The 53335-nt window shown below is 41.5% G+C and overlaps 2 protein-coding genes across 2 annotated transcripts; both read left to right on the top strand.

The window, feature by feature from the left end:
• Window positions 1-24625: 24625 nt before the first annotated feature.
• LOC310747418 (olfactory receptor 14I1-like) lies at window positions 24626-48462 on the top strand (the record flags this gene model as incomplete). The annotated part of the gene is made up of 3 exons (XM_083581781.1): window positions 24626-24707; window positions 41201-41523; window positions 47803-48462. The coding sequence occupies 3 exons, from the start codon at window positions 24626-24628 to the stop codon at window positions 48460-48462; spliced, it is 1065 nt and encodes a 354-aa protein (XP_083437907.1).
• LOC310748571 (olfactory receptor 14A16-like) lies at window positions 41575-42174 on the top strand (the record flags this gene model as incomplete). The annotated part of the gene is made up of 1 exon (XM_083584423.1): window positions 41575-42174. One exon carries the CDS (start codon window positions 41575-41577, stop codon window positions 42172-42174), a length of 600 nt encoding a protein of 199 aa, XP_083440549.1.
• Window positions 48463-53335: the final 4873 nt, after the last annotated feature.

The raw sequence follows: 53335 nt of genomic DNA, 5'->3' as shown, positions 1-53335 counted from the left end.
TTCACTTGGTGCCATTCGATATAATGAAGGAAAATGAGCTTTACTGTTCAGTGTTGTGTCATAGGCTCCATAAGTGAGCTAATGCAGGAAACATGGCTTATTAGAACTTGGAGAAATAACAATACAATGCCCATCAAATATTTAGTAATACTATTTTTCCTCCAGCATATTCTTTAGAAATAACGTTTTCAATACTCTCAGTATTACTTCCACACAGACAAAAGTACACATAGTATGGGATTTCCAACCTAATATTTTTGGCTATTGCTCTAGCAGACTAAGCTCTAGCAGACTAAGCTATTGCTCTAGCAGACTAAGCTCAACATAATGCAGTACATATTACTTCTGAGTAAATGTATACAAAGATTTGTGCTGTTAATTACTAATTGCATAAGCTTACTTGTATGTGTGGACTGACTAACCTTCAGTTTTCACAGTACAGTGGTACCACTAGTTACGAACTTAATTCGTTCCGGAGGTCTGTTCTTAACCTGAAACTGTTCTTAACTAGAGGCGTGCTTTTGCTAATGGGGCCTCTTGCTGCTGCTGCTGCACAGCCGGCACACGATTTCCGTTCTCATCCTGGGGCAAAGTTCTCGAGGTAACTCTTCCAGGTTAGTGGAGTTTGTAACCTGAAGCATTTGTAACGTGAGGTGTGTGTAACTCAAGGTACCACTGTACTTAGGCGTAGTCACAGATTCCATCCATGAAAAGGTGTAGATAAGGAGACTGGAGACAATGCCCCAGGCTTTGCCCCAGTTGGCATATTCCCATTGTCCCTTCATGCAATATAAAAAAAATGAGACAGCTGCACATGTGTGGAATCTACCCATAGTTAGTGGGTTTGAGGGTAACTGGCACAGCCATACATCCCCATCCACATTATTTAATCATTATTTTAACATGAAACTTTTTCATTTTGTTAAAATAGTACCCTTGAAGATGAGCTATAATTTTCCTATCCTAACTGGCATGATTCAGCAAGATTACAGTAATTCACAGTCTCTGTGGTATTTGTATGAGGTTGGGAGCTGTAGTGTATTGCTTACCCTTATTTATATTTATACATTCCTGCATGCACAAGCTGAGATGCACACACATAAACACACCTGTGGTATCTTGTACTGATCCAAGATGGTGGCCATCTGGTAGGCATCTTCGACACTGAAACCTCCAATGACAGACAAAACATCCTTATTCATATCATAATTATTAATTGCATTCATTTGCTTTGAGAACAATAGGTCCAGGATGGTCTCATATGTACTTTTTGCATCAAAAAGGTTGTCATAGATGTGGAAACCCAAAGTGACATTGGGCAACAGCCTGGGATTCTTATTGATCTCATGAACGGCAAAAATCAATGAGAGGACCTGCTGATAATTATGAAGCACTGCACTACAATGAAATAGACAAGCAGTCATAGACTATTATATAGATTATTTTCACTCTCAGTTTCATGTAGAAAGTTTGCTGTCCACCTGATCCACATGAGAATATGAAATGGCTGTTATGGAACAAAAGGAACTGGGAGGTATTTAAGCAGAGGTTGGATGACCATCTGTCATGGATGCTTCAGCTGAAATTCCTACATTGAAAGGGGTTGGACCTGAAGGCCCTTGCAGTCCCTTCCAACTCTACTATTCTATCATTCTCTGAATCTGGCTGTAGGTGTGGAAACATGAGTGATAGGGAGAATATTTGATGAGGTGTGAGCTTGTCAAAATTGAATCCCTTTGAGGAAACCACTTTGAGGTTTTTCTTTAGTATCAAGTGGTATATCTAAAGTGGTATCTAAAATAAATATAAGCATGCATTGACTATTCCCCATGAGATTAGTGACTGAACTGTGCTCTTATTGTTGTTGTTTTTCATGGTTTGATATTATATGAGGAAATAATATTAATCAAAGCCCAACATGAAAGTCATTACTAGTGTTCAGACATCCATAAATTGGAATATATCATCTACAAGATAAAGCAATTTTCTTTGGCTCATAGTCTATTATTATAACAGATGCTTTTCTTACAAATCCCAAACACCAAATCATATCTGGCATTCCCTTCACTGAACTTTGTTTTCCCCTTGTTTTATTAATGAATGTCAAGTAAAAGATGACAGCACACTGACTGGCAAAAAAATAACAGGTGAAATTGTGCTACAGATTAAATCATCTGCTTCAAATACATGTTACTGAACAACATTTTTATTAGTGTTGCCATATACTGAAGAGCAAAAAAGAGGACAACCCAAGCCATTTCCAGCCGAAGATGGGGAAAGAGGCACATGGGTGCATGTAGGGCTGCTGCTGCTGTGCCTGTGAGCCTCTTTTCCCTGCTTGGGCTGGCAACAGCTGCGGTGTACAGAGCAGTCTGAGTGAGCTCAAGCCCAGCAAGCCTGAGTCCAGCGAGCCTGAGCCTGAGCAAGCTTGAGCTCAAATGAACCCGAGTCTGAACAGCACGAGCAAGCATGATTTTTAAAAACCAGACATTTCCTTTAAAATGTAAAAATCCACCTGGATGGGCATGTTGGCCCCCCAAAAGAGGACATGTCCAGGTTTCCCCAGACATATACACATCCTATTTTTATTCATATATATATATATATATATATATATACACACACACACACACACACACACACACATATATATACACACACACACATACACAAAGGAATATATAATGTGTTCTTAGGAAATCAGGGGTTCATAGAATTGTAGACTTCTAAGGAAGCACGAGGATCATCTAGTCCAAATTCCTGCAATGGGAATCTTTCAACCAACACAGAGCTCAAACCCACAACCCTGAGTTTAAGAGTCTCATGCTCTACCAACTGAGCTAAGGGTGGCTTGTTAGGAGAGCTTTTGCATGACACATTGATGAATTCCATTCTAATGTGCTCCTGACCACAGGTGTTTGACCCCAAAATGATGAAGAAAAGCTTGACAAACTACGAGAACCCTCTGAAACCTTCCCACGGCAAACAAGGAAGGAAAAAAACCGCTATCTTATTTGTCCAGTCTCTCCCCTTTCCTCCCCTTCTCTCCCATCCACCACGGCTTCTGGCAAAATGGCTGCTGCAGACCAACACACACACACACACACACACACACACACACACACACACACACACACAAAGTAAGGCTTGTTTAAGACTGCTTATTTTTGTACAGTACTGAATCTGCAGTTTGTATAGCAAGGTTTGGGTACTAATTCGTCATGTTTGAATAAGTGAACTTATGTATAACAAGCATTTAAACTGCAGGATATCTGTGCATATAGATGGCAATTTTTCTCTTGGAAACCATTTCAACTTGCAGCATTTAGATGTATATGACTCATCTATTTACAGAAACATTTCTCAGCAAAAGCTTACCATTTTGCCTCCCAACTTTTAAACTTAATTGCAAGTTATTTTTTTTTTGTGTGTGTGTGGCAGCTAATGCACCTTTCAATCTTGTTTTAAAAGCTTAGCAACTGTATCTACTTGAACTATGTTTGCTATTCATTTGTCAATATGTATAGCATTTATTTGCTGCAGTGTTATTTCCCAGCAATGCATACAACATGCTAACCTTAAAGCTCATGTAATATACACGCCCACCCACCCACATCCACTCCGCTCCCCCCCCCAAAAAAGAGTCATTTTTATGCAATTCCACTTCTATTCATAATTTCCATGAATGAGTTGGGCATTGATATAATATGCTCTGATAGTCACTGCACTTCTAGGTTTCCTTAAAAAACAAAAAGGAATTCAGAAAAAAAGTATCCAGGGCACTTCTGAGTTTCTTAAATGCAAGTGTGATGCAAATGTGTACTGCATGAACTGCGGTCATGCCCAGATCACTCTGTGAATGGCCACCCATAATCATAACTGGGCAAATTGAATTCAAATCAAATAAAATACTTTTATTGGCATCACAGTATAAAACGTTTCAAGGGTGAAGCTGTCAAGATCACACTGTGATCATGTGCACTTAGATATTCTGCTACACCCTGTTTCCTGAAAAAATGGTTTGTTGGGAACCCTTTCGGGTAAGATTGCGGCTAAAAAGGAAGCTACTAGAGCAGTGATATCTTTGTCCCAGTCTGCTAGGAGAAACCTCGTTTGAGGTCCAATATTTTGCTCAGCATCAGTTGGCGAAGTCTACTATGTAAAGAACAATCTAAGAGAATGTGGTCCATTGAATCGGGTACTTCTTGGTTGCAGACACACAAACGGGTTTGATATGGGGGGGTGAGAATCGACATTTGGTCACTGGAGAAGGGAAAGCATTTAGTCTTGCAAGCATGAAGTCTCTTCAATGGGAAGAGAGTAGTAGATCCTTTAGATATTTGACACAGGTTCCATGCTGAATTTGTACTTCTAATCAGTGAAGACAAACTTACCTATATGCTTTGTGATGATTAACTGGAAGATTTTTAAAACTGAGCCAATCAAATTGAGGAAATATGAGAGAGAAGATCCCACCAATTACAGCATCTCCTGGATGATAGAAATTGTCTTGGATGCTTCTGTTATAACTGCATCCATCCTTTATGTCTTTAGATACAAGAGAAGGGAGAAGCAGTAGCAACAGCAGCAGCAGCAATACCCACTGAAGGGCAAGGATGTGCCTCATCAGCCCACAGTAGCATGCTAACATTCTGAACTACACCCCAAGCTATAATGGTTCTCTAGATTAGACACACAGCTAAAGTTTCTCATGAGAGACACACAAGCAGAACTGTGGAGAAAGGGACCAAAGAGCAGGAGTCATATTTAGCCCAGCCTTGAAGGAGATGAACTGATGATAAACAAAGACTTCAGCACAATTCAGTGTTGCATCACCCATCATTTTAAGTTGAGCTCTTTCTTTGTTCTTCTTACAAGAATTGGAATTAATCATAGTAATTTTGAAAATTGCAGCCTAGCTAAGCAGCTCCCTGATCTCATTGAATCTTTCTTTGCTTCTAGGGAAAAAATCATGTTTACAAGATCATTTCAGAAAAGTTTTAAGTCCACCCTAAGGAAATACGGGGAAAGTTTCCTTCTATTGCATTGCTCTGAACACCTTTGTTTCTGGTACTTGACATTTGGCCTAATGTCTAGAAAAGGAGTTGTAAGCTAAAACTTTTGCTGTAAAAATAGTAGCCTGCATCTGAGAAAGGAGGCTTTTTTACACCTGCAAATGTAAAGGAATTTCAGAGCTCTGTGCCATCAGCATATTGATGTCAGTATACACCAAAACTCTGGATAACCCCAAAATTCTGATTAACTGCAATAACCAGAAAAGCTCTGCTGGACTCCACAATGAGGATGCATTGGGAGCAGCAAAGTATAGACCAGTGTTTGATTGCATTTGACTGAAGTTTTTCTATTGCAAGGAGCCAAACAGGCTCAATGAAGTGGGAGAGGGTGCTCACAGGCGATTGTGTCAATGGCCCAAGCCATTCATATGTCCCAGAGGTCAGCCAGAGCTTCAACAGGAGCACCTCTCATATCAGCCAGAAAATCCTCCTGAGTCATCTGCAAACCCTTTAGATTGAAGTCCCCCAAACCAGAAGTTCTTAACACCATCTCCAAGACCACCTCTGGCAAACAGACTGATGGGCAGCAAAGTTGGTGGTAAACCACCAGAATCCCTAATATGTCCCAATTGCCCAATGCCAGGAACACACATTCCCTGCTCCAAAATGAACAGAAAGCCTGGGGAGAGAGGAGGAATATCTGTGGATTACGGTAACTCCCCTTCCTCAACCTTCAAATCTGCTCTGATGCTGCACCAAATACTCGGGTGGGCACATTTGGGGGAGGGCAACTCCACCCTGCTCACCCACCCAGGCCTCAGAGATAAGGAACAGATTGGCCTCCTCATCAATAATCAGATGGATGAGGGAGGTCTTACACAGAGCCGAACTGGCTTTCAGCAACAGCAGCTATGGACCCGAGGACAGACTGATAGGATGACCGCAATTCCATATGCCAGGGATGTCCAACAGGTCATCCTTTTCTTTTGCGGTCGCCTAAGAGCATCTGGCCCTGCCCACTTACCCCATCCTCCATTCACGCATGATCGCTAGAACAGAAGATGGGGATTTCGCTCTGAGGCTGATTGTTTCCCATCCCCCTTTAACAAAGTTCAATTTTTTAGTATCCCCTCCCTAAAAAATAAAGCTCAACAACTGAAACGACTTCCGGTATGATGGCGACCAGCACTCTACTAATGTGAGCCCGTTGATTTTATCTTTTTATTTTCTTTTACTCCTTTTAAAGACTATTTTAATGAACACTGAGCTCAGATAAATCTAAGCACCTTACCGCATTCTATCCCACGCTTTGTATTCCTGACTCTTCTTGGAAGTTTAAAGCTGAATTGACTATCTTATCACATTGCGAAGAGTTTACAGGAAGACTCATGGGCTGTTCCCACCACAAGTTTGGAGGCACAGACGGAGCATAATTTAGTGTTATGCCAATAACCTTTGGCACACTACTCCTCCTTGAATAGGATACTTTCAAGGAAAATACTCCCTCGCCTCTTTGAAAAACCTAGGGAAGATACAAGAGCGAGGTAAAAGGAGAGATGACTCAGCAATTAGACAGCCCTGCTGATGCGAGGAGGGGGGTTGGAAAACGCTGCAGAGAATCTGAGGACTTAGAGGAAATGGCATGTTTGCCCCTCACCAAGCAAACCAAAATCAGCGAATTCTTTAATGGAAAAACAAAGGATACTTTTAATATTCCGACCTTGAATAGCTTCTCTCCATTAGCAGAGATAATAGATAAGGAAACTACATCGAAGGAACTATCTGCTAAACAACCCACTAACCCCTTAAACAACACCATCACGAGACCAAAAGGTCCCAAAAAAGTTCTGACTATGCCCATTCAGGCGGAAGACTGCATCAGAGAACAAGAAAACCATCTCTCTGAATTACTACTGGAACACTCTACCACGTTAGACCTAGTGGCTAAAACCGTGGACTATATCTTTAAATACATAAGAGACATCAAAGGCTCCTTAGAGAAGATTATATCCTTTGTATCCCCAAAAGTTAATGTCAGCCCCGTTGATGCTTCACCGGAGGACAGGGCCGAACCAACACCTAGAGTACCTGTCCTACTGCGCTCAACCTCGCAGACTGGCTGCAAATTTGAAAATGAACAAACTATGGAAGATTTACACACCATATCTTCCTACAATCTCTCACTACGAGCCACTAGACTTTGTTTAATTATCCTCCCCTTCAAAGGTCAGGTTGTTAACTGGTCGTCTATACATGTCGCAAGAAGGCATCTAGCTGAGCTTTTGGGCGTAAATCCCCTTTCCATCGATCTGAAATCCACTGTCCACATTTACAGCAAGCCACACATGCAGAGGATACTGCTCACCTTCGAATCTAAAAAGTTTCCAACTTATATGATGTCCCTACGAAGCTACCTGACTAATTATGGAATTTTTATTACAAGAGTTTTTATCAACACTAAGATTCGCCCTCTTATACCCTACTCTCCAGCTAAAAGGAAAGCAATTAAAAATGAGGGCACTCCACCTACTACGAGCTCTACCTCTCCACCCTCAGACTTAATTAGTTGGACAGAGACCCCTATGCCCCTCCTATCAAAGGCTACTCATCTAGAGAATTCGATGGAGCAGGAGTTACTTGTTTCCTTCTCCCATCTGCCAAAAGCGGAACAAACAGAGATAACGGACAGACTAGATGAGTTATTACTCTATCTCCACAACTCTGAAGACCTAGCGCCCACAAAAGAGGCAAATACTCCACCTAACTTGGAGCGAAAAATGGGATATGAATCTCCTCAGGTCACGTCAGAACACACACCCCTACTCTGCCCAACTGAAATCCACGCCGAAATCTCTGTGGCGCCCCTAATCACATTACTGGAGACTTTACCATCCAATGGATGCATCTTCCACGACCCCGGGAAAGCCCTAGATGCTATTGAAGAGAAAAAATGACTCTCACCTCTACTACTATCCTGGAACGCTGCTGGATGGCAATCGAAAACAATGGACAAAGACGTTCTAACCTACGTATCACAGTTCAAGATCATCCTGCTCCAAGAAACCTGGATGCAAAATCCTTTTGAACTACACAATTATTTTGCTTTCCATTCCTGTGCCTCAATCGGCCCAAAAGGCGGAAGACCGGCGGGAGGTCTGAGCACCTTCGTATCGACAGATCTAGGAACCTCCCCTATCCAATTGAAAATCGATAAAAAATGGATTTTGGCTGTTAAAATATTCTCTACCCACTTTAAGATCATATGCATCAATGTTTATATTCACCCACTTATGAAACAAACTGATCTTAAAAACATCTGGAACGAACTGGAAGACTGCATTCTCCTTGTCTCAAATAAGTTTCCCTCTGCCTCCCTAATTATTGGTGGGGACTTTAATGCAAGGCTAGGCCACTCAGACGAACAGCTAATCAACGAAAGTGGAATGGGTCCCCTAAATGCTAATGATGAACATTGGCCCCTATTCAGGCGTCATTCACTTGACCCAGTTACCAATTTTGATGATACATGTCTTTTTCTAATGGCACTTAGATTAAACCTTGTTATTTTAAATGGCCTCTCCTCAGGAGACTGCCCTGGCCAATTTACTTATTGGTCAGGCTTAAGGCATTCTGTTATTGACTACATCCTTGTCTCCCAAGAACTCTTTGATGAATACATTGAATTTACTGTAGATATAAGAACCGAAAGTGACCATCTACCCCTAAATCTTAAAAGGACTGAATTTTGGGAACCCTCTAGATGTGGGCTCGCCCCACAGACACCTGATCCTAATGTTCTACAACAAATAGGCAGATCCAGAATTAAATGGTCCCCTTATGTTAATAACAATTTTAGCATTTGGACACAATCAATGGAAGGTCAACTCCTTTGGGCTGATCTGACCTCCAACGACACTGAAGAGACTTCCCCAATTGACCATCATAACATTTTAATCCGAAAACTCCAACCGTTATTGTCAAGACTCAGGAGACCTAACCACAACGAGTCCCCTACCAACAAAAAATGGTTTGACCGCGAATGCATCCAGGCAAAACTTATACTCAGGGAATGCTTTAAGGTCTTCCAGCAAAATCCTAACCCTATCACCAAATTAGAGTTACAACTTAAAAAAAAGAACTACAAAGAGTTACTAAAAATCAAAAAAAGAACCGCAGACTCTCTCATCTGGCAGGCCCTCATAAAAGCGTCAATAGAAAAAGACAATACCAACTTCTGGAAAATTATCTCCAGTCAAACCAAAACTCCTAATGAGGGCACAATAATCCCTGCAAACTCATGGGAAGAGCACTATAAAGTGCTGTTTAGGGAACATCGTCCTTCTGCGCTGCTTAACATCCCTTTAGATAATGATACACCATGGCCCCCAACATATGAAACTGAGATCACTTCGTTAATTCTACAAATGAAATCTGGCAAAGCCCCAGGAAGTGATTTCATTGTCGCTGAACTTCTGAAAGCGCAAATAAACTGGTAGGCCCCGGTTCTTGCAAATCTATTTTCATATATAGATAAGACAACTGAAATCCCTAAAGATTGGGGACTGGCTATAATTGTTCCTATATTTAAAAAGGGCAACCCCTCTGACCCATCTAATTATAGACCAATTAGTCTTCTGAATGTGATCTGCAAACTTTATACAAAACATCTATGCCTAAAATTATGTGAATGGTTAGATCATAATATCTTGCTAGAAATTGAACAAGCAGGGTTTACATCTGGACGTTCTACCATAGATCACTGCTTAGTGTTAGATTATTTTGTTTATAAGTATGTGAAACATTGGAAAAAGTCATTGTATGCGGCCTTTGTGGACCTAAAGGCAGCATTTGATTCTGTATCCAGGGGTAGGCTCTGGGCCAAATTGGCCAATATGGGTATTAACAGAAGGTTATTACTTCTGATGATTAAGCTTCATGAGAACAATACCTTCCAGATAAGACTCGCACAGGACGGCAGACTCTCTAGAGAAATCCCAGTCCAAAGGGGAGTTAGACAAGGATGCCTATTAGCCCCATTTTTATTTAACATCTATGTTAACTCCCTGGTCACATGTTGCCGTGAAATCGAAACCCACCCCCCCCCCGTGTTCTCTAACGGCAGAAAAGTACCAGTTTTAATGTATGCGGATGACGCTGCTCTTCTCTCTCAAACCAAAGTGGGTTTGAAACGTGCCTTAGGAAAGTTTAGTGACCAATGTAACACTGAACTGTTAGCAATTAACTTTGCCAAAACCAAAATTGTACATTTTAGCCGCTCCTTCAGGAAAGATAATTGGAGCGTAAAGGGAAACGCCATTGAACAGACTAAGACCTTCCAATACTTAGGCATTACTTTCTCTTATAATGCCAAATTGTCAACACACCTGACCACATCAGCTATATCAGCAGGAAGAAGTGCAAATGCCATCCTTAGATTATTCAGAAGGAAAGGAGCTGGCTTCCTCCCGATGGCCCTAAAAGTTTTTCAGGCAAAATCTTTAGCCCAACTCCTGTATGGCTCTCAAATTAGCCCCTCTGCCAACCTTAAGACCCTTGAAACAGTACAATCAAAATTCTTAAGATCATTATTTGCTACCCCAAAGTGTACACCTAATGCAGTCTTAAGGCAAGAGGCAGGACTGCCCAGAGTGGAATTAAAAGTCTGGGAGCAAGCAATATCCCTCTGGCTGAAAATCCATTACAATCCTAAGGGACTGTTACCTTGCTTCCTGGCCGCAGTTCCCTATCCTCCTTGGCTTATGCAAATAACTAATAAGATCAAACAAATTGGCCTAAACCCTGAAAATCTTTTTATTGAAACTCCGAACAAGGCAAAAGCAATTATCACTCAGAGACTTTACGATGTCGAATTACAACAAGAAGACGCCCTACTCCCGGAGACGTATAGATGCTTAAAAGCTTGGCCTAATTTTGCAGCTGCCCCTTACTTAACTAACATCACTAACGAAGCTTATAGACGGGCTTTCTCTAGAGCCCGCTTTGAGACAATGCCCTCAGCAGTGCTGTACGGCAAATTCACGCGGGTACCAATGCATGCGCGTCTCTGCCCCTGTATGTCTAATAAGGTAGAATCTGTCACACACATCCTTCTATTTTGCGAATTTTACAGTGAAGAACGAGTTCAACTTATTTTGCCGCTTTTATCAAAATTTATACCCCTACAACATTATTTGGAATCCTCCCCCGAAATTCTACGAAAATACCTTCTGGAAGATTCCTCAAGCTCAATATCATATGAGGTGGCCAAATTTTGCACTTTAGTAATCAGGAAGCGTAAATCTCAAATCTGTTGAATGGCACACTGCGAAGTTCCCTTGTGTAATCCTTTTTTTTTTCTTTTCTGATGTTGTTGTTGATTTCTTTTTGCTTGATATTGTGGTGTTTAGTGTCACTGGCTTTTGCCGCAATAAAACTTGAACTTGAACTGAAACACCCCCCCCCAAAAAAAAAGGGGAAGATCACTGCCAGATTTTTTTATTCTGTGAGTAGATTGCAGTCCCTTGGGAGTTGAACGTCCCTACCATATGCTATGTGGAGGAATTGCCCTATAGCTCAAATTTTTTGGAAGGAGGTGTTGTTTTGTTTTGTTTTGTGCTAGGTAAAATTACCAGGCAAATCCTCCAGTTAGACCTGATTTTGACACTCTTCTCAACTGGAAGTGGTAATAATCACAGAATCCGATAAATAGAATTATTAGCAATCTTACTGTCTGCAGTGTGGCTGGAACTAGCAAGTGGAGTTCAATGCCAACAGAGGTGGGGTGGTACTTTCCCCCCAAGATATAGCATTATCCTAACATTTGACCCAACATAGGTGAGTCATTGAGGGTAAAGCAAAATAGGATTATTTGGTGTTGCATTATTTTGATTCAACATACATTAATAAATCCTACCAGCATCCCAAACAGCAATGTGGGGTTACCTCCAGTAATGAGATTGATGACAGTATATATCTTTTCTGTTTATTGACAATTTATTTTATTCAGCATAAATCTTGTTATAGGGTATTCATTTGTTATATGATATTCAGTAGCATCTTCAATGAACTTCTATAAAAATTACTTTAAAAAAGATTTAAAATATATATAAAGGAATTCATATATTCATAAGGGCTGCAAGAGTAATCTTATAATTATTGAAGTTTGTTAACTGTTCATAAGAGCACCATCCCATAATGGCTCTAGCTGAAACCAAATGTCAACTGTGATTAAGCCCACCTATTGCCCAGAACCAACCTCACTAGCCAGCATTAATTTACAAATATAGCTCAGTGATTAAAGTGCCTTAAAATTGGATTGGACAATGGAGAAATGGACCAAAGGTAAACAGTACAAAAATGCATTTAAAGGTTAGAATAAGAATTGATCATCAATTCCCTTTTCCTGTTAGTTGCTTCCTGCTGTTTAGATCAGGTCTTAGAACAATGATATAGCATTTGGGGAAGAAAATGCAAGCCAAGAGGCCAGTACTGGAAGCCAAGATGGCAAACACCTCCACTGCCACAATGTATTTCCCTTTCGTGCTCAGATAACCTGGAATAAAGGAGACCCAGACACTGCAAAACACCAACATACTGAATGTGATGAACTTGGCTTCGTTGAAAGAATCAGGCAGCTTTCTGGCGAGGAAAGCGACAGTGAAGCTGATGATGGCCAAAAAGCCCAGGTAGCCAAGGACACAGTAGAACATGGTGATTGAACCTTCATTGCATTCAACGATGACGTATCCAGACAGAGAGTGCGTGTCATGATCTGGGAATGGAGGAGAGACTGACAGCCAAGCAGTACAAATGCCTACTTGGATGAGGGAGCAGGAGAGAACAACAGCATTTGCCACCTTCTGCCCTAGCCATTTCCTCATTGTGTTGCCTGGCTTTGTGGCCAGAAAGGCCAGGATCACAATGATGGTCTTTGCCAGCACAGAAGAAACTGCAACCGAGAACACGATGCCAAAGGCTGTTTGCCGTAGAAGGCAAGTCACCTTCCCAGGTTTGCCAATGAAGAGCAAGCAAGAAAGGAAGCAAAGCAGGATGGAGATGAGAAGAGTGATGGTAATGTTCTGGTTGTTAGCTTTGACAATGGGAGTATTCCAGTTCTTCATAAAGGTGTATATCACCATACCTGTGACTACAGCAAAGGAAAGAGCTATGAAAATTAAAACAATCCCCAACGGCTCCTCATAGGTTAGGAAGGTGATAGACTTGTAAATACATTCGTTTTTGTTCATATTGGAATATTGATCTTCTTGGCACTGGACACACTTATCTGCATCTAAAAGAACCAAAACAGTTTGATATATTCTATTCATCTATACAGCAATGTTTGCCTTTTGTAGAGATGCAACATTATTCATAGTCAAACTTCATTCACTTTTATGGGGTTGCCACTTTAGAAACATATAATCTGCCTTCTTGGTAAATGCATGCAATTTATCTAATTAGAATGATTTTTATGAAGCAATCAGTATCGGTATCAAACTTTAATTTTGTTCCAGACCAGCATAAGATAAAACATACAGATAAACTGAACACATGGGACCCAAAAGGGGTAAGGGATAAAAACTAGGAATTAAAAGGTCATTATATCATATATACTTTAAAATATAGAAACGGACAAACAGTTAAAAGTGACTATACGAAAGGGAGTGTGAAGGAGCACAGGTCTTGCAGTTTATGAAGCAATCTTATATACTGAATGGGTTATATTAGAACATTGATTAATTTATTAATATATTTGACAATTTAGGTACATGTGCATGGTATGGTTATTATTGCTATTACTCTTATTACTATTAACATGTTATTTCTTTATTATATGAATACAAAATAAAAAAAATAAAAAACTGAGTTAAAATTAAATAGACAGATCTATGAAGACATCTTGGATATTTATATTCAGAATGCTATATTCAGAATATATTCAGACTACTGCAAACTCATATTAATGTAAACACACATACTAATCCTGTTGCATTGAATGCAATGTATCCACTTCATCATAAAGATGCTTTGACTCTGTTGCCCTTTTTACTTCTAAGATAACAAGTCATTTTTGCCAGTGTGGAAAATTCTTAGTCATTACCATACTGTTGTGAGGTTGTTGGGGGATTTGTGTGTATGGTTGCAGTGGGAGGGATAGGCTATATGACCAAGTGCCTTCTAATTCTTAGATCTAGCAAGCATTCTATTGTTGGAATTGCCAGGCCAACCTCTAGGTGAAGTAATGGCCTAAATAGGGATCATGAAGGTAACAGAGGAAGTAGCTCTATGCCAGAAGACAAATGGGTGGGTCCCTTCCCTCATCTGGCTATTGATGAGAAGGACAAAGGCCCTAGTTGTGTATGAGTGAGAGCTAGAATCTGGAAACAAGAAGCAGGCAGAAGCCTGGGAGGGAGAACTGTGCTTGATTTCTTTTTCCACCCAAGTCTGTGGCTATGGGAGAAGCAAGACCTTATTGCTGTGAATGCTGTGAGCCACTCCATTGTAGGCTCAGGTTGTGTGTGTGTGTAATTTCTTTCATTTCTTAGACTTAATAGTTGCTTGTTACCTGAAGGGTTCCAAGTGACTTATTACAATATATATATACAGTATATCATACCTTGGGGGTGGGGAATTGGGAGGAATCATATAATTCATTAATATTTCACATAACATAACATCCATTAAGAAAAAAATCATAATCAAATACTAAACAAGGCAATATTCAGAACCATCAGTTAAGAAGTAAACAAAACCTCAGGCTCCACCTAGTCCAAAAAATCATTCACATTAAACCAACATAAAGCATAAATTCTAAAGACACTACAGTCTCCACTGTCCCTCATTCTGATGAAACAAAATCCTGTGTAAACCTCTCGAACCCCTAGAATCTACACCACTTGGAGATCAGGGATGGCATGCTGCAATACCATTCTTTGATAGAAAGTGTAATTACTTACATCCACTTTTTTTGAATATATTAACCCAGATGTGAGTATTATTTTACATGACCACAAATCAAATGTTCAGTGTATTATCATGTAACATTAAGTTCACCACTTGATAATATCCACTCTAATGGGTTCAAGTGATATGAGATTACAGATCAATTTAAAGATTGATTTTATAATGTTAAAAATAAGCACTCACTGTTAAATATTCCCAAGCTAAAGAAATGTGCACTGTCACATACCTGTCTCATTGGCTATCATGTCTTCTGGACACAGAGCACAGTCATAACAGCAAGGTGGCTCCCCCTTCCGAACTATCTTGCTGTGTCCCTGATGGCAGCCCTCGACACACTTCGACTGTGGTGGTACCTTATCATTTAATGAATGAAATAAAATTCAGAGATAGGTAGCACTAAACATTTTATATTAACTAGTATTGCTATATTTTTACTTGACAGCTGGGAAATTCTGAGGGATCCCAGATCCTGCTGGGATGCAATACTTTTAAAATTAGAGCCAAATTATATTTCATTTGAATAGACTTCAAAGTGTCACAAAAAGGAGTTCCAAGTGCTTTTTAACTAACATTTGAAGAAATGTGGTCAGCAAGGTATTCCCCCCCCCAATACATAAAACATAAAGAAAAAATACTTCCTGACAGGAATGGAGCAACAACAACAACAACAATTTATTATTTATATCCTGCCCATCTGGCTGGGTTTTCCTAGCCACTCTGGGTGGCTCCCAACAGAATATTAAAAACCGAATAAAACATCAAACATTAAAAACTTCCCTAAACAGGACTGCCTACAGCTGCCTACAACGTCAGATAGTTGTTTATTTCTTTGACATCTGATGGGAGGGCGTTCCACAGGGCGGGCACCACCACTGAGAAGGCCTTCTGCCTGTTTCCTTGTAATCTCACTTCTCGCAGTGAGGGAACTGACAGAAGGCCCTCGTGCTGGACCTCAGTGTCTGGGCTGAATGATGGGGGTGGATATGCTCCTTCAGGTATACTGGGCCAAGGCCATTTAAGGCTTTAAAGGTCAGCACCAACACTTTGAATTGTGCTAGGAAACGTCCTGGGAGCCAATGTAGGTCTTTCAAGACCGGTGCTATCTTGTCTCGGCGAACACTCCCAGTTACCAATCTAGCTGCCGCATTCCGAATTAGTTGTGGTTTCCGGGTCACCTTCAAAGGTAGCCCCACGTATAGCACATTGCAGTAGTCCAAGCAGGAGATAACTAGAGCATGCACCACTCTGGCGAGACAGCCTGTGAGCAGGTAGGGTCTCAGCTTGTGTACCAGATGGAGCTGGTAAACAGTTGCCCTGGACACAGAATTGACCTGCCCTTCCGTGGACAGCTGCTAGTCCAAAATGACTCCCAGGCTGCGCATCTGGTCCTTCAGGGGCACAGTTACCCCATTCAGGACCAGGGAGTCCTCCATACCTGCCTCCTTCTGTCCCCCTAAAGCAGTACTTCTGTCTTGTCCGGATTCAACCTCAATCTGTTAGCCACCACCCATCCTCCAACCACCTCCAGGCACCCACACAGGACCTTCACCGCCTTCACTGGTTCTGATTTAAAAGAGATGTGGAGCTGGGTATCATCCGCATGCTGATGAATACCCAGCCCAAACCCCCTGATGATCTCTCTCAGCCATTCTGTTGGCTGGGTTCCACTCCCAGGCAGCCCTGAGTGGGCTCAGTGGCCTTCAGGATCCATGAAATGTTGATGGTATCAGCTGGGGAGAGAAACAGAAGGCAGGGGAAATTCTTGATCCACAAATAAATTGTTAATTGGGTTGTGGGAGGGGGCATGAAAGCCTAAGGTTAAATAATTCCCTACCCTGGACTATATGGGAAGATTTCAGTATTGAAATAGTTACCCAGTTCACACATCATAAACCTCAAGTATTTTATATAGCAGTAATGACATTAGCAGCTTGATTCAAACGCAAGTTCCACTGGGATGATAAAGCTTGAATTCAGTGGATCTTTCCCAGCTTAGCTAGGGCTGTGCTGACCTCAGCCATTAACCCAGCTCTGTTGGGCCTCAGACAACTCATTTGCATACAGATGTGTATACCTGCTGGTATCTGTATTCCTACCTGTTGGAATCGTTTGTTCCACAAAATGGCATCCTCCATAATTTTGAGTTTTTGACTTGCTGATTTTCCCCCCACCTGAACTCTCAGAGCAGAGTGATTGGGGAAAACAAACCAGTTGAAGATATCATAGTAACCAGATGAAACCTCTCCATTTTCAATCAAGATTTCATGTCCAGCACCATTATTGAAGCAGATGCTTTTCAGGGCAGCATGGAGCTAAATTGGCAGAGGATACAATTAATCTGTTATCCTAAACTGGTTTAATCTACTACTCTGTTGTATAACATTTTGCAATTAGACATGAATATTATAAATCTGGGATGCAAGGAGTTCTTCACAGCTTCTTTTCAGCTGACTTCCTTTCAAAAGTATGAATTCTTAGTCAGCTTAAGATCATAGAATCATAGGGTTGTAAAATTTGACCAGACCATGAGGGTCATCTAGTTCAAACCCTTGCAATGCCAGAACCATTTGCCCAATGTGAGGCTATGGAATACAAGAAGGAGTTGGATCTGGACAGCAGGAGTACATTTATTCAATAGTACTTTCCTGCCTCTCCCTTGCTAAGACAGTTCCATGTGTTCCATTAAAAGACACTCCTGAGGATTGTGTAATCACTCAGAATGGTGCCGAATGTGACTTGCAGACAATAATAGAGAAACAGGGCATAGATGCTCATGTTTCTATGGGTTTACCATCATACACTGTGCACCATTGTGCACTCTTTTTATTTAATCCTCCACCCAAAGCTCTCCAGATGTTTTTTGTCTGTAATAATATATAAAGTTTTAGTGTCATATCCAACTAAATTGTAGTCAAAGTAGTTTCATGGAAATTAATGGTCCTAAGATAGTAATGTCCCTTAATTTCAATGGGTCAACTCCTGATATAACATTAGTCATCAGACTTCTTCTTCTTCCTACTCCTACTATTAATTTATTTATACCCCGCCCATCTGGCTGGGTTTCCCCAGCCACTCTAGGCAGCTCCCAACAGAATATTAAAAACACGATAAAACACCAAACATTAAAAACTTTCCTAAACAGGGTAGCCTTCAGATGTCTTCTAAAAGTCAGATTTCATCTTTGACAAGAAATTCATTAGAATAATAGAGCTTACCTGCCATGGCTGAACATTTGTTGTGCCTCCTTGCAGCCTTGTTCTTTGTCTTGACCCATGAATGGAATGTAAAGCATGTGCTATAGCGTAGACAGCATTGTAGACACTATAGCTCTCCCCAGTCATATCTATCTCAAACATAATCACAGATGCTGTTTCCAGTTCCTCCTTTCCTGTACACCTTTTCCCATATTCACAATGTGCAAAGTTTTCATTGGGAAAAGTACAGGTAAATAGAAATTGCCAGAATATACAAAGGAAGTGCATCAGTGATGGATCAGGCTTTATGTTCTTGAGAAAATCATGGAATTCTGGCACTGGATCTCTGTGGGCTGAGAAATACAAGGTGCCACTGAAAGTAGCTGTAGGAAATCTGAAGAAACGTTGTTGGCTGAAATCCCACCGAGCAGTTATAATCCAAACTTTTGCAAAGTTGTCAGTCTTGAAGAACTCAGCATGCTCTATTTTGGTTATTAAATTCCAAAGAGAGCGGGAATTTCCACTGACAACAAGCACATTGACATCTCTTAAAAGTAGCAACCCTATTTTTGACACATCTTTTTCTGAATCACGTTTTAGGTTTTCTACCCTGTGTGAGAAGGCAACACAAATGCCATTGTGGGCAAGTAGAGGTGTTAAAATCTGCAAAAATGTTTCTCCGTCATCATCATCTGAAACAAAGAGGCCAACCCATGTCCATTTGAAATGTAGGAGCAGCTGGACAATTGCATTGGGCTGAATGGTTTCACTTGGAGTCATCCGGTAGAGGGAAGGGAAATTAGTTTTACCCTTGAGTGTTGTGTCATACGCACCATAAGTGAGCTGATGGGGAAAACATGGCTGCTTAGATCTCGGAAAAATAACAAAATCTAGTATTTCCCCAAAGTATATGATTCCCAACTAAACATTTTAGTCTGTCAACTTATGCACGTGTCACTGAAGTCAGACTCATTGAACACAGAACTATTTCCACTGGTGATCTCTGCACCATCACACACCCATTGCTTACCATGATTCAGGGGTACCATCAGTAAAGTGAGACATATTTTACACAGGAAGGATCTCCCAGAATTTGGAAACTTGGATGTTCCAGTTGCTTCCATCCAGTACATAAATAGCAGTGGGTTGGGCCAAACTACAGCATGGCCCTATTCTTCCCTTCAACATGATTAAAATAATTCATCTAATGGTACAACTTTTACAATACATATTGTTTAAATGAGAGTGTGGCAGATTAGCTGTAATGTTCATAACCAAACCTGATTGATTCAGTAAAACAAAATAAATTCAGAACCTCCATGGTGTATGTATGGGGGGGGTTAATTACAAATCACCGAAAATATATGCTTAAAAATACCTGTGGGATCTTGTACAGATTCAAAATGGTGAAATCTGCTTTACATCTTCTACAATGAGAGTGCTAAGTGACAGATAAGAGATCTATTGATCCTTGCCTCCAGTTTGTATATGATCACATACATACCTGAGGAATCTTGTATTGATCCAAGATGGTGGCCAGTTGGTTGGCATCTTCTACAGTGAGACCTCCAATGACAGACAACACATCCTCATTCATATTATTATTATTAATTCCATTCATTTGTTGTGTGAACAGTAGGTCCAGCAAGCTCTCATATGTGCTGCGTGCATCAAACAGGTTGTCGTAGATGTTGAAACCCAGAGAAACATTAGACAAGAGTTTGGGGTTCTTATTGATCTCACGAATGGCAAAAATCAGCGAGAGGACTGGCTGATAATTTTTAAGCACTGGACTGCAATGAGATTGACAGTGAGTCATAAGGCCTTCTACCAGAGATTATTTGCACTAATCTTACACCCTGAAAGGTTGCTGAACACCTGATCCCCACTCAAATGACAAAAGAATTATATATGAGGTTGTAGGGTTGCCCATTTGAGTAGTAGAAAACTGAGTAGTATGTTTTATCTGAAGGCATCTGTACAGTTAACAGAGAAGCTGGGCAACTGGTTGAGGGGAAATAGAAGATATATCATTCCACCAATAACTGATCTATTAGCTAGTTTGTGTCACTTGTGCTTAAATAACTAACACAAAAAAGCAAGAATGCTAATGTTGATGAATGCTCGACGGGGATCCTTGAACTGTAAAAAATAATAATTCATCAGTCAAGCCCCCTGATGCCTGAAAAATCCTCTACAAATAGAAATTCAACTTCCCCATTTCTGTAGAAGCAGGCTAAGATGGGAGGGGACTACTTTTTGGAATGTTGTCTCATACAAGAGTATGATAGAAGAACATATACTTTGCATGCACAAAGTCTTCAATGCAATCCTCGATATCTCCATGAAGGTCTGGAAAGGACTAATTCCTGAGACACAGGGCAACTACTACCAAGGAGCAGAGATAGAACTGAGCTAGATAGACCAATGCTTTGACTCGGTATTAGTAGCTTCCTATACTCTGCTCTGGTCTTATGCAGCAGATTATGTCCCTAATCATTATATGGTGAATACATTTTCTGCTACTACTTTTTAGTTAAAAAATAACTTACTTATAAGTTGTACGATGCCTTTCTGGTTTTATTTTCAAGCTGAATGATTCAGAAATAGTATATATTAGAGAGAAGATTCCACCTATTATAACTTCTCCTGGATTGTATAATTTATCTTGGATGCTTCTATCATAACTACAGTTGCCTTTCATGTCTTTGGATGCAAGAGAAGGGAGTAGGAGCAGCAATAAAAGCAGCACCAAGAGCCACTTGAGTCTCCCCAGTCCACAGCCACACACTGACATTCTCAGATCTACTCCCTGCTACAATGGTCCCTGCAGTTGGCACACAACCAAACATTCACATAAGAATCACATCAACACAGAAACTGTGGAGAAATATGTTCTACTTGAAAGTGATGAAAGAAGAGGATATAGCCATGCCTCCCAGTGGACCTAATCCCACTCTGATTGGCACACTGGGACGTCAGCAGAGAACCAGGTTCAGAATCTAATTACATGTGCTTCTAATCTGGAAAAAAATTGTATGCTGATTCTTCTAAAATTAAGATTAATAACTGTTATTTTGAAAATTATAGAGTAGTGAATCAAGTTTCAGGGGCCATAGTTTCTACTTCTGGGGGGAGGGGGGAAAACATGTTTACAAGATTTACGTGAATATACTTTCTGGTTCACTTTTAGTAGGTACTGGAAAACTTTACTTCTATTGAACCTGTGTGAACATAGCATATAACATAACATTCATTGAATGTCAATAGCATACCATCCAACATTCCTCAGGAAATAGGGACATTCTGTGTATAACCCAATTATATAGGTCTAGACAAGACTAAAACAAAGCTCTTTTTTAGTGCAATCATAAGGAAAAGGATACCATGTTAATGTTGTGCATGGCAGCATAATTATTAATATGCTAACTTACTCATAATGCTAAAGTAAGAAATAAAATGTCTGTACTGCTGCAAAAAATGACAAGTGTCAGAAATTACACCTTCTGGGCCCAGTGGTGTGGGTAGAGGAAATTAGCTGCTTCTGCAAAGGTGCTCTGATCAAAAAGTGGGAGACAAAATTTCCGTGCCTCCAGGTTTGCCCCAAGGCAACATAAATCTTCAGGCTTATGGTCCAAATGTAACATTTGGGAATGTTAGTACTTATCTGGAGCTCAGATCAACTCCTTTTCTAGTGTGGTAGTGGTTAAGAGCGGTAGTCTCATAATCTGGGGAACCGGGTTCGTGTCTCCGCTCCTCCACATGCAGCTGCTGGGTGACCTTGGGCCAGTCACACTTCTTTGAAGTCTCTCAGCCCCACTCACCTCACAGAGTGTTTGTTGTGGGGGAGGAAGGGAAAGGAGATTGTTAGCCGCTTTGAGACTCCTTAAAGGGAGTGAAAGGCGGGATATCAAATCCAAACTCTTCTTCTTCTTCTTCTTCTTCTTAAATACACTTTGTTCACAACAAGTTAATGAGGAGTTTAGAGGGTATGAAGGTGGTTCTGGTTCTGCTATCTTAAACAAACAGATTTACTGCCAAGGATGAGGGAAGCTTCCATGCAGATAAGATAATGACTCCTGTCCTGTACCCAGTATACTAACGGGAGCTGCAAATTTTCTAATTTTTCTATCACAACTTAAATAATCAATATTGGAGTTTCGTGTGATGAGGGATCAATTGTTAAACCACTCTGGGAATGGTAGTTCTGGAAAGGGAATCCACACCTACTGAAGAAAATGGAAGATTTCTTTCTTAGAAGTTTTGATCAATGCAAATAATTTTGACAAGGCAATTTTCATATCCTTGTTTCGCATGCTGTAGATCACTGGGTTCAGCAGTGGTGGAACCACAGAATATATCACAGCAAAAGACAAATCTTGCTGTGATGTGGTACTATACATAGGACTTAGGTAAGCAAACCACCCAGTTAATAACAACATGGAGATAACAATGAGGTGAGGAAGACAAGTTGAGAAGACTTTTTGCCTTCCCTGAATAGAAGGCATTTTTAACACAGCGCTGAAAATATAGACATAAGTTACAACAATGAAGAAGAGGCAACCTGATTCAATGAAAATACTCAGCACGATAGCTCCAATTTCTTTTAGGTTCAAACCAGAGCAGGAGAGCTTTAGCAACTGTGGGATTTCACAGAAAAACTGTTTGACAACACTGGAGCAGAAGGGGGTTGCAAAGGTGCATCCAGTGTGTAACACAGCACAGAGAAGACCAGTGATCCATACACAGGCAATCATGTGGACACAGGCTTGCTTGTTCATCAGCTTCTCATATTGTAATGGGTTGCAAATAGCAACATACCGATCATATGCCATGACGGTCAGGAGAGAGACATCGGATACTAAAAAGAAGACAAATAAGAGAACTTGAGCAACACACCCAGAGTAAGAAATGTGTCTGGTATTCATGAGGGAATTAGCCATGGAATTGGGAACAATGACTGAAACAGATCCAAGGTCCTGTATGGCCAAGTTCACCAGAAAGAAGTACATGGGGGTGTGCAGTCGGCGGTCGAAAGCTACTGCAGAGATGATGAGAAGGTTCCCTGTTACTGTAGCCAAGTACAAAACCAGGAATAGAAGGAAGTGAAAAATCTGCATTTCCCGAACCTCTGAAAACTCTTTGAGCAGGAACTCTGATACAAAGGACTGGTTCACCATGGTTTTTGCCTCATGAAAGTGTGGGCTGCCTGTCGAAGGAAGCAGTCAACTGTTAAAATAATAGCACAGTGCTGTAAGAAGACAGACTTCACTTGCTTGGATTGGGAAATTTCAATTTGTTATTACTGTGATTGTTTTTATGTCTGCAGAATTCATTCTAATTTATGGCTGTTATTTTGAGGCATTTGTCACGCTCTGAATCTGACAGCCAAGCATTGGCAAGGAGAAGAAAGTAGGGAGAAAGGAGGGGAAAGGAAGGAAGGAAGGAAGGAAGGAAGGAAGGAAGGAAGGAAGGAAGGTGTGGCAGAAGATAATAGAATAGCAGGGTTTGCTCTAGGTTTGCTCTGAATAGAAATACCCATTAGCTCAACCACTACCTTATACACGCTTGCATTTTTAGCAGGAGTATATTTTGCATGAAACAAGGAGGCTGTAATAGCAATAGGTGTGTGGACCATGCCAAGAAATTGAGACCCTGACAGGGAAGCAGCTCTTCCTATCCTTATCAGAGTGGGCACAGTAGCAACATATTCCATGTGTTAAGGGTTTATCAGGTCTGTTTTGCTATAGCTTTTTGATTCCAGCAAATACCATGATGGGGGAGTCATAGGTCCAGGTGTAAATCTACTATGAAACTCATGAAGCTTCAGCGCCCCTAATCCCAGAGAGGCTCCAGAAGAGACTTTATTCACACATGTATATGACAGTTCTCTATTTTTCATCCCCCCGTTAACTTTGTAAACTATAAGGCATAGGAAATATTTATCTACACCAGTGACTTTGACACGTGAGATAATCCAGTAGAGCAGTTTTAATCAAAATATGAGATGTAGTAGCAGGACCCCAAAAATATAGGTCTGCCACTGCATAAGTCTTTAATAAAGCTTTTTGAAGGCTCCAACTTTAGTTGTGTTTGAAAGGCATGGTTCCTAAAGAGAGTGAGTTTCTGTGTTCTCTATGATATTAACCGCTTTGCTACTCATTGCAAAATATTGGCAGTGGAGGGGGAGAATTGCCTCACTTAAGAGGATGGTACTGTACATCAAATTATAGGAATTTGCAACTTTAAGCAAACAGACCTGGACCTTATGGGTAAGAAAAGGGAGAGAAAAAACAAATATGCATTGTTCAAGAAATTTTGGAATAGTTAGTGAAGGATGATAGGCTACAATACTTCTCCCCATCCCCTTCTGCCTTTTATGAGAAAGAGAGAGAGTCAGGTTGTCCTCTAGATGTTGCTGGACAACAACTCCCTCCATCCCTGACTTAAGGAATGGAGCTGACCAAAGTTGGAGTCCAGCAACAGCTGCAGGGCCACCAGTTCCTCACCACCAGTTTAATGAATGTAATGCAAGGTATGGTTGTGGTCTTCCTCAATTAAGGTGGATCTGAATTCTGCATGATTTATAAAACCGCTGTGTCTTTCTTTTTTTAACATTTATTAAATTTGTAAGGATTTGTCTTCTCACTTGGTTATTTATTTATGAATAGTTTAAACAATTCATTATTTACTCATTTACTTAACTTTTCTTTTTCCAGATCTATGTATGCTTCCTTCCTTCTCTTTGCTTGTCTTCTTTTAAGTGTTGAAATATTAATTGGTATTTTGTAATCTTTTTATATTTAAGAAAATGGAATTTAACAAAAAAAAAGGAAAGTAAATTTAAAGCCAGCTTATTCCAAATTGCTGTGGTTACATTACAGATTACCTTGAATGTATGCCAAGATTCACATGTTGGTATAAGAATATTCCCGTGTTCAGGCATACAACTCATATAAGTACTCTGATATATGCCTGTGTGCCATGGACATACAGAGTGATGAGGGGGAAAGATATTGTATTAATTGGGGAAAAACCAAGGTGTTTCTTTCTGGTGGGGAGGAGTATACAGTATACCTTATTTTTATTAGGTGAGCAATTCATAAACTGTTAATGGAATATATTCCTACCTTTTAAAAAAGAAACCTGCCTTATAAAGAGTCAGACCACAAATACATCCACCCGAGTATTGTCTGTACTGGTTGGCATCTGCTCTCTGGGATTTTCACAAAAGTGTCTTCCCCAGCATTTCCAGGAGGTTGCAAGGTTCTGAGTTTGAGGCTCTGCCTGCAAAGCATGTCCTCTATCAATGAATCACAGTCCCTCCTCCTCCTTCAGATATTTCTTTCAACTTCAGATGCACTTCTCCTTCAGCACTGTTAGAGCTATCTAGTCACTACTGAAATTGTACAAATGTTCACCATCACTTTGGTATATGAAGGCAATATAAAATTGACAACATGCTAAGGAGGTTTATTAATATCTATCTTGTGTTCCTAGAGATTTGCTCTCAGGAGTCCAACATAGCTCAGTAGCAGGGACATTAAGTGACTCTCTGGTCTGTATTTTTTACTAATGTAATTAGGAAAAACTGGCTCTGTTTGTTTATCTTAGAATGTCAGGACACTGAAAGGAACAAAATCTATCCCTGCTCATGCATTTAGTCCAATTTATTTGCTAAGAACCATTGGTTATCACAAAAATATAGAACTACAAATAGTATTAGGATAAGGTAAAGGTAAGATAAAGGGACCCCTGACAGTTAAGTCCAGTTGCGAATGACTCTGGGGTTGCGGCGCTCATCTCGCTTTACAGGCCGAGGGAGCTGGCATTTGTCTGCTTCCACAGACAGTTTTTCTGAGTCATGTGGCCAACATGACTAAGCCACTTCTAGCGAAGCCAGAGCAGTGCATGGAAACACTGTTTACCTTCCCGCCAGAGCGGTACCTATTTATCTACTTGCACTGCCTGCTTTCGAACTGCTAGGTTGGCAGGAGCTAGGATCAAACAATGGGAGCTTACCCTGTCACAGGGCCTCAAACCTCCAAACCTCTGATCAGCAAGTCCAAGTGGCACAGTTGTTTAAACCACAGCGCCACCCGCGTCAAATAGTATTAGGATACATTTTAGCATATCTGGTCCACAGGACATGGGAACTTTTGTATAATACATTGGGCTGCTAAGACAGACATAGAAACTTTATATGTACAGTCGTACCTTGGAAGTTGAACTGAATCAGTTCCAGATGTTTGTTCGACTTCTGAAACGTTCGAAAACCAAGGTGTAGCTTCTGACTGCTTTCCGATTGCACAGGTGTGCTGGAACCAATAATGGAAGCCACACCAGATGTTTGGCTTCCAAAATAAGTTCAAAAATCAGAACACTCACTTCTGGTTTTCGATTGTTCAGGAGATGGAATGTTCGGCTTCTGAGACATTCGGGATCCAACGTATGAGTGTAATGTGTTTATCCCCAACCTTGAGCAAATAACAAATTCTCTCCCTACAATTCAAGAAGGAAACTCTTTAAAGAATTCCTCTCAGAAATATATTCCTAAGAGAATTATACAGGGAGCAGTATAGTACATAATGAAGAATGCTGCACATGTTGACATTGGATATCTCTACATCAAGAGTTTGGAACCTCTCTATTCAGCCCTCAGGAGTCTTCTTAGGCTATATCTAATTATAAAGACACACAATGGCCTTGCTCCACTCCTGGACACATTCTTTACTCACTTTGTTCTGAGCCCTCCTTCGGTATTTTTGCCAAGCTGGAAATGTGTCACTGATCTGTGATAATGACTTTTGCCTGTCTGTATAACAAGGGTGTGTGAAGAAGCTATGGCTCTAGAAGTTACAGGGAACCAGGCAGAGGGCCTTCTCGGTAGTGGCACCCGCCCTGTGCAATGCCCTCCCACCAGATGTCAAAGAGAAATTACCAGACTTTTAGAAGACATCTGAAGGTAGCCCTAGATAGATAGATAGATAATACTTTATTCGGCTATAAGCCCACAAGGCAAAACCAATCAATAAATAAAATAGCATTTTACATTCTAAAATATCAACTAAAATATTTCAACGCATAATCTCCTTCACGTTACATACAATCTCTAGATGTACCATATTGTGGCCTTGAATATAAAGATGGTGGATAGAGTTTACTAGATTTTTAATAGTCATGCAGCATTCCATGAAGTCTTTTATATGAAAGAACTGAATTCAGGAATCTGGCAACCTGTAATGTTCTATAAGAGTCAATGTCCTGGAGTAGGGAAGGTAGCCCTGTTTAGGGAAGCTTTTAATGTTTGACAGACTGTTGTATTTTAATATTTTGTTGGAAGCAGCCCATACTAGCTTCTGTGTAACTGGAGTGCAGCCATTAAAACGTCTACATGGGGAAAGTTCTAAAGTTATGGCATTGGTTTGTTCTGTTACAAAGAGAACATCAAAGTTCAAATCATTTTCACTTAACGCAAATCAAGAAGGTTATATGAGGGACCAAGAATGAGGGCTACTGGTGAAAGGTCAGAAATTTAAAGGTCCATAGTTCAATGGCAGGGTATCTACTCTGCAAGTCAGGGTTCAGTCCACATGCTCAGGTACAGCTGGGAAAGACCCTTACCTGAAATCCTGGATAGCTGTTGCCAACAAGAATATTGTGGTTTGAATCAGCATAAGGCAGGTCTACCCACATTCCCAAATTTATCTTTGTTATCACCTGAATCCTGATGCATATCACTGTTGTTTAACAGCTAAATGTTTGACCTTCTTGGCCAAGTTCATATATTTACTCAGAGTGAAAATCCCATTGCGTGGCAAGTTCCCACCTCCCCCCAAGGAAATAAAGACACAGGACACAAGAATTCAGGTTAATGGGTCAAATTAGGCCACAACTTTATTGATTACAGGAATTGAGCGGTATTGGCTTAGGCATTGGTCCTAAACTACTAACCGGCTAGAGGCCGGAAGGGTTAATCACCAGGGGGAGGAGTCCTGCTGAGGCACGTCAACTAGGACCTCCCCTGGGCGTCACCCCGTGGGGGCGTGCCATGGGCCCACACCTCCTTAGGCTTAGGACAAGGCCACGCCCCCCGGAATCCTTTACCGGACTACCCTTGCTTGGGGGGGTGATGCCGCTCCTTCCTCCTTCATTTGCATAACAATAGGACAGTACCCCTACCAAAACCGGGTCAGCTGCTGCAGCAGAGAAAAGAGGAGGAGCCTCGGCTGCAGCTGGTTTAAATAGCCGAGGCCCCGCCCCTGGAGCCAGCCGATTGGCTGGCCCGGGGTATGACACGGGCGGGGAGTCCCTTAGGTATCGCGGGGGCTGGGGAAGGGGCGTGACGCCCGCAACCCCACCTCCTTGTTTATCGCGGAAGTGGCTTTATGATAGTAGAAGCACAGCCCACTGCACCATAATTGTAACATAATCTGTAATGAAGGTGCAGGATATGAATTTCCATACATATGAAATTCCTATTCACATGCTATCGCATTATTTCAAGGGGGAAGCATGACAGTACTCAGACCTCTGCACATCAAGTCATAGAACATGCCCCTACATCTCAAACTAAAAATTGGAAAATGTTGTGTGTATATGCATGCCAAGAAGAACTTGAGTCTCATGAGTTCTCTTTCATTTTAATACCCCTACATGGAGTCAACCTGTGCTAATTATATCAGCAGAACTACAGACCACAAAGTTATTTTTTTCCTAGTGTATGCCTCAGTGCGTTTCCACTGCTGCACTGAACTCTTGAGAATAAGTCTCTGGGAACACAAAACATGTATATAAATTAGTCACTGTCCTATGGTGACATCTACTGTTGCCATAGAAAGAATTGTTCATTGCCATGAATGGTAAGGGACACAGTACTCTAAAATGGTAGAGACAATACTGCTTCTGGAGCTGAAATAAATCCATGAAGAAGAAAACTTGTAAGTTATTTATAGATATAACTTTCTAGAGAGTGGTTTCCTTGTGGCAGGGACACTTTGGGCAGTTAGAGTAATGCATGCAAGCCAGTAACACAGATCAGGTCTACTGTGCAGATAATCTCAGTCAGCACCATGATGAGAAAGCATGTGAATATGAAAAAGCATGTGAATAGGAACTTCATATGTATGGAAATTCATATTCTGCACCTTCATTACAGATTACCTCTAGCATGGAGACTTTCCCTGAATTGATAATGATGTAGTATTCCCATATGTCCAGAAAAACCTGGACATGTCCTCATTTTGGGAAGCAACATGCCATCCAGGTGGATTTTTATATTTTAATGGAAATGTCTGGGTTTTTTTGCTGGGGAGCAGCTTGGGCTTGGACTTGCCCTTGGGCCTGGGCGGCTTCTGCTCCTCAATTTCTCACAGGTTCAGGATCTGCATATTCTTCATATTTGTACATGGCAATTCTATCAAGCATTTTTCTCTTTTTGTGGAAACCCTGTCCTGTCAGCTGCATGTTGCTGCATCTGGGAGAATGCTTTTGGCCAGCTGAGGTGAGCAGGACTTTCTGTTGTGTGTGCACATACATGTCATTTCCCATGTCATGGCCTTGGACATGCCTCTATGCAGCCTCTTTTTCCTTTTTTATTTTTTTATTAAACACACTCATGTGTTTATTTAAAGTCCAATTGTTCAAGTTTCAAGTACTCACGGGTGATTCTTTAGATGCCAAATTGTCCCAGGAAAAAGGCAGCGCTCTCCGGCAACGGCTATGCGGCTTCGCTCCATGGAAAAAGCAGTAGACTCACAGCACCGCACCACTTCCCCCTCTTCGCTTTGGAGCCTGTTAATGGGTTCCTTTGCGGGTTGGGGGGGGTGCTAAAGGTGCCCGCCGAGTCCCATGGTCACAGGCTTCATCCGCCTGTGATTTTTTAAAGGGTCCCCGCTTCGCCGTAGCGGATACGACCCGTTTTGCGTGGAGCTGGTCACTCCAGTTCAGAGGGAGTCCGCCATTGCCGATGGCGCCACCCCGGAAGTCCCATCATTGTAACTTATGTGCAGATTTTCTATGCAGTGTTGAGAATTCCCTCTGCGCAGGGAAGGCAAAAGGCTTACTGAACTTGCATTCCCCACCTCACTGTCATCTTCACGTTATTCTTCACCGGATTCTTTGCCTACCTGCGGTCTACTTCTGTTCTGAATTTGGTATTTACTATGGTATATTCAATGGTTCCACCCATGCTGAATCCAATGATTTACAGTATGAGAAACAAAGAGATCAAGGCTGCCATGTCAAAGTTATTAGGTTTTAGTCAAAGTACATCATCAAGTCTTTTTTAACTGTATGTGTTTAAGTCTTCATCTCAACAGTGATGCACAATGATTTCTAATAAATTTATTACATTTTTATCTTCCCCCCTTTTTTATTTATTCAAAATAAATGAAACAACAAACCAACAATACAATAAAAATTAAGAGGAACAAAACCATGCAACCTGTTTAAAAATACACCAATCTAAAAATGGGTTAACCTTGCTCCAAAAAAAAGGATACAGTGTTCGTGCTTAGTTGGTGCTCCCCAGACAAGACCCTCTCTTTTGTATGCACATGATGCTCTTTTCCTAATGATGGAGCACAAAGGCAGGCTTCCTCTTGACAGTCTTAATACATGAACAGGAGGAAGTCAAAGTCTTACATCTTTAAAAGTGCTTTCTCTAAAGGGTGACTGAGCCATTTTATATTGTATACTATACAGAATGTATGTGATTTGCTGCTTTTATGATCTGTTTTTATTTAAAAATAATAATGGTTATGTACATTTTTTTTTATAACCTATGATTTTAAACTATATGTTTTTGTGGTACACCACCTTGCTTGCAAGTGATTTACAATGTCCCACATTTGCTAGCTCAGTATCTGTCAGGGACTGGACAGAGAAGGAATGGTGGAGACTGCCTCCTCAGCCTGACCCTTCCAGAGAAGAAGAAGGCAGTTCTGAATTACAAAAGGAGTTCGAGGGATGTCACAGCTCAAAGAAAGATGAGGGGAAATAAAGGGAGAGGAGGAAGAGGAAGAGCCAGAGCTGACACGTTATCAGTAGAATGCGTTCCAGACCCACCATCTCCCAGAACCCGGAGAACATTAAAAGTAGGAGAGCAAAGGGTTTGGAGACAGATGGCCTTACACAGCAACCGTAAGGGTTGGTGGTGCTGTTGACGAATGAGTAAGAGAGGGGGGGGTTGAGATTTACTTGGAGCAACACCATTATTCCAAGAGGCCAATCTACAGCTTAAAAGATAAATCACATTACAGGCATGGAACTTATGTTAGGATATTTCCGTTCCACCTTAAAAGGGAGCAGGATGTTTGTGTCACAGCCTGCGTATTTCCTGTTCACAGGATGTTTATGTTTGTCTGTTCCTTTCGTTTTCTGCTGTTTTTGCCTGAGCAGTCGGAGCAGACGGTCATGTTTTCTTTGTTCTGACCAACGCCAAATATACTGTAAATATGCTCTCATGCTTGTGCAACTTTTGCTGTGTGAATTCTGCTGTTAGAGTGTGCTCTAAGCCAGAGGCTTAGTGTCGCTAAATAGCTGATACTGCGTGACTACGGGAGGTCGATGGATCGTCCGGCTCCGAGCTTGGGGGCTCAGATGGACTCTATCTCCCTGGCAGTATCCCAACAACAGGTTATGGGCCCAGATTCACGGCACTTGCAGGAGAGTAAGACTGCGACAGACTGCTGAGGTATGTGTGGGAAAAGCGAAAGCAGAGGCTTTTCTGTTGCCGCGGCAGCCTCTTTGATGTCCGGCTGGCCTAATTGGCCTGGGAGCCGAGCCAAGCAGGCCTCAAGATTTATGAGGAGCCAAGATAAGGAGCCTCTGAAGTGAAGAAGACTCACGGCTGACGTTAAGAGCTGGAATGGAGTTTTTCCAAGCCTCTGAAGCTGCTGAGTGCCCAAAGTTAAATCGGAACAATTATGAGACCTGGGCAAAATGGTGTGAGAGTTTGCTGCGTCAGTTTGGAGTGTGGCAAACTGTAAGTGAAGCCCCTCCAGTTCCTCTGACAGGGAGATGGGAGGCTCAGAATTCGAGAGCCATAGACGTAATAGTCTTGTCCGTCTCTCTGGAGGAAATTGCTACGCTAGCTGGCAACACGACTGCACGTCAGATGTGGAATGCTTTGAAGATAGCCCATCTGCCAGTCATCCCAGCCCAGAGTTTGACTGCATCGGAGGTCCTGGCTGTTTCCCAGAATGCGAGTGAATGCAGGGATGCCGAGGGCACTGGTTGCAAGCTGCAGGGGGAGCTGACTGTGATGTCATCCCAGGCAGCATTCCAGTCTCCAGGGGGAGCCAAGGAGTCGGCAGCTGAGAGCTCTGTTTCCCATGGGAGCCAAGGTCAACTTTGCAGAGGCTGGAAGGCCAGAAGTAAACAAAGGAAAAAGCCTGCAGATGGCCCGAAACAGAAGGGGGGTGAAAGGCCCACGCCAGTGGAAAACAAGGCTTTGTTTGCTGGCACAGCTTCACCAAAGGCTAAAGGCAAGTCTGATGGCCAGGAGCAGGGGGGCAAGCAGCAAAAGCCCACGCCAGTGGAAAACAAGGTTTTGTTTGCTGGCACTGCTTCACCAAAGGCAAAAGCCAAAGCCAGGTTTATTGTGGATTCAGGGTGCACGCACCATCTCACCAAAGACCGCCATCTGTTCATCTCCTTCACACCTCAAGATGGAGAGATCCACCTGGCTGATGGAAGGACTTTGTAAGCTGCAGGAGTTGGGACTGTGAAACTTGCAAGTCTGCATACTACCATCAGAGATGTACTTTTTGTTCCAGGAGCTGCGGACAATTTGCTTAGTGTCCCACAGCTGAATGGGCGTGGTTTTGAGATTTCCTTCAAGAGGACTGTCTGTGTCATCAGAAAAGGCAAAGAGGACATTTTGCGTGCAAAGTTGATGGATGGTTTGTTCTGTCTAACTTATGAGGACAATGCTGTTATATCTAATGCTGATTCTTGTTGTGTTGCACAAACTAACAAGGTTCTTCATGCAGGATGCATTCACGATGCACATAGAAGATTTTGTCACCTCTCTTGGCAAGCGCTAGCCAAGATGCCTGAGTTGGTTGAAGGTTTGGACATCAAACCTTGTAAATTTCACATGAAATGTATATCTTGTGCAGAGAACAAGGTGAAGGTTGCTCCAAAAGGCAAGGAGTCTAGCAGGCAGGCTTCCAAACCCTACCAGCTAGTTCACGCAGACCTGGTTGGGCCTCTAGCGCCCTCTTTGGGAGGAGCAAGGTACTTCATGGTTCTAATTGATTCTTTTTCCAGGTACATTCATGTGTTTATGCTCGAGCAGAAATCGCAAGCATTTCCTAGGTTCAAGGCATTCTGTGCTTGGTTGGAGAATGCTCATGGTAAACGTATTGGCTGTCTGTTTACTGATCGGGGCGGGGAGTTCACTTCTCAGCAGTTTGAAGCTTTCCTGACTGAGAAGGGAATCCAGCATGACTTGTCAATGCCTAGATCGCCATGGATGAATGGGCTTGCGGAGAGAGCAAATCAAACGTTGCTGCAAGGAATAAAAACCTTGTTGCATGATGCCAACCTCCCTGAGAAGTTTTGGGGGGAGGCTCTCTCGAATTTTGTTTATACTTTTAATCGCAGACTGTCATCACCTATCGGCTGCACTCCCTATGAGAAAATGTTTGGTAAGAAACCTAACACCAAGCACTTGAGAATCTTTGGTTCTGACATGTGGGTACACACCCCACAAAGCAACAAGCTTGGGAAGCGTGGGGCACATGGTTTGTTCATGGGGTACGAAAAAGGTGCATACAGAGTATGGATGACTAACTCTAAATCCATAAAGTTCACAAGGAGTGTTGAGTACAATCCTAAGTGGGGGGAAAATGTGGGAATTTTCCAGAGTTACCCAGAGGAGGATGAAGGTGATGTGAAGAAAGCAGATCATGCTGAGAAAACTGAGGAAACTGAGGATGAGGATGATGATGATCAGAGTTCGGATTCCAGTTCAGTGGGCGGCGCTGCTGCTGCTGTCAGTGACAGTGATGACACAGCAGACTACAAGAGCGCAAAGGCCTCAGTCAGACCATCTGATGCGTCTGACAATGAACTGGAAGAACCACTGTTCACCATTGGTCACTTTTCTCCTAAGAAGGAGGAGATGAGTCCAGAAGACTTGCGTCTGGTTCGCAGGTCTGAAAGGGCGACCAAAGGCAAACCTCCAAAGAGGTTTTTAGTAGCTCAGAGAAGGTGTGGGAACCTTCAAGCTTCAAAGAGGTCCAGGAGTTAACCTCTAAAGATGCTGAGCCTTGGCTTAATGCCATGAAGGCTGAAGTTGATTCCTTGAACAGGAACCAAACTTGGGAACTGGTACCGGTAGTCCCAGGGATGAGACTGGTTGGCAGCAAATGGGTCTTCAAGGCCAAGACAGACCAGAATGGCAAGGTTGTCAGACACAAAGCCAGATTGGTTGCCAGAGGTTTTTCACAGGTACCAGGGCAGGATTACCACGAGACCTACTCACCCACGGTCAAATATGAGAGCATTCGGCTGATGCTCAAGATCGCTGCGGAGGAGAAACTGCATGTTTCCCATCATGACATAAATACAGCTTTTTTGTATGGGATTTTGGGGGAGGAGCTGTACATGCTTCCACCTGACGGGATGCAGATACAGAAGGGAGTGGTCTGTAAACTGCGGAAATCCTTATATGGTCTCAAGCAGAGTGCCAGGTGTTGGAACACAAAACTCACTGAAACGTTGCTTTCTCTAGGTTTTCACCAGGGCAAAGCTGATCCGTGTGTGTTTGTCAAGGAGGAGGGGCAAAACAAACTGTATTGTTTATGTTTTGTTGATGATCTTCTGATGTTTTGGAAGAATCAGGCTTTCTACCAAAGCACCCTAGCTCAGCTGAAGGAGCACTTTGACATGAAGGATCTTGGTGAGGTATCCAACTATCTTTCTCTGCAGGTGGAGAGGGACCAAGCAGGTAATTTTCTGGTACACCAAACACAGAAAATTGCTGATGTATTAACCAGGTTGAATTTGGTTGATGCAAACCCAGCAGACACACCGATGGTGACAGGTTACCAGGTAGACAGTACTGCTGAAGCGTTTTCTGACACAACGCTGTACAGATGCATTCTAGGCAAGTTGAATTTCATTGCTAGATGTTCAAGACCTGACATTGCTGTAAGCACTAACCTGCTTAGCAGACATGCTAACAATCCTACTGTTCAGGATTGGAAAGCTCTGAAGCGCATAGCCCGTTATTTGAAAGGGACTATGCACTACAGGCTGAGGTTCACCAGTCAGAAGACTGGAGGTCTTGAAATCTTTGCAGATGCAAGTTTTGGAAGTGACACCACGGATGGTACAAGCACTTCTGGAGTATGCTACATGTACAACCACTGCCTGTTTGACTGGTTGTGCAAAAAGCAGACGACAGTTAGCCTAAGTTCCTGTGAAGCAGAACTCAATGCTCTGTCATTTTCACTCATGGATTGTGAATGGTTGATGCAACTGTTTAAGGACATTGGGGTTTCTGTGAAATGTCCTATACAAGTGTATCAAGACAATAGATCTTGTTTGGCTTTGCTGAACTCAGAGAGTTGCAAGCAAAGGACCAAGTACTTGCAGATTAAGCTACATCGTGCAAGAGAGTGTATTCAGAAAGGACTCATTCAGGTGTCCTACATGCCAGGAAGTGAAATTCCTGCTGATCTGTTGTCTAAGGTTGTTAACAGAGAACAACTTAAGGTTTACGTACAAAGGTTGCAATTGGGTTGAACCACAGGTACTACAGGTTACACGGAAAGGGGGAGGATGTTAGGATATTTCCGTTCCACCTTAAAAGGGAGCAGGATGTTTGTGTCACAGCCTGCGTATTTCCTGTTCACAGGATGTTTATGTTTGTCTGTTCCTTTCGTTTTCTGCTGTTTTTGCCTGAGCAGTCGGAGCAGACGGTCATGTTTTCTTTGTTCTGACCAACGCCAAATATACTGTAAATATGCTCTCATGCTTGTGCAACTTTTGCTGTGTGAATTCTGCTGTTAGAGTGTGCTCTAAGCCAGAGGCTTAGTGTCGCTAAATAGCTGATACTGCGTGACTACGGGAGGTCGATGGATCGTCCGGCTCCGAGCTTGGGGGCTCAGATGGACTCTATCTCCCTGGCAGTATCCCAACAACTTCTTGATGGTGATGAAGATGTAGCAAATTGGACCAGATTGCAGCACTTTCTCACTTCACCATTTTCTCAGTCTAACTCACTCTCTTGCAAGTAGCATTTATGTCACCACGGAAAATAAATGGATTACTGAATATCCCCCATGTTACAAATATAGTTAGAGCTTGATATTCTGTTTTGTAATAGTCCGTCACCAAATGGGGATTAAAAAAAAGCTCCTTTTGTCCTCTCCCAAGGAAAATATATCATACAACATTCTCATTCTTTTCTAATCACTGAAAACACAAAGAGATGCCTACTTTCTCTTATTGCCCCTTCTCTGCTGAAAAACACCATGGGTCATAGGGAAGGGTAATTTGACTCAGAAATACCCACTTTAAGGTTTCACATGTTCTGTCTTCCACTACTATTAATGGTCATATTCATAGCACCTCCCTAGATTTTAAACTGTTCACCTTATGCTTTCCTGATCTGAGGAACAGGGTAGCTGGATAGGAAACAGAGAAATTTGATCAAATATGAGATCCCAATATCACAAACCAGGGAGGGAAATGGGAGGAGATATTGGCTTCCCCCAAATTATCCATTCATCCCTCATAATCCTTTATTTGTTTAACTTAACTACATCACTGGTAGGTTGTGGGAAGCAGCAGTGGCAAGAAGAGGTGGTGGCAAGGTTTGGGAGCTCCAGGGCAGGGGCAGCCACAGAGGTGTGAACCTGTGAGACCATTACCACCAACTCCAAGCTTCCCCATTCTCACTGGTACCACCTTACCCCATCCCACTAAGAGCAACATCACCTCTAGAAAGATGCTACTGCTTACTGACCTACAAACGCTCAGTGTTTCAAGGGAGAAACGCCTCAATACTCAGACTTCTATGCATCATGTCATCGAACATGTTCCTACATTTCATATTAAAACATGTAAAATTGTCATCATATATGTGGGGGGACAACCACTCACATGTTCTGTCATTCTAATGCCCCTACATAGAGCCAATCTCTGCAAATCATATAGGCAGAACCACAGACCACAAAGTTATTTTTTCCCACTACATGTCTCTAGAGCTGTTCAACCGAACTCTTGAGAATATGTCTCCAGCAATACAAAACATGTATAAATTAGTTACTGCCACCACAGAAAGAATTGTTCGTTGTCATGACTGGTTAGTGGCACAGTGCTCTAAAATCTGAGAGAAGATTCTGCATCTGGAGCTAGAAGAAATCATCAAAGAAAAAGAATTGTAAGTTATTTATAGATATAACTTTAGAGATAGAGGTTTTCTTGTGACAGGGAGGCTTTGAGCATTTGTCAGAATGCCTGCAAGTTACTTATAACATGGATCACTCCAACTATGCAGACAGTCTAAAAATGAGCACCATATTTGATGCTTCTGCGTGGGTATTACCATGTATTATTAATGATGTACACAGTGAGTGTTGTTCATGCTACTAGCATTATGTATGATGTGTATTCCTCCCCCCCCCAAACCCCTAGTGTATTTCTTCTTCTTCTTCTTCTTCTTCTTCTTCTTCTTCTTCTTCTTCTTCTTCTTCTTCTTCTTCTCTGCACAAGAGCCAATTTAAGCCAATGCAAAGGCTTTAGAAGGTTGTTAATGTGTTCCATGTGGGCCAGCCTCACATCTAAATGGTTCTTTAATCAGTGTTGGTTTTTGTGTGTGCAGTGGACAAATGAAGCTGCCTTACTTTAAGTCATTCCATCCAGTCCAATTTTGTCTACTCTGAGTATCAGCATCTTCTTAGGGTCTCGACTTTCAGCAGGCACCTTAACCATCATCTGTTACTTGTACATTTAACTAGAGATCTCTGGGATTGAAGATCATGCAGAAGATTCCTGGTTAAATTTCTGGCATCTCCAGGTAATGCTAACAAGGAGTTCTATCTGAAATCCTGCAGGGCCATTGCCAATCAATGTGGATGACATTGAACTAGATGCACCAGTGGTCTGAACTGATGTCCCTTTGTTCTCCTACTAAGTGACAGCTCCTTCCCAGTACTTTGTATACTAGCACAACTTCTTTCAAGGTGATACGTTATTGCTGCTATGTGAATGTTGTGCATATAGGGGTTGCTTCCTGGATGAAGAGCTCTTTGAACATGTTGATATGTCATGTGAAACAGTACAACCTTTCTGCACACCAATCACCTCCTTTAAATATCTTCTCTTTTTTCTTTCCCAAATGCTTTTTTGTTTCATCCCTCTTTGTGTCACTAATGGTACTGCAGTAGACTGGAATGCATCTTAGCTTTTCAGTGTATCTCAGCTGTCCGTCTAGATGCTGGGATATTTTCAGAGGACTTAGAATAAAGAGATCTATGTTGCAGAAATGTTTCAGTTAAGGCTGTTTGCCGTTTTCTTTCCCAGTTCATATGGAAACACGTGTCAGAAAGGGAAAAGAAATTATCTAACAATGTTTCAAGTTTTCCAAGTTCTTGAGTTTTACTTTACTGTAATGACACTAAGGTTAGTGATAGTGTATGATGGGTACAATGGGTGCAAATAAAACCAGCTTTATTTTATTTAAATATTTCATAACCCACACTTCAATAAGAATAAATCTATAGTTGGGTACAATATAATAAACATAATAACAAACAAATAATATAAAACAAGTAAAATATTAAAACATTAACAACAAAACAAATGGATCCAATGGGGCGAGCATATCCATCTCCACCAATCACAGAATTATCAGAAGTCTAGGCACAAAAACACATTTTTGACTGCAGTCTAAAACCCAACATGAGAAGGGAAGGCATTCCACAATCAATTTTATTACTATTTCTGTTGTTTTGCGCCCATCAGTGCTTTACAGTATACATATACTCTATTCATTTTGATTCAAGCATATTCTGAGAATGAAGACAATGTGCATTTTTATCACTTGGATAAGTTGATTAGTTCCTCCACTGAAGTGAATGGAATCACTTTTGGATGGAAAACCTCAGAGCTTTCTTGCCCAAAGCTATTGCTAGATGAAGAATTATTGTCCAGCTCTCATTTCATAGACTGGACATATGATGATACATATTCTTATTATAAAACTAAGGATGAACAATTTGATTCAATTTTCTTTCCCTGATGCATTTACTGCTTGTGCCTCAAGGCCCCGGAATACCCCCCCCCCAAATAATAAAGACACATTGACACAAATATTTTAGTTTAAATGTTAATGGGCAAATTTAGGACACAACTTTATTGAATACAGAATGTGAGTGGTATTGGCTTAGGCATTGGCAACACTATATCTGACTCCTGCCTGCCTTGCAGGGAGTCTGGAAAGGTAAACCACTAAAAGAGGGAGCTCCGTTGATGGCAACCAACTGAAGCTCACCCCCGGATTCCTGTGGTCCTTGCATGGCCTTAGCCCCTCTAGTGGACTTTAGACGAGACCCAGACCCGTGAATTCTTCTAACAGAATACCCTTGTACCTGGAGGGGCAGGTGATGGCTGCACCTCCCCTCCCCCGCATCTCACTAAGCCAATGCTTAACCGCCAAACCTTACAAAGTTGTGACGATTGCTAAGAGGTAGGCAAAAACCAAATGGCCAGTGCCAATCTGCCAAGTGGAAAAAAATCCTACCTGGCCCCCGTTCCAAAACAGGTGACCAACCAAAGTCCAGAGCAAGGCCAAAGCAGACACCTAAAATACAGGGCGGGTGGGTGTTTGGTGTCGCAAAGCCAGGTGAATCACACCACCTTTCCTTAATTGGCCAACAGGCCCTGGTGTGATCATGGGGCCATCTTGGGCACGGGACTCACCCCCCTCCACAGGTGGAAGGGAGCGTCCCAAGGCCCATGCACAACACAGACCCTCAATTTAGGAGAATCCGATTTATGTACTATAATAATTTATTGTTCTTTTGATCTGTTCTTCTCTTTAATGCTTCCCTTTTCCAGTGTCTGAATAAATCATAGTTCTACTACACATGTTTGAATAAATGAATAAAGACTAGATAAAAGAAAGAAAGTCCTTTGCATATGGTGCTCCTAATAATCTATCTATTGGAGGCAGTAGCTGCTGCAGCAGTAGTGTGAGTGTTTATAGAATGAGACGCCAGTCTTGACCTTGGTAGCTCAACAACTTCTTCTTCTTCTTCTTCTTCTTCTTCTTCTTCTTCTTCTTCTTCTTCTTCTTCTTCTTCTTTTCTTTCTTTCTTTCTTTCTTTCTTTCTTTCTTTCTTTCTTTCTTTTTATACCCCGCCCTCCCCAGCCAAGACCTGGCTCAAGGCGGCTAACATCAGGTATAAAAACAATTGATTAAAATGCAACTTAAAAACAAGATTAAAATACTACTTAAAATGCAGCCTCATTTCAGTGGAAGCCCAGATCAAAAAATGTTTGGGGGGAGAAAAGGTCAAATGCTCACCAAAGCCAACTATCCAGACTGGTCCTACGTGGGCCAGAAAAGCCAGGGAAGTCCCCAAATAAGGGTTACATCACAGAAGGAAAAGGAAAGAGGGGGAGGGGATCAGGCTGGTTCCAAGCCAAAGGCCAGGCAGAACAACTCTGTCTTACAGGCCCTGCGGAAAGAAATCAGATCCTACAGGGCCCTGGTCTCATGAGACAGAGTGTTCAACCAGGCTGGAGCCAGTGTTGAAAAGGCCCTGGCCCCTGGTTGAGGCTAATCTGACTTTCTTCTTCTTCTTCTTCTTCTTCTTCTTCTTCTTCTTCTTCTTCTTCTTCTTCTTCCTCCTCCTCCTCCTCCTCTGACCTGAAGTACAAAACAAAACAGAGTGAGAAGGCTGGAAGCAAAATCATCATAATTTGAATTATTGAAATTGACATTGACATTGTTAGCAGAGTAGATCATAAGTGTTATAATTTCCACTATGTTCTCTTCTGCAGAAATTATGCAACAGACTGTTGAGGGCAAACAATGGAACACAACCTCAGTGACTGAATTTCTACTCCTGGAATTTTCTGAGATTCGGGAACTGCAAATTCTACACTTTATTGGGTTCTTGGTGTTGTACATGGCAATTATATCAGGAAATCTTCTCATCATTTGCACAATAGCTATTGACCATCACCTTCACACTCCCATGTACTTCTTTCTGATGAACTTGGCCATGCAGGACATTGGTTCTATTTCAGTTATTATCCCCAAATCCATAGCCAATTCTATCTTAAATACTAGACACATTTCTTATTCTGGATGTGTCGCTCAAGTACTCTTCTTTTTCTTTTTTTTATCATCCAACTTCTTCCTTCTCACACTCATGGCTTATGATCGGTATGTTGCCATCTGCAATCCATTGCACTATGAGATGGTGATGAACAAGCAAGCCTGCATACAAATGCTGGCATGTGTATGGACTAGTGGTCTTTTCCATGCAGTACTACACACCAGCTGCACCTTTGCAGCCCCATTTTGCTCCAATGTTGTCAATCAGTTCTTCTGTGAAATTCCACAGTTACTGAAGCTTGTATGCTCAGATTTATACCTAATTGAAATTGGAGCTGTTATGCTGAGCTTTATCATTGGGCTAGGCTGTTTTACCTTCATCTTTGTAACTTATGTGCAGATTTTCTATGCAGTGTTGAGAATTCCCTCTGCGCAGGGAAGGCAAAAGGCTTACTCAACTTGCATTCCTCACCTCATTGTTATCTCCACATTATTATTTACTGGATTCTTTGCCTACCTGAGGCCTACATCTAACACTCCTTCTGATCAGGATCTGGTATTTACTGTGGTATATTCTATGGTTCCACCCATGTTGAATCCAGTGATTTATAGTATGCGAAACAAGGAGATCAAGGCTGCCTTGTCAAAGCTATTAGGTTTTAGCCAAAACACATCATCCAGTTTTCTTCTTTAACTGTGTGTGTAGCCACAGGTCTTAGCCTTTATCTAAGCAATGGTGCTCTATGATTTCTTTTTTTAAAAAAATGCATTTATTATATTTTATCCATCCCTTCCATTAAAAAAAATCAGTAATTTAGGAGAGTATTGAGATAAATGTAAAATGACAAATACATTATGAAATGACAGATCAACAATACAATGAAATGAAGAGGAATAAAGACATTCCACCTGGTTAGAAATATCATAATAAAAAATGCCTGAGAAAACAATAAAGTTTTAACCTTGTATAAAAAATATATATGGTATGTTGGTGCTAAGAGTACCCATTTTTGGAAGTGATTCCATACTTGGGTCACCATCATAGAAATCATACAACATACATGAATTGGAAGAATAAATATATGATACCCTTTAATCAATGGATCGACAATATGACAACATTCACAACTTGTGAACGGACTGTTTACAGACTTAGACTTTCTTTGGATAAATATGACAATATTTGGAATGAATTTATACAGAATGTAGGAGGTTATTTACATAAGAATGTATGGGAGTAAATTACATTACATTTTTGTATATACAGTGGTATTTTGGTTTATGAACTTAATCCGTTCCGGAAGTCCCTTCTTAAACCAAAGCGTTCTTAAACCAAGGTGTGCTTTCCCATAGCAGCAGGGGACTCAATTTACAAATGGAACACATTCAACAGGAAGCGGAACATGTTCTCCTTCCAAGGCAAAGTTCAGAAAACAAAACACCTACTTCCGGGTTTGCAGCGTTTTTAATCCAGGTTGTTCATAAACTAAGCTGTTCTTAAACCAAGGTACCTCTGTGTATTTTTCTTATACACATCTTTGTTCTTCTCCCCATCACTTCCCCCCTTTTTTCTCTGTATCATTTTATTTCTTTATAATTGAAATTCTTTCAAATAATAATAATAATAATAATAATAATAATAATAATAATAATAATAATACAACATCGTGTTTTCTCTCTAAAGATGGAACATGAAGAACAGCTTCCTCTGGCATTCTTTTCTTTTTTTAATGTATTTTTATTAAAGATTTTCTTAGTTTACAAAAGTATGTGGAATCTCTCTCTCTCTCTCTCTCTCTCTCTTCCTCCAAGTAACATTTTTTACAGATCAGATTCTTAGTACATAGGCAAGTCCTAGTCCAAGTAACTCATGACAGTTCTCACTGCCCCATTAATCATCAAAACAATAGGGTGATGTAGGTGTATTATAAAATATTCAAGGCATGTTGTGATCATGTTGAAAAAGTGGCATTTGAACATGTTACACCTCTGGGGTCTTATGTCGGACATGTATAAAACCTTGAATCTGCTTAGTTAATGGACAGCCACTGCAATATTTTGACATTTTAGGAATTGTTTTGAGGAATTAACTTTATGTGGTAGATGTCATATAATGGAATGTGAACTTATTTTTGGACTATAGAGATAACTGGCATGATTGTGGTGGTGTATCTTATCAGTACATGGGGTCAATCTGGGCTGATTGCCAAGATTTGTGATTGATTTATGGGTTAGCAAGATCATGGACATGACAGGGATAAATGCATATAAGACTGACAGTGGGGATTGTAGCTTGCTACCCTTTTGATGTAGATCATTGGTCCTTCCCTGATTGGCCACAAGAATGTGGCTGTCTACCATATTCTCACACTGAGATAGTATATTAGGACCAGTAGTGCCCCTGCTTAAAGAGATACCAATGCCAGCCTTTGACCGAAGGAGTAAAATGATGTACTACTGCTCTGGAGGAAATTTTCCAGTAACTCAAAGTTATCTGAATTTATATACTTTGCTTTGTTTTGTTCTTGTTTAGCAAATACATGCCTTTAATTAAATTGGTGTTTCATTTATTGCCTACCTAAGTATTTCAAGTAATACCCCCCATAGACAATTTGGGGGGAAATTCATTTGGATTTCTACCATTGACAACTTATCCTCTAAATGGGTTTAATAACATTTTATATTTATCTACAACTGAAACTATACATTACATTATAGGCATGGAACTTTCCCTTGGTGTATAAGGAGAGGCAAATAAGGTCATGGGTGCATCACATGGCTAAGTCACATGGCTCTAACAAGCCTCTTTTGAATTCCTATACCTATAACTATTGAGTTTCTGTACCAATAACTTCTGCCACTTTGCAACTAAGCCTGATTTTACTGCATGTGCAACTTTTTTGACTGATGTATGGAAAAGCATGTGAACCTGACCTTTGAAGAGTTTACATGGAAACCAATTTTTAACTTACAAAAATGTGGTATTTTCCTATGCTGAGAGAAAATGAAACTTTGGAACTCACTTTGAAGGGCATATTTTAAAGGTCAAGCAGCCTATATTTCCATACTTTACTTTCCTACATATTTTGTGACTTGAAATCTCTGCCGGGGTTCTTTCATCGAAGTGTATACTTGCCCCAAACCTGGATCTTGGCACTCAGTAATTGTAAGTATATATCAAATAGAGAACATAAAAGCACTACCCTCTGACTATTCAAATAGAAGGCCATCCATACACTAGTTACCAATGAGCCTTTACATCTTTATTGTAGTACAGAAAGAGACATTTTGAGGGGTAGATAACTTTGAAATAGTGCACAGTGCAAGTAAGTTAACGTTTATCTGTGTGCTTATCTGGGGGGATTATTTGAGGCTCTTGGGACCAAGGCTCAAGGTTCACATAAACTGATTAACAAAACTCTGCCTCAGGGTGACAAATTTGTATTATCCATTTAAAAAGATCTTCATGAGTCTCAAAACAAAGAAGAGCTGAAGAACTTCAAAACATCCTGGATAGCTAGACAGATACACATCACTTGGAAGCAGCAAATGAAGAAGCTGCATCTGGTGATTGCATTGTCTAGAAAGAAAATGGTGAGTTATTTATATAATGAAAATTTAGGAATTGCTAGTGTAGTTTTCTGTGGACAGCTTCATGGTTCATGGAAATCTGCCTTTTGGAGCTGAGGTTGAGGGACTTATGCCAGTATACTTCTAGCTCAGGTGGGGTAAAGAACATATGCTAGCATAGCCCCAGCTCAGATGGGAATGCCTGAGATCTACCAAATCCAAATTCCATCATTTTGGTAAAGCCTGGGTTTGGACTGCACTGTAAAATTAAATGAAATTGAAATATTCAGATATATTGGAAAAGCAGTAAGGAAACTCTTATAATGATTATAATTGATTGGAGCTTAATTATGGTATGCCTTTGTGGTTCTGACTTGGTGAGTTTGTAGCCACTAAAAACTCTTATTTGAATCCTAACATAATTTGCCTTAAGGAAGTTCAGGCAGCAGTTTGTAACCTATGGAAAGCCTCTTTGCAGAATAAGGGGTGAGAACCCATGTGAAATTGGTGGGGCTGGGGCTGTAGCGCATTCGAAATTCTGCACAACTTTCAGTACACTTTGAGTTTAACTATTAGGGGAAGATCCACTCAGTTAGGAACTACTATAGTCAGAAAAACTATTTTGGGAAGATATTTATGTTAACGCTGAACTCACTGAATTAGAAAATTTAAAATGGTTATCCTGGGCTCAAGTGAAGCATTTTGTGTTTGTACTGCTAGTTTAATTAAAGCATTCTGTTAATAGAAATAGAGTGGTCTTTTACAGAGCATAGGCAGAGCAATCCTAATAGTAAGCATTGTAACTTATGCCAGAGGAGCTATTGGGGAAAACTAGGCTTGATATAGCGTGTAACTGGGCTCACGCACGCTGCTGCAAACTTGGAGATATATAATCATATTGTAATAAAGGACGGCTGTTGAAACACATACTGAGACATGTAAAAGCACTGCTTTTACAATATACATACCCCAGTGCAGAGGGTTGTTAAAGCCAAAACACATTTGGACACATGGTCCAATCAGACTGTTGCACTTACCAACTTAGCAGCTATTTTCTGCACTAACTGTAGCTCCTGGACCATCTTCAAGAGCAGCCCCATGCAGAGTACATTTTAAATAACTTACATAGGAGGTCATTAGAGCATGGACAACTGAGGCTATGCTATCATGGCCCAATAATGGTCATATACCAACCAGGCATAAGCACCCCTGGCTACAGAGACTTGAGACTCTAGTGCCATGGTTCCCAACGTGGGGCACACGCCCAAGAGGGGAGCATTTTCATTTTTAAGGGGGGCAATCTGAGAATGAGTCAGACCAAGTCAATGGCCTTTTAGACTTCCTCCATGTGAATAGAATCATAGAATCATAGAATCATAGAGTTGGAAGAGACCACAAGGGCCATCGAGTCCAACCCCCTGCCAAGCAGGAAACACCATCAGAGCACTCCTGACATATGGTTGCCAAGCCTCTGCTTAAAGACCTCCAAAGAAGGAGACTCCACCACACTCCTTGGCAGCAAATTCCACTGTTGAACAGCTCTTACTGTCAGGAAGTTCTTCCTAATGTTTAGGTGGAATCTTCTTTCTTTTAGGAGTTCACTTTTTGAATAATAAGAATTATATGTCGGGGGGGAGGGAATCAGGATTATAGAGATGCTTAGGTGGACCTTGGCCCCCCAAAAAGGTTGGGAACCACTGCTAGTGATAAATTGGAATGTAGGAGTACTCCCAGATTACGATCTGGATTCCAACTTCTATTTTATTATACAGTGGTATTTTGGTTTACAACCATTTTGGATTACAACCACATCAAACCTGGATGCGTGTCCTTTTTTTTGGATTACAACCCATTCTTTTTTGGAGGCGACATCGGCGAAAGCGTGCCTTGGGTTACAACCTGTTTTGGTTTACAACCGGACCTCCAGAACGGATCATGGTTGTAAACCAAGGTACCACTGTAAAGTATTTTTATATAACGTATATATTTACTTTAATCCAAATGTGGTATGTATTTGGATACAATATATTTAGAAATGCATACATGGATATAAAATGTATACTTATACATCTTACATCAGTATATGCATTTCTAAATATATTGTATCCAAATACACATTCCAGTAGAGGTTTTTTTGGGGGGGAGGGGCGTTGAGTTGGAACTGTATTGCAGAATTCAAAAGAATGCAGAATGTAAAGGATAATCTTGCCATGATCTGCACAAGAGTCTAGCAGGGGTAGATCAACTGAGTTCACCTCAGAATTCACAGAAATTGAATTCCTCAAGTATCTCAGGTAAGACCCATGCTACCCAGCACCTAGACCACAAATGTTGACATGAATGCAAATCAAGTACCATTGCTTAACTTCTGTACTTGGCAGATTTTAGTGAAGTGTTACATGTATCTATTTCTTTTCCTTTTCTTTGACATAGCATACAATTTGTAATGATGGAAACTACAGCCAACATGAGTTTTGTGTCCCATTTTCTACTGCTGGAGTTCTCTGAGATTCGAGAGCTGCAGCTCTTGCACTTCTTTGTATTCCTGGCATTGTACTTAGCAACTGTGACTGGAAATCTTCTCATCATATCTGCAATAGTCTCTGACAATCACCTCCACACTCCCATGTACTTCTTCCTGATGAACCTAGCAATGCTGGACCTTGGTTCAATTTCTGTAGCTATACCTAAATCCATAGTTAATTCTTTCTTTAATACCAGATTGATTTCTCATTCTGGATGTGTTGCCCAGGTTTTCTTCCTACTCTTTTTTGTAGCATCAGATTTTGCCCTCCTCACAGTGATGGCACATGATCGCTATGTTGCCATTTGCAACCCGCTGCGGTATGAGACAATAATGAACAAAGTAGCCTGTATGAAAATGGTTGCAAGTGCGTGGATAAGCGGCCTTGTCTATGGAATAGTACACACAAGTAGCACTTTTGCAAACTCCTTCTGCTCTAATGTGGTTGATCAGTTCTTCTGTGAAATCCCACAGTTGCTCAAGCTCTCCTGCACTGATTTATACCTAGTTGAAGTTGGTGTTCTTGTGCTGAGTGTTAGCATAGTGCTCAGTTGCTTCATTTTCATCATTGTAACGTATGTCCAAATCTTCACTACAGTGCTGAGAATTCCCTCGGTGCAGGGAAGGCAAAAGGCCTTCTCCACGTGCCTTCCCCACCTTATTGTGGTCTCCATGTTTGTATTCACTGGAATTTTTGCCTACCTCAGGCTTCCCGCTAATTCACAATCTGATCTGGATTTGGCGTTTGCAGTTATATATTCTGTGGTTCCACCCCTGATGAATCCACTGATCTACAGCTTGAGGAACAAAGATATCAAGGTTGCCCTGTGGAAAATGCTGAATCTGAAGGGCTCTTCTAAGAATCCCTTTTCTGAATTTCATCCCTAAGCACAAACTTCTTGGTGATAGCTCTTCATACAAACTTATACTTTAGCCAACCTGATGCCTTCCATCTGTTTTAGACTTCAACTCTCATCAGTTTCAGTCTGTGTGGACAATGGTAAATGATGATGGGAGTTTAGGTTTAGGTTAGGATTGGCATCTGCTAAATTAAATGCATATAAACATTTTGGTATATATACATGTTTCTCTCCAATTGCCCCCAAATTCCTCCATTAAAAGACCAGAGACATTTTGAAAAACGTGAATGCTTCCTTCCAGGTAAGACAAGTCTACCAAGAGACTATTTGCCAGTGAACAAATAAATATTTTTTCATGAGAGGTTGAGTGCCACTCTTAGAACAAATTTCTGACATCTCTTTAATGCCTCTGGGATACTGACCTGGAATCTACTACATGTTGTTACGAGGGCAGAAGGTAATCCACTTATGTATAGCAGTATAACAAGGTTGCACATACTCAGTGGGAGATTTGAGGCAAGACGTGGCCACTATTGTGGGCAGCAAATTCATTATCTCAGAGTAATTTGGGTTATGCCTGTTGTCTCCTTTCTCTAAGGCCCTGAATCTTATGATGTTCCCCATAAGTTTTAAAATGAGTTAGGAATGTCTGCAGCACTGTAAGTTCTTGTTAGTTGATGTTTTTGTTTTAGCTGCAAGTTTTAGTTCCTAAGTGTCAATACATTTGAAAGAACTGCTGTAGAGATAAGCCAGAACAAATACCAAGCTTCAGAAAAGGTTGTCTGCTGACACAATCTGAAACATAGAAGTTCAGTATGACAGTGCTCTGTTTTATTTATTTTAGGACACTTGTGTAAATTATATCATTCATGTAAGAGCCTTATTTATGTATTGCTGTTTGATGTTTGTTTTATATCACTTTCATCTGTATAAGTTCTTCGCTTTTGTTGTTGTTTAGTCGTTTAGTCGTGTCCGACTCTTCGTGACCCCATGGACCAGAGCACGCCAGGCACTTCTGTCCTCCACTGCCTCCCGCAGTTTGATCAAACTCATGCTGGTAGCTTCAAGAACACCATCCAACCATCTCATCCTCTGTCGTCCCCTTCTCCTTGTGCCCTCCATCTTTCCCAACATCAGGGTCTTTTCCAGGGAGTCTTCTCTTCTCATGAGGTGGCCAAAGTATTGGAGCCTCAGCTTCACGATCTGTCCTTCCAGTGAGCACTCAGGGCTGATTTCCTTCAAAATGGATACGTTTGATCTTCTTGCAGTCCATGGGACTCTCAAGAGTCTCCTCCAGCACCATAATTCAAAAGCATCAATTCTTCGGCGATCAGCCTTCTTGATGGTCCAGCTCTCACTTCCATACATCACTACTGGGAAAACCATAGCTTTAACTATACAGACCTTTGTTGGCAAGGTGATGTCTCTACTTTTTAAGATGCTGTCTAGGTTTGTCATTGATTTTCTCCCAAGAAGCAGGCGTCTTTTAATTTCGTGACTGCTGTCACCATCTGCAGTGATCATGGAGCCCAAGAAAGTAAAATCTCTTACTGCCTCCATTTCTTCCCCTTCTATTTGCCAGGAGGTGATGGGACCAGTGGCCATGATCTTCGTTTTTTTGATGTTGAGCTTCAGACCATATTTTGCGCTCTCCTCTTTCACCCTCATTAAAAGGTTCTTTAATTCCTCCTCACTTTCTGCCATCAAGGTTGTGTCATCTGCATATCTGAGGTTGTTGATATTTCTTCCGGCAATCTTAATTCCGGCTTCGGATTCATCCAGCCCAGCCTTTCGCATGATGAATTCTGCATATAAGTTAAATAAGCAGGGAGACATTATACAGCCTTGCCGTACTCCTTTCCCAATTTTGAACCAATCAGTTGTTCCATATCCAGTTCTAACTGTAGCTTCTTGTCCCACATAGAGATTTCTCAGGAGACAGATGAGGTGATCAGGCACTCCCATTTCTTTAAGAACTTGCCATAGTTTGCTGTGGTCGACACAGTCAAAGGCTTTTGCATAGTCAATGAAGCAGAAGTAGATGTCTTTCTGGAACTCTCTAGCTTTCTCCATAATCCAGCACATGTTTGCAATTTGGTCTCTGGTTCCTCTGCCTCTTCTAAATCCAGCTTGCACTTCTGGGAGTTCTCGGTCCACATACTGCTTGAGCCTTCCTTGTAGAATTTTAAGCATAACCTTGCTAGCGTGTTCTTCGCTAAAAATCCCTTATTAAAATACATTAAGAATGTCTGGGGGGAAATACTGAAAGAAGTACAGGCTATGATCTTCCCAGAAACCCTAAAATAACTCTTTTTGAAAGTTCATTCCGAAGTCAGTAATACTGATTTACAGCAGGTTGCTACACTGCTAACAGCAAAATGGTATATTGCACAAAAAATGGAAAAATACCCCCCCACACACTTATTTAAAAAACAAGACTCAAAGTAGTTTACAAAAAAATAAACAAATAAAATCAAGAAAAAGGTACAACTCATTGGCTAAGGAAAACCTGGCAAATTTATCTTAACGATAAAACTTACATAATTACATAAAACAATACATAATTATCAAGAAAACAAATTTATTGAGCAATGGGTTTTATTTTTACATTTCTGGAATGACAATGTAAATAATGATATTTTCCCTTTCAATCTATTTTTTTTGTTTTGTTACGTTGCCCCTTTTCTCATTCACGCATCATTTTTCTTTATCTTATTTCCCTCCCTTTTTACTTCATTTATTTTCTTTTCTTCCTGACAAGAAAGGTTGTTTCATGTACAATGTCTTGGCCACAAAGTGCAATGTTATAAGATCAATAAAAGTGTTGTTATTTATTATTATTATTATTACTATTATTATTATTATTAGTCATACAATATATATATTTAAAATAAGTTACACAAGCACTTAACTTCAGTTTTGGTGTTCTTAGAATGAAAGTCACTAAGTCAGTGGAGTCTGGTCTTTTGTTATATATGGTACACACACACACACACACACACACACACTCCTGAGCAAAGGATGGAAGGGCCATAACATTAACTGCCCAACACATCTTTCTCCTCCTTCAGGGTTCTAGGGTTCTAAAGAGTCCTTCCCTCCCCATGCCATAATTTTGGTTTCAGTAATCATGTATTTGTGTGTTCCTAGCCCCACATATCTACACCTAGGATGACGTGGCATCAAGCTGCAGGGGATGAGGAGCAAACGCTTGAGACATGTAAAAAAGGGTGTGTTATGTACTGAGTTGAATAGGATCCAAACTGCAGCAGTCTGATTGGTCCTAGAACAATACAGCAGTATGATTGGTTGGCAGGAACCACCCAATCATGCTCCAGATAGAAGTGAATCCACAACCTGATTGGCTTACAGTAGAATTCCGGAATTAGCCAATCATGTGCAGCCCATTGTGTAAATAATGTATATAAAGCTGATACTTTGAGGGGACATTCATTAATTCCTCCTCACCACTATGAGCTGAATAAAGAGCATGAAATCACTTTGCGACTCTGAGTATATTTCATTGGCGACGAAGGTGGGATCCCGCTGAGCTGACTGCCACACACAGCACCGCAGCACTGCCACCTGCCGCACCGCTGCCTCGCACCGTGTATCCAGGCTTCAGCTCCGGGACACAAGGAACTCAGAATGGCAACCGACAGCAGCTTCTCGCCGTTCAACCCAGCATCTGGAGACTGGGAAGCGTACGCCTCCCATTTCACCTTCCTCCTAGAAGCCAAAGGGGTCACCGATGAAGAAGACGCCAAGAAGAGGGCAATATTCTTCAGCGTCTGCGGAGAGGAGATGTTTGAAATTGCCTGGGCTCTCCTTGCACCTGAAGACGTCGCTACTGTTCCATACAAAACAATAATGGAACAGCTGAAGGGGCACTTTTCGCCACAGCCCTCAGTGGTGGCTCGTCGAAATGCCTTCTACGCAAAGCGGCAAGCCCCTGGGGAAACCATAACTGGGTTTGTGACTTCTCTCTGCCAAGCTGCTCGGTTCTGCAACTTCTCAGAACTGGAGAACATGCTTCGTGACCGCCTCGTCGGTGGCCTGAAGGATGAGAAGCTGCAACGACGCCTCTATGCTAAGAAGAACCTAACATTCCAGGTCTCTCTGGAGGAGGCCCTGGCAACGGAAGCTGCCGAGAGGTCGATGCAAGAGGCACGGCCGAGCCTGCCATCCCAACCGAGGGTCCACCACGAAGACCTCACCGACGACTCAGGATCCAACAGGGAGGAGGTGCACCGAGTACAGCAGCGCACTCAAGCAGCCCACATACCACAGCTGCCTCGACGAGAAGGACGGAACTGCGCAAGCTGTGGAGAAAGTCACGAGAGGAGGACCTGCCATTTCCGCAACGCAGAGTGCAGGCAGTGCAGAAAATTGGGACACATCGCCCGGGTGTGTCAGGCTCGGCCCACCCGACGCCAGGCATCAGATGACCAATCCAAGAGCCCCAGGTCCCGGGGCCCAACACACCAAGGCAACTCGACGGAGCTCACGGACTTCCAGGTATACCAGTTGCCCCACCCCAACGTAGAGAAAATTTATGTAGAGGTACAGATAGAGGGGGCCCCATGCCGCATGGAGCTTGACACGGGTTCAACTCTATCCATAATCTCGGCAAGGACCTTAAGGAAACTGTGTCCTACTGGGGGTCCCAAACTCAGGCCGGCCCCATTCACCCTCCGGGACTTCCAGAAACGTAAGGTCCCCACAATGGGGGTGGGGACCTTCAGGGTGCAATACCGAGGGCGGCAACTGGACTTGCTTGTGGTCAAGGGCCCCTACATTAGCTTACTGGGATTGGCATGGTTTGGACCACTGGGGCTAGCTGTCACCGGGGTGAACCACACCAGCTTACAAGTGGACGTGGATGCCATATGCAAGGAATT

The sequence above is a fragment of the Podarcis filfolensis genome (assembly GCF_964270895.1).
Source record: "Podarcis filfolensis genome assembly, chromosome: 13".
Lineage (NCBI taxonomy): Eukaryota > Metazoa > Chordata > Lepidosauria > Squamata > Lacertidae > Podarcis > Podarcis filfolensis.
Note: the sequence above shows the minus strand (reverse complement) of the source record. Positions and strands in the feature narration are given on the sequence as shown.